The 68,265-nt window shown below is 63.0% G+C and overlaps 1 protein-coding gene across 1 annotated transcript; it reads left to right on the top strand.

Moving 5' to 3' along the window:
* The first annotated feature begins 17,299 nt into the window (after positions 1-17,299).
* NOTCH3 (notch receptor 3) lies at positions 17,300-66,368 on the top strand. Its single transcript, XM_050925735.1, has 34 exons — positions 17,300-17,384; positions 24,928-25,009; positions 32,923-33,065; positions 33,402-33,737; positions 38,396-38,518; positions 38,837-39,070; positions 40,013-40,168; positions 40,523-40,708; positions 44,124-44,237; positions 46,209-46,322; positions 46,932-47,165; positions 47,770-47,880; positions 48,518-48,710; positions 50,171-50,316; positions 50,394-50,507; positions 51,164-51,283; positions 51,364-51,516; positions 52,657-52,885; positions 53,484-53,685; positions 54,063-54,216; positions 54,712-54,896; positions 55,589-55,721; positions 55,954-56,205; positions 56,530-56,642; positions 57,644-58,173; positions 58,873-59,193; positions 60,091-60,239; positions 60,434-60,656; positions 60,959-61,043; positions 61,332-61,494; positions 61,747-62,051; positions 62,476-62,623; positions 63,035-63,132; positions 63,437-66,368. Exons 1-34 carry the CDS (start codon positions 17,300-17,302, stop codon positions 64,757-64,759), a joined length of 7,257 nt encoding a protein of 2,418 aa, XP_050781692.1. The 3' UTR covers positions 64,760-66,368.
* Positions 66,369-68,265: the final 1,897 nt, after the last annotated feature.

The raw sequence follows: 68,265 nt of genomic DNA, 5'->3' as shown, positions 1-68,265 counted from the left end.
GAGCTCCGTGTCTGGGCTGTGAGCTTCCCCATGGGCACAGTGCCTGTGAGCATCCGTGTGGCGGTGCCCTGGCTCCCCAGGACCGGCGTTAGGTTCGGGGCCCAGGCGGTGGCTATGCTCTGCAGGGTTGGGAGGGGTTGGCTGGGGTGGGGGGATGTAGTGCCCAGCCTGGGGGCAGAGTAGTGCCCAGCCGTGGGGAGCAGGGGCAGCCAGGCCCCAGGCTTTGCTGTGAATGGCGCTGGTTGCAGGGCCTGGCACCGAGCCAGCCTGACACTTATCTCCCCACGGTGGGCACCAGGCCAGCCCCTCCCCCAGCCTATGCTGTGGGAACATTCTTACTCAGGCGAAAGAAATGCCTTTGCCGTGCCTAATGGCTCGCACATGGGGGGCGGGGCCCTGGGAAAGGTGCTGCCTGCGTCAGGGGGCAAGGGGCACCTCAGGACACACCCCTCACAGCACGGCCCGGGGGCTGGGGGAGAGTTGTGGCCTGGGAGGGGCAGTTCTGGATCTAAACTCTGCCCTGTTCCTGGGGTGATTGTCTCTGCAGTCTCCCTGTGTTGCGCCACTTCCTTTGCAAGGAAGTCCCCATGTAACAAGCTGCACTCAGGGATCCCTCACCCAGGGCTGAGATGCAGCCGCCTCTGGGGTGGAGCACGGGGGCTGTTTGTACAGGGATCCCTCACTCAGCAGTGAGATGCAGCCAGATCTGGGCTGGGGCATGGGGGCTGTTTGTACAGGGATCCCTCACTCAGCAGTGAGATGCAGCCACATCTGGGCTGGGGCACAGGGGCTCTTTGTACAGGGATCCCTCACTCAGCAGTGAGATGCAGCCGCCTCTGGGGTGGGGCATGGGGGCTGTTTGTACAGGGATCCCTCACTCAGCAGTGAGATGCAGCCACATCTGGGCTGGGGCATGGGGGCTGTTTGTACAGGGATCCCTCACTCAGCAGTGAGATGCAGCCACATCTGGGCTGGGGCACAGGGGCTCTTTGTACAGGGATCCCTCACTCAGCAGTGAGATGCAGCCGCCTCTGGGGTGGGGCACGGGGGCTGTTTGTACAGGGATCCATCGATCTCGGGGCGGGGCGGGGCGGGGCGGCAGATGTTTAACAGACCCTCCTGACATCACCTGGCCCAAGGATGTCATTCTCCCCCGCATGTCGGTCTAGGAATGGGGACACAGAACCAGGACTGGCCCTGTCAAAGCCCTCAACTCCAGCACACACTTGAATGTGGGGCCAGCAGGGGGCTGTGGGTCAGGAGTGAGGGGCACCAGCAGAGCGTGAGTGTTGGAGCAGTGTAGAAATGGAGGGATCAGCGCTCAGGCGTGGGGGAGGGGGGGGGGTTGAAGTGCATTCTTGGGGTTAGTCAGCTCCCTCGCCCCTCCCACCCAGTCCTGGCCAGCTTGGCAGTAAAGGGTGGATTGTTTCCATGTGTTGGCAGCTGCGCCTGTGTGTGTGCGAGGGATTGTGTATTTGAGAGGAATTGTGTGTGTGTGTGTGTGTGTGTCTGGGAAGGATTGTTTGCATGTGTGTGCGTGCATGTGTTTGTGTGTGTGGGGAGGGATTGTTTGTGTGTGTGTGCATGCGTCTATGTGTGTGTGTGGGGAGGGATGGTGTGTGTGTGTGTTTGGGAGGGATTGTTTGCATAAGTGTGTGTGTGCATGCATCTGTGTGTGTGTGGGAGGGATTGTTTGCGTGCGTGTGTGTGTGTGTGCATGCGTCTGTGTGTGTGGGGGGAGGGATTGTGTATGTGTGTGTCTGGGAGGGATTGTTTGTGGGGGTGTGTGTGTGCATGCATCTATATGTGGGGGGGGGGATTGTGTGCATGTGTGTGTGCCTGGGAGGGATTGTTTGCGTCTGTGTGTGTGTGCATGCGTCTATGGGGGGGAGGGATTGTGTGTGTGTGTCTGGGAGGGATTGTTTTCATGAGTGTGTGTGTACATGCATCTATGTGTGTGAGTGGGGGAGGGATTGTGTGTGTGTCTGAGAGGGATTGTGTGCGTGTGTGTGTGTGTCTGGGAGGGATTGTGTGTGTGTGCGCGCACGTGTGTGCACAATCTGGGCTTGATTTGGAGCCGGCTTTTTTCCCCAGCTCCATTTCTGTTTTAAGCGAAAGTGTTTGTGTCTCCCCTCCCCCAAACCCCACTCCCCCTTTTCACCCCAGCCCCCCAAACATCCAGCACCTCCTCAGACCCCCCCAGTCCTGTGTTCCATCTCTAGGGGGCATCCCACACATCCCCCCTGAGGTATTCTGCCACAATCCCACGATTCCTACGTGCTCCTGCCCCCCAAAGAGTCCCCCTCATTCCACCCCCCCCAACAACCTTCCTGGCCCTGAACAACTGTGCCCACCTCCTGTGGCAACATGAGGCTCCCAGCTCCAGGCTCTGGAGGTTGCCCCTGGGCTCACGGTTCACTCAGAGCAACAGCCAGCAGGGTGTGGAGTGCAGTGGGGTGGGGGAGGAGTGGGGGCAGCACAGTGAGGGATGCAGTGGGGGCAGCAGAGTGGGGGGTGCAATGGGGCAGGGCCAGCAGGGTGGAGGGCAGCCCCACAGGCTCTCTTCAGCTCTGGGGAGATTCCCTCTCTGCCTAGACATCCCTCTGTGTCTGAGAGGCTCCTCCCCAGCTCCAGCCCCAGCTGCAGCCCATGATCTCCCGCATGCCAGTCCCTGACCCAGGCTGGGTCTGCCTGGGAAAATGCTGCTCTGGATCCACCCTCGTTCCTTTCTTGGCAGGCGCCTGACCCAGGGGTGGCTATTCCGGGTTGACCCATGCTGGGCCACCCTTTCCCAGAGGGAGAGCTCAGGACTGGGACCTGCTGCCTCCCCAGAACAGACCCCAGCGGGGGCTCGCCCTGGAACCTGTGCTGCATTCCAGCTCCATCCCTGCCACTGCCTCAAAGGCTGTGAGCTTCCCTGCAGCAGTGCCCTGCTTTGCCATGATCCTGAGAGTCCAGCAGAGGGAGCCTTCACACAGAGTGTGTGTGGTCAGTCAAGCTGGGGTGAGGCTGGGAGTCAGGATCCCAGAGTGCAAAGTAATGCAGCTGGGATTGTTGGGTGCATGGTCCCTCTGGGAGGAGACATGGAGCTGGTGGAACAGCTGATCGTGTTGAGGGGTGTAGCTGAAGGGATCCCCCCCACACACACCCAGGCAGAGGGGCTCCTAGCCTGCCATCTGCAAGGCCCTGTGCCACCTTAACCCTGAGGCCCTGTCTGTCCGTGGGGTGGGCCCAGCAGACTAGGAATAGCATTGCATGAGCACGATGCAATAAATGAAGTCATTTGCCCCCTGCTAGCTGGCATGAGACCCATGGGCCTGTGCTTCCTGTGCCCCGCTCTGCATGGCCCAATGGCGAGTCCCACACTAGCTCAGTGGCCAGGGAGGCTGTGGGATGGCGGGTGGGGAGAGGAGTTGTAGCAATTCTGCTTGTGTGTTGGGGAGGGGTCCATCAGCGAGGAGGTGCTGTCCACTCATGCGTCATCAGTGCAGGGTTAGGGGTCTTGCCTGGAGGGGAGGTTGGGAGCTCCTGGTGTGCTGGGAACGTTCCGATGGGGGGCTATTTATACTGCACCCTGCGGAGCCGGGGCCTGCCCCCTTGCAGCTATTTGTATCCCACTTCCTTCTGCCCTGCTGCCCTTTTCTTCCATCCTCCTTTATTTATAACAGCTTGGCCTCCACTGACCCACCCATCTCCCCAGCACAGGCGCCAGGACTCCTGGGTTCTCTATCCAGCTCTGGAAGGGGAGGGTCTAGTGGGTTAGAGCTGGGGGGTTGGGAGCCAGGACTCCTGGGTTCTCTGCCTAGCTCTGGGAGTGGAGGTCTAATAGTTAGAGCAGGGTTTTGTGAGGGAGCCCAAAGGAAGCACCTTCCTCCCCGCCCCTGCCAACAGAGAGGTGAGCAGCCTCATCCCTTTGGAAAATTGGGCAGATCTGGGGGTCATGTCTCTGGCACTTGAGTGGAGGTGACATGTATTGAGCTCCAGGGATTTGACTGAGCAGGGAAAGCAGTGGGTGGAGGCTGTGTAATGGGATGCTCTCCCCTTGAAGTCAATGTTGACTCCAGCATGGCATTAGGGGGTGCTGATGCCCCAGTGTGGGGCTAGGGATGCTGTGCTGCAGGGACAGGGTGGCGATGCCCTATTGTGGAGCTAGGGGGTGCTGTGCCACGGGGACAAGGTGGCGATGCCCCAGTGTGGGACTAGGAGGCCTCTCCCCTGTCCGGCTCTGGGCACTGCTCCAGCTTACGCATACAATGGGCTGCTGTTCGGACCTGCTGCCACAGCTGGCTGCTCTGCTGGAACAGCTGGCCGCCTGGGGGTCTCACCCCATTCTGCTGGGCTGGGGGCCCTGGGCAAGGACGGGAGCAGCTGGGAGCTGATTCCCCATGCCCACTCCCAGCCAGCCTCAGGGCCCCTTCACAGGGGGCACCAAGGAGCCACTGAGCTGACATAGCTCCCTGCCAGGCCCCTGGATTCTACAGACCCCCCACCCTAACCCCCTGGGTCACACAGACCCCTCTTCTTCCTCTGGGTTCACACAGATCCCCACCCTTTGTTTCCCCGGTCACACAGACCCCCCCTTCATCTGCCCGGTTCACACAGATCCCCACCCTGACTCTCCTTGGTGACACAGATCCCCACCTGACTCTTCCCGGTCACACAGATCCCACTTCATCTCCCTGGTTCACACAGATCCCTTCCCTGACTCTCCTCGGTCACACAGACCACCCCTTCCTCCCCTGGTTCACACAGATCCCCACCTGACTATCCCGGGTCAAAAAGATCCCTCCTTCCCCCTCAGGTTCACACAGACCCCACCTGACTCTCCCCAGTCACACAGACCCCGCCCTTGCCCCCCCTAGGTTCATACAGATCCCCACCTGACTCTCCCCAGCTCACACAGACCCCTCAGCTTGTCTCGTATTCTCCTTCCTGGGGTGACTCCTCACCCCTGGGCAAAGCTGGAAAGGGAGCTCAGAGTGGGGTCAGATGAGGGGCAGCCTCTCTGGGTCTGACTAGACCATTTCAGGCTCTTGGCCTGGGCAACTCTGGGGCATCATGTGCACACCCAGATCAACCAGTTCATGAGGCTACAGGGCCATCTGGCAGAGCCAGGCAAGCTGCTGCCAGCCTCCCCCCAGCTCTGCCAGTGCCCCTCAGTCCTGACCTGCAGCCCCCAGCTATCTCAACCCTGCGCTTCCCAGGTCTGCTGAGGCACCTCAGTTCCCCTCTGCTGTCCCCCATCCCAGGTCCTCCTCCCAATGCAATGGGGAGGGATCCCAGCACCCAGTGGGGGATCCAGCTGCTCTGGAATGTGCCCGGGCTGCTTTTCCTGAACCACCTCCCAGCACCCTGGGATGGGCAGGACCCGCTGGCTCCCTGCTGCCAAGGGCCGGCCAGGGGTGGGGGGAGCAGCCTCCCTCCCCCCCCCACCCCACGCAGGTGCCTGGAGCTGGAGAACCAGAAATTCCTGCTCCCTGCAGGAGTGCCTCAGGGGAAGGGGGTGGAGAGGGAGGCCCAGGGGGTGTGGGATGGGGACAGAGGGGAGGTGTAGGGGATGGAGGGACAGAAGAAGACCAAGGAAGAATGAGGGGCAGAGGGGAGGCTTGGGAGGATGTGAGGCAGGGGAAACCTGGGGGGTAGAGGGGAGCTGTAGGCAATGGGGAAAGAGGAGACCCAGGGGGGACGGGGGCAGAGGGAAGCCTGGGGGCATAGGGGAGGCCCAGGGGAGCTGGGGACAGAGAGGAGGCTTGGGAGGATGGGGGGTAGGGGAAAGCCTGGGGAGCAGAGAGAAGGCCCAGGGGAGACTGGGGCAGGGGGAAGCCTGGGGACAGAGGGGAGACTTGAGGGGATGTGGGGCAGAGGGGAGGCCCAGGCGGAATGGGGGGTAGGATATTAGTTCAGTGATTGACCACTTGAGGAAGCAGAGAAAAAGCCAGGCCTGGCCCAGGGGGCTCCCTCTTCCTCTCTTGGGCTCAAGATTAGCCAAGGGGCCTCAAAACAAACTCTACAGTTAAGGAGAGAGAGCAGGGTCCAGTGGTTACAGCAGGAGGACTAGGAACCAAGACTCCTCAGTTCTCTCCCTGGCTCTGGGAGGGGAGTGGCGGCTAGTGGGTAGAGCAGGGGGACTGGGAAGCAAGATTCCTGGGTTCTATCCATGGGTTGGGGAGAGAAAGGGGGACTGGGAGCCAGGCACTTGGAGGGGAGTGGGGTCTGGTGGTTAGAGCAGGGAGGAGGCTCCCAGATGGGTCATGCTCTCCAGGGGAGATTCTCTCCTCACCTGTGGGGTGAGCTCATCCCCTGGAGCCTGAGCATGCACAGCAGCTGGCCCCGCTGACCAGGAGCTGGGGAATGGGTGGGGGCGGTTTGAAGGTCTGGGGATGGTGGAGAGACAAATGCCTCAGGGTCTGCTGGTGGAGAGGGAGGAGGATGTTGCAGGGGCCCATGGGGGGGCTGGGTTGAGCCCAAGGGATTAAGGGGGATTGTCTGCCCCAGGGATGTGGGGGTGGAGGACTCTGCATGGGGTGTGGCTCTGCGGAGAAGTCTGTTGGGGCAACACCCCTCCAGCTCCATTGCTGGGTCGAGGGCAGACAGAGCACGATCCTGCCCCCGAGCTCTGGGAGCTGGAGGCCAGAGTCGCACCTGGTTTGGATTCCCTGGGGGCCCAGGGCAGGGGCAGGCTGGGAGCAGCTCTTTGCCCTGCAGGCTCTATCCCTCCCCACACTGCCCCTGCCCCTGCCCCCATCAGGGGGTTAACTGAGCAAATCAGGGGCTGAGGCTGGCCTGTACTCCTGCACCAACCACTCCTTGCATCCCCACAAGCTCTGGGGCCACTGGCCTGAGCTGCAGCCCTTGACCCCACCAGCAGGGGGAAGTGAAGCTTATGGGACCTCCCCCACCTTCCTGCGCAGCTCTCCCAGCAATTCCTCCTAGCCCGACCATGGCTTTCTGGCCAGATCCCAAGTGGGGAAACTCCCAGTAACAAATCATGGACAGATGGACCAGCCCAGTGCCTGGGAAAGGGGAAGCAGCTCAGCTGTAAAGACCTCCCCCTGTACCCTCCCAGCCGCACCCCAACCACCCAGCTGTTCGCCTGACCCCTAACCACTCTACCTGACTTCCCCAGCCATGCTGAAAGTGCAGCGCTCTCCAGCTTGTCTCCCATTTACAAGCCTGTAAATTATTGCTCCTTTGCAGAGACTTTATCAACATCACCCTGGAGGGGAGGGGACCGGGGGGTGCAACAGTCCAGGGACTTGACTCCTTCCTTAGGCGCTGCTGCCACCTCCCCAACACAGGACTTACTGTCCCTCTGGTCCTTTTTCCATGGTGGGGGGAGCACGAGGCTGGGATAGCAGGAGGCTGTGGGTCAGGACTGGGTTCTGAGGGGTATCACAGTGGGGGGGTTATTGGATGGGACTAAGGGACATCGCAGAGCTGGGTGGGTTGTGGGGTGGGACTGAGGGGCATCACATTGGGTGAGCTGTGGGTTGGGACTGAGGGGTATCGCAGAGCTGGGTGGGCTGTGGGTTGGGACTGAGGAGCATCGCAGAGCTGTGAGGGCTGTGGGTGGGGACTGAGGGGCATTGCAGAGCTGGGGGGGGCTGTGGGTTGGGACTGGGGGCATCAGAGAGCTGTGGGTGCTGTGGGTTGGGACTGAGGGGCATCAGAGAGCTGGTTGGGCTGTGGGTTGGGACTGTGGGGCATTGCATTGGGGGGGCTGTGGGTTGGGACTGAGGGGCATCGCAGAGCTGGGGGGGCTGTGGGTCGGGACTGAGGGGTGTCGCAGAGCTGGGGGGGCTGTGGGTTGGGACTAAGGGGCATAGCAGAGCTGGGGGGGCTGTGTAGGGGAGAAGTAAGAACTGCGAAAAGCCAAGCAGAGCTGGACCTTGCAATGGGAATTAAAACCAACAGTTAAAGATTCCATAGCCAAATAAATAAGAAGAAAACAAGGAAAAAAGTGGAGCTGCTAAGCACTGTGGATGGGGTGGAGATTAAAGTAACACAGGGCATGGCCCAACACCTAAATGAATCCTTTGCTTCAGGTTTTAATGAGGATAACGAGGCGCTTAGAGGTAGTCACATGGTGGCTGATGGGAATGGGGATATGGAGGTAGAAATTACCACATCCGAGGTGGAAGTCAAACTCAAACACCTCACTGGACTAAATCGGGGGGCCCAGATAATGTCCCTCCAAGAATATTAAAGGAACTGCCACATGAAATTGCAAGCCCAATAGTAAACTCGAGGGTCGTATCCTATGGCTGGAGTTCCTATTTTAAGAAAGGGGGGAAAAATGATCCGGGAAACTATTTTTTATCTCAGCTGCATGCAAGGTCTTGGGACAAATTTTGAAAGAGAATGTAGTTAAGGACATAAAGATGAACAGTAATTGAGATAAAATAGAACCTGGTTTTACAAATGGTAGGTCCTGCCAAACCAACCTGATCTGTTTCTCTGCACAGATAACTGAGGTTTTAGACAAAGGAAATGCAGTAGATCTAATCTACCTGGATGTCAGTAAGTCATCTGATACAATTCCACATGGGAAATTATTAATTCAATTGGAGAAGATGGGGGTTAATATGAGAATTGAAAGGTGGATCAGGAACTGGTTAAAGGGGAGACTACAACCAGTCACACTGAAGGGTGAACTGTCAGGCTGGAGGGAGGTTACTAGGGAGTTGCTCAGGGATCAGTCTTGGGACCAGTGTTATTTAACATTTTTATTACTGACCTTGGCACAAATAGTGGGAGTGTGCTAATAAAATCTGCAGATGACACAAAGCTGGGAGGTATTGCCAATACAATGGAGGACCAGAATATCACACAAGATATTGGTTGACCTTGAAAACTAGAGTAATAGAAATGCAATGATATTTAATAGTGTGAAGTGCAAGGTCCTGCATTTAGGGACTAATAAGATTTTTTGCTATAAGCTGGAGGTGTATCAGTTGGAAGTGACAGAAGAGGAGAAAGACCTGAGTGTATTGGCTGATCACAGGATGACTATGAGCCGCCAAAGTGGTACAGCTGTGAAAAAGTCTAATGCAGTCCTAGGATGCATCAGGCGAGGTATTTCCAGTAGCGACAGGGATGTCTTAGTACCATTATACAAGGCATTGGTGAGACCTCACCTGGAGTATTGTGAGCAGTTCTGGTCTCCCATGTTTAAGAAAGATGAATTCAAACTATACAGGTGCAGAGAAGGGTGACTAGGGTGATCAGAAAAATGAAAAACCGACCTTGTGAGAGGAGACTCAAAGAACTTGTCTTGCTCAGCCTAACCACACAAAGGCTGAGGGGAGATCTGATTGCTCTCTATGAGTACATCAGTGGGACAAATAGATATAAACTGCCCATCAATAAGTTTAGGCCTGAAATTAGATGAAGGTTTCTAACCATCAGAGGAGAGAAGTTCTAGAACAGCCTCCCAAGGGGAGCAGTGGGGGCAAAAAACCAAACTGGCTTCAAGACTGAGCTTGAGAATGTTCTGGAGGGGATGGGATGAGGAGATGGCCTTCAATGGCATGTAACTGATCTGCAACTACTAGCATCAAATATCCCCAATGGCTGGAGATGGGGAGGACTCTGAGTTATTACAGAGAATTCTCTCCCCGGTTTCTGGCTGCTGGGACTTGCTCACGTGCTCAGGGTCTAACTGATCAACAGATTTGAGACTGGGAAGGAAGTTTCCCCTGGGTCAGATTGGCAGAGACGCTGGGAGGTTTTTGCTTCCTCTGCAGCGTGAGGCCTTGGTCACTTTCAGGTTTAAACTAGTGTAAATGGTGGATTCTCTGTAACTTGAAGTCTTTAAACTGGGATTTGAGGATGTCAGTAACTCAGCCAGAGGTTCCGGGTCTATTCCAGGAGTGTTGGGGGGGTGAAGTTCTGTGCAGGGCCAGCTCCAGGCACCAGCATTCCAAGCAGGTGCTTGGGGCGGTAATCTGCAAGGGGCGGCAGTCTGTGTGTTTTTGCCCCCAAGCAGCGCACCGAATTGCCACCGCGGACAACGGGGGCAGTCCATGTGCCATTAGGGTGGCATGCGTGTTTCTGCGGTGGCAGCAATTCAGCGGCAGCTTCTATGTTCAGCTGTCCACGGCGGCACAGTTTCTGTCTTCCGGCTGAAGACAGAAGCTGCCTCCGAACTGCCACTGCCGTGGAAACGCGTGTGCTGCCCTAACAGCACATAGACTGCCCCCACCGTCCGCGGCGGCAATTCGGCACGCTGCTTGGGGCAGCAAAAACAGTAGAGCCAGCCCTGGTTCTGTGGCCTGCAATGTGCAGGAGGTCAGACTAGATGATCACGATTGTCCCTTCTGACCTGAAAGTCTCTGAGCGCTCACTCCCTGTGTCCTGCCTGGCAGGGCCCCTGGCTCTGGGCTCAGTGCAGCCTGGAGGTTGGTTATGAAAGGCTTTTGGTGGGTTTGCTCCTCTTCACACAGCAGCGAAGAGCTGAAGGGAGCACTGGGCACTAGATACTAAATCCCCATGGCCTGCCAGGCCCAGGCATGCACCCACGACTGCTCTGGGGGCTCCATAGCACAGATGTGGTGAGCGCCGCTTGGTGGGTCACAAACCATGCTGCCCTAGCCTATACCACACCTGTCCATGGCACACAGCCATGTGGGGCCCTCATTCTTCACAAGCCGGAGCAGATTACACCCCCCCAACCCCCAGCTGGGCATGGCAGTGAGGTGAGCCCGCTAAAGGTGGGAAACTGAGGCAGCGCAAGGGGAGTACCCCAAGCTAGAGATGTGACTCAGAAGTCCTGGCTCCCTCTCTGCTGCCATGACCCTGTAGAACTGTGTGTGTGTGTATGTATATAAGTATTAAGGTTTTAGCTAGTGGTTATAGATCAAATTGTTTTATCATCGTAAATGTGGCATCTTTGTCTTGCCCCCTAAAACGATCCTGTGTAGTTTTGTCTGCATAACAACCCTCTCCATAAAAGCAGCAAAGAATCCTGTGGCACCTTATAGACTAACAGATGTTTTGGAGCATGAGCTTTCGTGGGTGAATACCCACTTCGTCGGATGCAACATGCATCTGAAGAAGTGGGTATTCATCCACGAAAGCTCATGCTCCAAAACATCTGTTAGTCTATAAGGTGCCATAGGATTCTTTGCTGCTTTTACACATCCAGACTAACACAGCTACCCCTCTGATACTTAACCCTCTCCATGTGTTCCCCTTTGGGGAGCAGCTGGGAACTTCCAGGCCCAAAGGGATTTAATGTCCAATCATTGCAGAGAAAAAACAACCCAAGAAAGAACCAAGTCAGGCCTGCATCCCTGCACTGCTCCAGAGCCAAGGCTGCAGCTGGGGAGGTGAAGCAGTGACCTCAAACAATGGCCACATGGTGCCACTCAGCTGAGCCAGAGAAGCCTGTGCCCAGGGTCCCCATTCCCAGGCAGGGCAGACACATGGGAACTCAGCTGGGAAAGTGGCAATGTCCAAGTCCCCCTGCCCTGCCCCTGCAAGCCCCAAATGTTACTGGCTCTACCTGGGGATCCATGTGCGGCTCTACCCCGGGATCCATGTGCAGCTCTGTGGGGGGATGTGGGGCTGGAGGGGAGATGTGGGGGGAGGTGGAGATGGAGGGGACATGTGGGGGAATTATGTGTGGCTGGAGGGGAGGTGTGGGGAGATGTGAGCAGGGCCGGTGCAACCATTTAGGCGACCTAGGCGGTCACCTAAGGCACTGGCATTTGGGGGGTGCCATTTTCTTCAGCAGCGACCGCGGCGGCCGGATCTTCAGCCACCCTGGTCGCCGCCGGCATTTAGGCAGAGGGAGCTGGGGCAGAAGAGCACGGGGAGGGCCGCCTGCAGCAAGTAAGGAGCGGGGCAGCACGCAGGGGAACTCCCCGCCCCAGCTCACCCCTGCCCCGCTTCCTCCCCAAGCACGCCGTGGCTGCTTCACTTCTCTCACCTCCCAGGCTTGCGGCGCCAATCAGCTTAGGTGCCGCAAGCCTGGGAGGCGGGAGAAGTGAAGCAGGCACAGCATGCTCGGGGTGCTTGTGCACGGAGCAGGGGTGAGCTGGGGTGGGGGGAGGGGTTCCTCAGAGCGGAGGGTGGGGAGTAGCCACAAGGGGGGCGCCTTAGGGTGGGGGCGTGGGGGGAGGGAGGGCGCAAGGTGGAAGTTTCGTCTAGGGCGCAAAACATCCTTGCACCGGCCCTGGATGTGGGGCTGGAGGGGAGGTGTGGGGGGATGATGTGGGGATGGAGAGAAGCAGGGGGTGGCTGGGAAGGATCGTTCTGAAGCTGAAAGATGCATCTTTGTCATCCATGACTAACCAGGGAACAGCTGCAGCGATTCCAGCAAAGCCCGTCTGGGCTGGGACCCAGCAGAGGCTGTGGCCCAGGGAGGGGGCGCCTGGGATATGGTTATGGACAGAAATAATCTGCACAGGCCCCACTGCCCCCCCACAGCCTGCCTCCCCCATCCCTACTGCCAAATACATGGTATGGAGGGACCAGCCAGCTCTGAGCTGCAGCCACTTCTGGGGTCGACCGGGGCCAGTTTAACAGCTACATGCACTACATGGCTGTGCAAACATGGCTGTTTAGGACAGGAAGTGAAGGATGAGGTCATAGCAGGGGAGATGGAGTCTGGCTGCCTGTTGGGGTGCCTGGCCTGGCTCTGGGGTGAACCCCCATAGTAGGAACCATCCCAAGGGCAGCACCTCGCTCCAGCTAGGATGACCAGATAGCAAATGTGAAAAATCGGGACAGGGGCAGAGAGTAATAGGAGCCTATATAAGAAAAAGACCCAAAAATCGGGACTCTCCCTATAAAATCAGGACATCTGGTCACCCTAGCTCCAGCCCTCCTAGGCCCCTGGAGTAGTTCTGACCCCACAAGGGGTGGAGCCTAGGCACTTCAGGGTAAAACCTGCCCTCTAGCTGTGCCACCCAGAACTCACTATTCTAAGGCTGGGCAGCCTCCCCAGATCCAGCAATGTGCTCCCTGTCGTGGAAAGAGATGGGGTCTGAGCCAGTCACAGGGTGCCCCTAGGCACCCCCAAATCCTCACTGTGTGAGCCCCCTGGGAACCTCTGAACCCTCACTAAGTGAGCCCCACAGGCACCCCCAAACCCATTGCTGTGTGTGTTCCTTGCCCTCTGAACCCATCACTTTGCCACCCCAAACCCTTCACAGGGAGTACTCCTAGGCACCCAAAACTCTCACTGTGCTCCCCAAGCCCCACACACTGTCCCTTAACCTGCCTGTGTCCCCCAGAGCCCTGGAGGTGCCTTGCTCCCCCAGTCCATTGCTCTGGCTGCACCTTGGCATCCCAAGCCCATTGCTGAGGCTGCTCCCTGGTCCCCCAAACCTCTGCAGATGTGCTCTGAGCAGGCTGGGGGCTTGGCAGCTCTTTCCCAGCGCCCCGGCAGCCGGCCCTGCTCCACAGCTGGCTTCAGCATTCACACAAGAATGACAAAGAAAAATAAATAGGAGGATCTGGGCTGTGAGAATTGCACAGAAAGGAGGGAGCAGGAAGGGCTCACAGAGGAAGAGACTGTTGGACCTGGCACTTTGCAAAGCCTGGGGCAGCAACAGGGGGAGCTAATGCCATGGGGGGAATAGAAGAGCTGTGACTAGTGCCCCTCACATACATCGTAGCCCTGGGGCAGGCAGCTGCCTTGGGACCTGAGGCCATTCCCATAATTCAGTCGGGATCCCAGGCACCCAGCCATGCTGCTGATCTCCAGCCCAGGGGACATCCCAGCCTGTCCATAACAAGAGTCCTCATGATGGCCGTGTCTCAGTCCCCATGAGATGAGTTGTCTGGGCCTCAGCCTGGAGGTCACTATTTGCCCCCTGCAATAGGATAGGCCCCATGTTGGCAGCCTCAGCTAAACTCTCCGCTGCCCCCAGAGGGGCCTGTCCCAGGTAGGGGGCGGTGCCTTGCTGAGGGTCCGGGTGCAGATGCTTGCCCTGCAGTAGATGAATCTTCAGGGCCTGATTTACAGAGGAGCTGAGCACCCCCAAGTTCTGCGAGTGCTCAGCCCCCCTGAAATGAGCCCATAGCTCCAGCTGTGTCCCATATCCCATACCCCTTGGTGTCATGCGGAGACCAGTCCAAGGACGGGAGCATGGCCTACCATGTGCCAGCCTCAGGGCACTCTGCCACTTAGACACAATTGGGGTAGCTGGGCGTCCCCACCCCATGTGCTGTGGGGTGAGGGGCCCAGAGAACGTCACCTGCCCCGCCCCCGCTCACACAGCAGCTATGCCCACTCCAGTCAGTAGGGTCTGAGATGGCGGCAGCAGTGTTGCACCTAGTGGAGTAAAATGGGTGTGACGATATCTCATCCTCACCAAGGGCTCCATCATCCAGACAGCCCCCTAGCACCACCCGGCCTGTGACACCAGCCAGCAATTCCCTGAGCCCCACTGCTCCCTGGGGAGATTGGTCTCAACCCATGATATTGGGGGCTGAGGTGCCCCGAGGGCATCTGCCCAAGGCCACCCAGTGAGTTTGGGGGAGATTTGGGACCAGAATCTGGAGCACAACCCCCCCACAGTTGAGCCTGAATCCCCAGGCCCCACCAGGGACCTTCTCTCTGGGGAAAACAGTTCTGCCAGATACACCCCCACTGCCAGCTGCCGTGGGGGCAGCAGGGCTAGGAAGCCTGCGGGGGAGGTTCTGCTGTGCAGGGTTTCTCCTCTGAGCTGCTGAGAGCTCTAAGGCCAGGGAGCAGGTGCTCCTGGGGGAGGAGAGTGGCCCTGTAGTGAGGGCACTGGGCTGGCCCCCAGCAGACCTAGGTTCTGTTCCCAGCTGTGCTGCAGCCCTGCTGGGTCACCTTGAGCAGGTCACCTCCCCTCTCTGGCCTGTTTGCTCTCCCAGCCTGTGTCTGCTCAGCCTGTGAGCTCTGTGGGGCAGGGACTGTCTCTCCCTCGGCAGCTTGTGCAGTGCAACGGGGCCGATCCCAGCTAGCAGGGCCGGCTTTAGGAACTGCGGGGCCCAATTTGAACAGTTTCGACGGGGCCCCGGCAGGGATGACATAAGAAAAAGAAAAGAAACCCCACACATGTAAAAGAACACGTGGGGCTTGTACTCACCAGGTGGTGCTCTGAGTCTTCGGCGGCACTTCAGCAGTGGGTCCTTCACTCGCTCCAGGTCTTCAGTGGCACTGAAGGACCCACTGCTGAAGACCCAAAGTGCCACCAGGTCAGTAAAAATTAAAAAGGCGCCTCTAGCCAGGGAAGGGATTCTCACTGGGCACGGGGCCCAATTTGGTGGAATAGGCCTAAAGCCGGCCCTGCCAGCTAGGGCATGTATATGGGCCACGCTAGCAATAACTCCCACCAGTACCAGCACCTCTGAGAATCAACAGCCCTAGTCTCCTGTGATGGAGCAATCTCTTGGGGAGAGGGGCAGGGCAGCCCCTGTTCCCTCCTCAGGAGGCCACTCACATGTGCCAGGGGCTGAGAATTGGGAGCAGGCAGCTAGCTGTCTGTCCCACATGCCGACCAGTAGGAATAGCAGTGAGCTGGGGAGCAGGCTCTGGTTGGGTGGTGGGTGGGATGCTGGGCCAGGGAGCAGGAGGCCTGGTGCTATTCATGCTCTGCCACTGAGTTACTGAAGGGCCTTGGGCAAGTCATTTCCCTTCCCTCTCACTGGATGGTATTTCTTGCTTCAGAGCTTGAGGGGAGTGAGGCCTGTGGCTCGCAGCTGGCTGTGAAGCCCTATCAAAGTGCAGTGTTAGTAGCGGGATTAGAGCCCCCCTCCCAGCCCTGTGCCCATTCCTCCAGAGAGGCTTCTACTGCCTGGGTTGCCCTAGTCAGACAGGACGGAGCTTCCCAGTATGTGATTGCCCAGGGAGGTTGCACATGAGCCTTGGCGTGGCTGTGGCAGCCAGACCCAGGGGGTCAGGGTGCAGACGCTCACCCAGATGTAGATGAATCTTCAGGGCCTGATTTTCAGAGAGCTCAGCGCCCCTGAAAAGAGCCCCACAGCTCCTTAGCTCTGCCTCATATCCCATACTCCTTGGTCCCTTCATGTCCTCTTCCTCAAGTAGAAGTCAAACTGCCTTCACCCTCACAATTTGCCTCCGCAATGACACCTGGCCTTCTGGAGCCTGGCAGAGCAGTGTCTGGGCTGAGCTGCCTTGGACTCTCCAGGAGCCCAGCTGTCTTGTCTGAATTGCCTTGAACTTTCCAGGAAAGCTCCATCCTGACAGGGCAGCATGAGGCCGAAGGCTCTGAGCTGACAATGTTACCAGTGTGGGCTCAGCAGGGCCCAACTCCAGCTGGAGATGGAGCAAGGGGGGGCTCTGCACTGAGGAGGGGCAAGTGGCTCTCTCCAGCCCCTGAGCAGATGGGGCCAAGTAGCAGAACCCCCGAGATGCTAACCAGCCCCCCATCAACTCTCTCCAGTCCCCCTGGCTGGTTCTGTTCCAGCTGGGACTCAGTCAGTTCATCCAGAGTCTGTTCTGTTCCATCCCCCAGTCTGCCTAGCTCCCCCCAAATGCTAACAAAGCAGCAGGGATCCTGCCAGGGCTACAGCTGCCCCAGTGTGCGGACCCCACCAGTCGCCTTGGGTTGGAGTCGCCGGAAGCGGGGGTGGATGAGGGGCCGCCCCTCGCCACAGCCAGCCAGCGATGGAAACTTTCGCCTCCTTGGGGACTTGGATGCTCATAAAAAACAACCGCTTTTTTGGTCATGTTGGAGGGAGGATTCATGACTCTGTGGGAAAGGCCGAGGGTATGGGGTCTGAGCCAGCACATCCCTGACCCCAGAACACACCGCTGCTTGTGCCCTTTCCCCCACCCTGCTGGGTGGGGGGCAGGTTTGGACCCCCCTCCCCTGGGGAACCTTTATCCAGTCGCTCAGAGATCTCCCAGCAGAGCCCCCCATTGCACCCCGCTCCCTCCATAGTCATCTGTCCCCGGGAGCCCGAGCCCCACTGAGCGCCGCGGTACCCCCTTCTCCCCCCGCCTGCAGAGAGGGTGCCTGGTCAGGCCCCGCCACCTGCCGGCGCCAGCTCGGGCAGGGGAAGCTGGCTGCAGCGCGGAGCTGGGCCTGGCCGGGAGCGGGTTGGGCATGAGGGAGGGGAGGAAAGGAGCGTGGGAGCCCGGGGAGGAGGAGGCCGGGCCCCGCCCCGCGCAGAGGAGGGGCGGCCGGGCCAGGACTCGAGTCGCTGCTGGCGGGGGAAGTTTCCCAGGGTCCGGGAGGGAGGCAGCCTGGCTGCGCTGGTGTCTGGATCTGGGGCGCGGGGCTTTCGGCCCCGCCATGGATCTCTAGGGCGGAGGAGCGGGGTCCAGGTCCGGGATCGCGAGCGGAGCGGCGGGATGGGCCCGGGGGTCGGGTCCCGGGCGCTGCTGGGCGGCAGCCTCCTGGGCATCGCGCTGCTGGCGCAGCTGGGAGCCGGAGCAGGTAAGGGGGTAGGGCCGGGGGATCCCGTGCGGAGGGCGCGCCGGCTGTGGCAGTTGTGGTCTGGAGAGCTGGAGCGGGGATCGCGGCAGCTGTGAGTGCCAGGGGACCCTCGCCCCCGGCGATCTCTTGTTGCTCAGTCTGGTGTTTGGGCAGTTTCGGGGACCCTGTTGTTGAGGGGTCCTCTCTTGGTATTTGGGGGTTCTGGCAATATTGGGGACCCCAGGTTGGTGTTCGGGTGGGGTGTCTGGTGGCGTCGGGAAGGGGGGCGACGTGATCTGGTCCCCTCACTTTCTCTTTACAAACTTTGCAAAAGTTTTTATTTTTTTTTATTTTTGCGCGGCAGGGGGCGGGGGTTCAAAGCCAGGAATCCGCCGCGCGCCCCAATGATGCGGGCTCCCCCGGCAGGGATCAGCGGTTGAATGAGGGGCTCAGGACGGGGACGGCTCCGTCCAACTTGGGAACCACTTATAACGCGTCTCTTGTGCGCTCCCCCCTGCCCGAGCCCCCTCCCCCGTCTGCGCTGGGGGGAGGGGGCCGGCCCTGTATCCCAGAGCACAAAGAAAATACTTAATCATTGTATAATCCCCGCTTGGGGGAGGGGGCTGCGCGGCCCCTGCCCCGGGGCTGGGCTCGGGCTCGGGCTCGGGCTGGGAGTTCGCAGGCACTGATTTGAGGCTGCGGGGAACAATCCTGCGCTCCTCTTCTTTCACTATTGACTAGAAGTAAACTTTCCTCGCAGCCTGCGCCAGCCAGCCTGGGAGCGTGGGGGAACCTGGAGCTGGAGCGCGGATCCGGCTTCCCCAGCCGGCGCCTTCCCCCTTGCCGCCCTTCCCCCTCTGTGGTCGCGGCCTTCTGCCCATGAAGTCCGCACGAGCCAGGCGCAGAGCGTGGGGGGATCCCATTGCATTGTGGGGGGGGGGGGCTCGTGGGTGAGCTGGGGTGGGGGGAGCAGGGACCCGGGGGTTTAGCTGGGATTGCCATGAACCGGCTTCCGGGGGGCGCTGGCTTACATTTGATGGCATTTTTGTTGCGGTTCAGTGTGTGGAATTGTGGGGGGGCTGATGTCCTGCACAGATGCTCCAGCAGCTGTTTTGACTCCGTCTCTTCCCAGCCCCGGATGCTCAAACTTTTTGTGTTGGAAAGTAAATCTGAGGCGCCATCCTGGGGCACTCCCAGACCTTCCCCGGGCTGGGCTCCCCTGCTTCTTCACAGAGCTGGGGCATTGGGGCAGGGCATCCGCTGGCTAAGAAGCACTGAGGAGGCGGGGAGAGAACTTCAAAACGATTACCTAGCTCCGCATTGGGCCTGCTGGGATCTGGCCTCCCCTGGCTCTGCTGGGCAAGTGGCAAACTCAGCAAGAGTCTGGGAGCCCAGCTGGTCAGCCAGCGGCCCCCCCACCCTCCAGTGAGTGTGAGCTGGGACTTGAGGTGATGCATCTGGGAGATAAGATGATTTAATTGCGTGTCCTGCACCGACTTGCCAGTGCACAGCAATGCGCCAGCGATGAGAGAACTGCTGTGAAAGGTAAATACAGCGCAGGGTTATTATTCAGCGTGGGTTTCACTCGCCCATGAAGCTGCTGGACTGGTTTGTGCGGCTTGGGGAGGCCGGCCTGCTGCCTGCGCTCCCAGCCAGCGCATGGGAACACATGTGGATGGGCCCAGGGTCTGTGGGATGGCTGCTGCTGCTGCAGGTTGTGGATGCCCTGAAGTATAACCCCCTCCACCCCCCTTGCTGCCTGGCTGGACATAGACCAGCATTGTTCTTGTTGAGCAACTCGCTGCATTGCGGGAGTCCCGCCGTGCTGTTCGTTCCTGAGCAGCGCGTGGCCCCATGGCTAGACAGGGGTCTGGCCACTCTGCTCCCACACATACTGCTGGTGCCAACCCCCCGTTGCAGGAACTTGGAGGTCTCTGTCCTGGAGCCAGGAACCGGCCTCCAGATGCACCCAGACAGCGTCCTCACTAGGGATAGCCGCTGTCACAGCGAGTGAGGCAGAGGCCTTCGCAGCTCCAACTGCTTGGGGGCTGGGCAAGGGCTGGGAGGCCTTGGGCTCAGCTCAGATCTCTTCTGGGTAAATTCTTGTTTTGGGCTGTAGTAGCGGAAGTTAGGTTATGGGGGTGTGGATTATCCCCCCTCCTGGTGTGTGTGGGGGAGTGGCCCGGTCCCCCCCCCCCCCCCCGCCAGTCCCTGGGAGGCGGCAGCCTGGTCCTCCTATCTGGGAGGATGTGCTCCCAGGGGTGGTGGGAAGTGGCCCGATCCTCCGCCATCCCGGGGATGCAGTCCCTGGGAGGCGGCAGCCTGTTCCTCCTGTCTGGGGGGGATGAGCTCCCAGGTGGGGGGTGGGGGACCGTCCCAGTCCCCTGTTCTGGGGTTGAGGTCTTGTGGAGGGCAACAGCGTAGCTCCTCTCCCCCATCCTGAGTATGAGGTCCTCCTACCTTTGCAAAGTCTCCTGCTTTCTAGGACTTTCCCTGGTTGATTTTAGTCACCTCCCCCTTCCTCCAGAGCAGCCTGGCTCCCAGAAAGCTGGCTTCTCTGTGCCCTGCTGCAGCAGCATGGGCTCCCTGGAGCGCGATGGTTAATGTGGGACCCGGCTGGTTCGTAGCCAGGCTCCCCATGTTGCCCCCTAAGCGAAGGGGTTGGTGGGGGTGGCTGCCCCTGTGGGCCCTGTGGAATGAGGTGAGGACAGGAATTGGGTGGCAGGCAATGGCTCCATGGTGCTGGCCCCTTTCTGGGCACTGGCCTCTGTCATTCACCCACAGACAGTGTGGGACCCTGCCCCTCCCCAGCGCTGGCTATTCCCAGGAGCGCTCAGAGCCGCAGCAGCTGCCTCCCCTCCAGATGCATGAGAGGGCCGGCTGGCTGGGCCATTCACTCGTCTGCCCCTTTCTTCCCCCCACTGTGTTGCTAGCCTGTGAACAAAGCGGCCAGGCAGCTGGAGAGCTGTGGAATCTGGAGAGGGCCCTGGAGCCGCCTGAACAATCACACTGGCTAATCCGGTTGTAAACACTCCTCCCATAGAGCTGCTGGCTGCAGCAACAGGGAGACCCAGGGACCCAACTGGCCAGGCAGGAGTGGGGCTGGGGGGCCCACCTGCCCCAGCACAGCCAGCGCAGGCCATGGTCTCCTGCCCAGCAGGACAGTGTGGACCTGTTCTCAGGGGCTCTCTGCCTGGCTAGTGAGCCCCCTCCCCTGCTGCCTTGCAGACTGCATAGCTTTCCCCAGGACAGCATCCAAATGTGCCCCAGAATCAGGGCCTGAACCTGCTCGTCCACCCAGGATGGTGACCAGGAATCCTGGGGCTGGTGATGTCTCCCGAGCCCCCCTCCACTCATGGGTTTTTAGCAACACTGACCCCTTCCCCTGCCATGGGGAGAGTGAGGGGCAAGTGAGCCTCCCTGGGCCCTGCTGGGGGTGCCAGTTGCACCGAAGGGTGCCTAAAAGGGCCAGTGGTGGGGGTCCGGATACTGGGCTTGGACTGCACCTTGGAAGTGACAGGTCCTGTCTCCCACTCCCACCATCCCCGCATCAGTCAGTCCCCCTGCTCTGGGCTGAGTCACAGAGGCCCCGACTTTCCCAAGCCAACCACTTGGCTCTGAATTGGCTGCACTGTTGGGGCAGGGGCAGTTGGCTGTGTCTGTCAGTCCAGGGGAGCCAGCTCCGCTATCCTGTGATGATCAGTTCTGGTCCATTCGTGGGTCCTTGGCTGGCAGGAGCAGTCCTTCCCCTGCCCTGGGGAGTGGGGGAGTTGCAGCAATGGGATCCCTGACTGAACAGCCTGGGGTGCTGGCTGAACCCTCCTTGGGGCCCTGAGCTTCTCAAGAGGCTTCACAAATGCCAGAGAGGAGGCAGGTTGGGGCTACTTCTGCACCAGCAGAGATGACTCCGAGAGGGCAAGTGACTGGCCCAGTAATTGGCAAAGCTGAGGATAGAACCCCTGGCTGCCTCACCTTCCCCTTGTTCATTCCTCTCTGGGTGGCTCTGGATCCTGTGTTCTGCTTGACAATGTACATTGGGCTGGCTTGGCCCCTGAGGTGCTGTTTCAGGCAGTTGGGAGTTCCAGCAGTCCCTGGGCTGACTCTGTCTGTCGGGTCCCTGCCTCACTGCGCTAGCTTAAGTGGTCCTGTGTGGCTGCCTGTGGTCAGGATCCCAGGGCGCTGGGGCTGCTGGGCAGCACGGGTCGGGGTGGGAGACACTGTAGGTATGTGCCCTGCCTTGCCTGGCATACCTGTCAGGAAAGCTTGCCAGCCCCTAATGCCGAGGGGTGAGGGGCTGTGTCCCAGCATGCGCTGCCCCTGTCTCAGCTGTGGGGAGCGGGGGAATATGGGTGCTGGGGCTGGGCCAGGTGTGTGTCGGCACAGTGCCTCCCTCACTGCCTGTGAGATCCCAGGGCTCAGTGCTGAGCCCCTCACTGCTCGCAGCACCTTGCCTGCAGGGGCTGATGGGAAACTGTGCCTCAGGCTGCTGGAGTGAGAAGCTGGCAGGGAGCGGGCTGGGTGGCTTGTGTTGGCAGCAGCTGTGTGTCCTGAGCACAGGTCGGGGTTCCTGCGTGTGAAGATATTCCACTTTGGACACAGGACTTGGGGGAGGTGTGGGGGGTTGTTCTGTGACTCACCCCCCTAGGAATCCCAGAGCCCTCCGGGGCAGCAGAGCTTCCAGGGTCATCCTGTCTTACCCTACCTTTGGCAGTGTGAACTCCCCCAGCGTTCCCACAGCCTCTTATCTCCACTGTCTTTTAATTTCTGCAGTGATGGGGCTTTGACTGCTGCTGGGTTTATATTTTTTTGGGGGGGGGGAAGTGGGCACTAGTGGGTTAGAATTGGGGGGGAGGGGCTGGCAGTCAGGACTCCTGGGTTCTGTCCCTGGCTTTGGGAAGGAAGTGGGGGCTAGTGGATTAGAGTGACTGGCAGTCAGGAATCCTGGCTTCTCTCCCAGCTGTGCCACTGACTCACTGGGTGACTTTAGGCAGCCCCCTTCCTATCTCTATGCCTTAGTTTCCTGTCCGTGCTCTCTTTGGAGGGCTGTGCATGCTGAGGGTTCCCCATTGCACTTCCCATCAGGCCTCCCTGCAGATGGGGAGTTGGAGCTGGCACTCAAGGGGTTAATGTTCTGGGACCCCCCCCTTCTCACTCTAGGCTGGAAGAAGTTAGGGCTCTTCTTAAAACTCTGCCCCCTCCGCTGCTGGGCCTGCCCTGGGTATCACACTGGGGAGCGTGGGGCCCTCTCATCGCACGTATCCCAGAGTGGAACAGGCCCCCGCTCCACTGTGGGGGCACAACTGGGTTTGCTGCTCCCCAGATACATCTATGCCTGACAGGCGGGGGGTTCCGTGGGGGACCAAGCCGCCTCCTGGCACCTGGGACAGCCCCGCCAGCTACCCAGGAGAATGAGCCTCTCAGCATCTCGTCCCCCTCCCCCAAAGCTGCTGCGCCTGGGGCCCCTCATGGGGCTGGGGTTTGGCATCAAGGGCAAAGGAGCCCAGGGATCAGGGTATGTGTGGTGGAGCTGTCTAAACCTGATGCCATCCCTTCAGTTGCAGCTGTGTGTGGGGAGGGGGCCGGCTGAGCAAATTCCACTGCAGTACTGGCTCTGGGGGCTGGAGTGGGGGAGAGGGGCGGGGCCCGCATTGTCTCTGGGAGCTGATCTGTGTGCTGGGCACGCAGTGCGCTCCAAGTGGGTCTGGAGGAAATGGCTGGTGGGGGAAGGAGTGAAGCCCCTGAGCCCTACGCGACCTGTGGGGCCCAGGCTCGGCCTCCTCTCTCTCTCTGTATGGGGGAGGGGAGAGGGCTGTTGGGTTTGTGCCTCGTCCTGCTCCCCAGCCATGGAAAACTGCTGCTGGGGTTTTCTTTTGGGATTGGCTCCTTCATAGGGCCTGGAACTGCAGCCCCAGGGGCATAGAGATGTTTAAACCCCATTTATTCAGGGGGCCAATCCATCTGGGGGGGCTGGGACCAGCCCACCCTACCCTTCCAGTGAGTACCATTAGAAGCCCAAGCATTGGCCTATGGGGCAGTTGTGGGGTGTCTCTAGTTTGCACCCCCCCATGCTAGCCCAGCTGCAGGCAAAGCTGCCCAGGGGTCTGGAAGGGAAGAGGGCTCACAGGGCTGAGTGTACTGGTCCCTCGACCCTAGATTGGGTCCAGCCAGGGCTGGCAGCTGGTCACTGTCATCCTGGCACAGGGTCTCACTGTTCCTGGGGAGGCTTCTTCAGGAGCCTGTGGGGCTTGGCAGAGCTGGGGTTGCCCTGGGCAACAGGTCCCCGTGCTGGGGATTGAGGGGGGCTGTCTGAGTCAGTCTCCCTCAGAGTGACCCTCCATCCCCAGGCTGTGGGAGCCTTGCACTCAGGGTGGAGGCGGAGGGCTGGACTGGCTGTAGGATGAGCGGTGAGTGGAGGTTCCTGGCTCGTTTTGTCAGGGAGTTGTGGGGCCTCAAGATGCTGTAACACCCAGGAGGGTGCAGTCTCAATCCCCTCCCAGCTGTGCTGCTCTGTCCCCTACATGTGGGGCCGAGGCCCCCGGCTCTGTTTTGCCTGTAGCCCTGTACTGCCTGGCATGGCCCAGCCTCCTTGGCAGGGTCTGAGCCGAGGTCTGAGCTTGCAGGCTACTGCTGTATGAGGGGCCCGGGAAGGGGCAGAGATTAGCAGGGCAGGTCCCTGGACACTTGATGAAGACACTGGCTGTGCTCTGAGGCCCTGACAGACCCTGCTCTCTCTGTGGGGTCCTGGTGGCCTGGGACCATGTGCCACAGGGCAGAAGGTTCTGGGAGCAGGAGCTCTGGGAGCTGGCTGCTGTTCCCTTGGTCCCAGGGGGTGCGAGGCCCTAGCATCTGACTGGAACCTGCAGGTTGTGCCCAGAGCCCTGGAAACTCCTTCCTCCCCTCGTGCTGGATGGCACTGGGGGCTGGTGGTGGTGGAGTCACACAGATCTTTCCTAGGCTCATTGGTAGGGGGCACCCCCAAGTTAAACTTCCTAGTCATACATGGAACTTGTCTGTCAGCTGCCCTCCTCCTGGTCTGTGGTGTGTGTGTCTTCCCTTTGCCTGCTGCTGCTGGGATGAAACTTTCCCCATGCAACTTCAGTCCCAGTGTCAGTGTGGCATTGACTCTGAAGCCTAATGATGGCTGTTTAAATCCCAGCCCCGATAGCAGCATTGCTGTTGATCATTTAAGGGTGGGGCTTGGGTTATGGGCAGGGTCCTGCCACATCCGTCCAGTTTATGGGGTGCTCTGATGTTCCCTGGGGCTTGCCCTGAACAGTGTGCTCTAAGCCAGATGGGTGATGGACCAGGGACCATCTGGGTGGGGCAGGGGGACAGGGAGACAGGGAAGCAAAGAGCAGCTGCTGTCAGGGGTTGCTGCTAGGAAGCCCCTGGATCCCAGTGCCCTGGTGCCCCTTTCTTGGTGCAGCTGGCATGGCCAGTGACTGAGCTGGTCTCCCCATTGAGGGGCTGGGTGTGAGGGAGTTCTGCATGGGGATGGGGACAGGGAGGTGAGGGGTCCACTCCTTTGTGCTCTAATGGGCTCTCTCCCGCTCTCTCCCTGCAGCCGTGCAGTGTCTGGAAGGCTCCATGCCCTGTGAGAATGGCGGCCAGTGCATCCTCTACTCCAACGGGAAGGCAGCCTGTGTGTAAGTGACCCCCTACCCTGCAGGTTGGGATCCATACCCGCTGCCATCCAGCATGGGGCTGTGGGCAAGACGGGCTCCATGGTGGTGGGGTGTTGCTCCCAGGCTGCGGGGGGAGGGGGTGGGCTTTCCCACCCTCTCTCCCTGGGGTGAGGGGATGGGCAGGTCTGAACCAGCAGGAACTAGAGGCCTGGGACTGGGTTAGCAGGAGGGAGGGTGGTTCCCAGCAGTGCAGCCATAAGGAGTAAGGGCAGCCTGGCCCAGTGGTTCAGCCATCCCAGGCCAGGTTCTGGAGCGCTGTGTTTTGTTCCTGTCTCTGCCCCTGCCCCCATCTTGCTGCGCCTCCCTTGATGTATGTCCTTGGCTGGGGGCCTGCATAGCCCCGTTACCGTGCCTGGGATGGCCCTGCCCCAAGGAGCCGGTGGTGATTGGGGAGTGCCAGCCAGCGGGGCGGGGGGAAGGGTGTCATGGCACCAAGCCCCAGTCGCTACTCTGCTCAGTGGAGCTGGCAGAGCTGCCTGGGGGTAGGAAACACCGGCAGGGCAGAGGGTCGGGGCTGGGGGATGTGGGGAGCAGCCAATTACTGTGAGGTAGCCTCTTGCCTGCGCCTCGTGGCGCCTGGGAAGGGATGCAGCAGAAGGGACCCTTGCCAGGCCAAGGGAGGGGAGTCACACCCTGCCGGGACTGTGAGCATGTGGGAGGGGCTAGGGGTTGCCCTGAGCTGATGGGAGTGGGGTGTGCTTGGGGCAGAGTGAGGGGGTTATAAGAGTGCGGGGGATGCGGTGGATCTGTTTCCATGTGGAATGAGGAATGTCAGCAGCCAGGCAGTGGGCAACTCACTCTGACTCTGAAGGCCTGGCTGTTGGGTGCGACCCCTCCTGTTCCCCAGGCCCCGCGCTGGTGAGGGGAACGTGGGGTGATGCTTGTTGACACAGGGGGCAGGAGAAAGGGCTTCCAGCTGGGGTCAGATGAGCTGGGAGGGCGGCTGCAGAAGAGGTGAATCTTGTGCCTGGGGGGGGGCTAGTGGAGGACAGAGTGACAAAGTGCCTGGATGTTTTCTTTGGGGCTCCCTGGGCAGAGAACTGACGCCCTGGGGCTCACATCCTCTGGCCCTCTCCCCTGCCCACCCCTACTGGCAAAGGGGCTGAGATCTGCCCACCCTTGTTTCCTCCCTGGGGTGGCTGTTGCAATCCCAGATTGCAGAGCAGTGTTAGCAGTGTGCTGGGCGCCCTGCGACTCCCCCACTTTCTGGCAGGGTGTGGGGCGGAGTGCCTCCTGCCCGGCCTCCTTCCTAGAGTCTCCCAGACAGGGGGCCTCTTCAGGAGGGGGCCGTGGAGTCATTTGATCCCAGCGACTGTAGACAGCGCTTGGAAAGGAAGCAGCTGCTGATCTGCAGAGCTGGGTGGCGGGGGATGTGAGACCCAGGCTGTGTCCGGAGCTGAGCTGACCCCATCAGGCTAGGGTGACTGGGCTGACCCCCTTCCCCAGCCCCCATTGGAGCAGCTGGCCCGCATGGGAGAGGCCAGGAAGGAGTGTGCTGAGTTTCCTGGTTCTCAGCCCTGTGTGCGGGAGCACCCGAAGAGAGGCCGTTTGTCTCCCTGGCCCTGGCTGGACCACCGGAAGGGGCTGATGGGGGTCCCAGCCTGGCCAGGTGCTTTCCCTGGTGGGGATGCTATAAAGGCCGTATGGGGGGACCCAGGAACTCCAGCTGCTGGTGGGGAAGGGGCTGGGAACAAAGGGGAGGCAGCATTGGGCCATGGCAGCTCCTGCCGTGCCTGGGCCCGCTCGGTCAGTGTGGATGGGAGATGGGTTTGGAATGGCAATTGCCACTTCTGTCGTGCTGTGTTACCTGACAGGTTTGCAGAGCCCTGGCGAGCTAGCTGCAAGGGGCTGGAGCTGACTAGCCTGGGCTGCTTCAGTGAATGTCATCACCCTGCTTCATGGGAGCAGAGCTGGGGATAGAACCCAGGAATCCTGACTCCTAGTGCCCCTGCTCTAACCACTAGACCCTGCCATCTCTGAGCCCAGTAATGACTTTCTCTGTGAATCACTTCCATTTTCTTCCAGCATCTGACTCTGCAGTGCGAGCTCTGGTGGTGGGGGCTGCCAGTGGAGCAAGGCAGGATGATTATTTGGGAATTCTCTCTCCAGGGCAGGGCTCCAGGCCCTGATGCTGGGGAGTTGGAACCAGATGGGGCTGAGCCCTGGAGACTGGGTGAAGGGGGCCTCGGCAGCTCTTGGCAGTCTCTCTGCAGAGCCATCTCTGACCTGTAACCCAGGTTGTAGGTTCCAGGCGGAAGTGGTTGGAGCCTGGTGGGGGCAGCGGCTGGCTCTGTACGGGTAGCCTGGGTGGCCCTGTGCCCACCACTTCCTGCCGAGTGAGCCAGGAATAGCTGAATAGTTTCTGTGCTGTGCCCTCACCCGGTCCCCGCTGCCCCTAGTGCCAGGCCATGGCACAGCGGCCTTGCAGGCAGGTGCCGGAGCTCGCAGTAGCAGGTTCCCGTCTCCTTGCTGCCTGCATTGGAATGCCAGACAGGTGGATGGGCCTCCTGCTGCCCCGCCCCGAACAGGTGAATCACCGGCTGTGGCGCTGCCTGGCCTGGAGCAGGAGTAGGATCTGGATGGGGCCTTGCTGCCTGGCCACTGGAAATCGTGGGCTGGAGTGTGGGACTGGAGCACTAGCTGAATGCTGACCTGGCCCAGTGCAAGAACAAACACAGTGCCCCCAGCTCCCTGCCCCATCTTACTGGAACAGGCTCCTGTCTGCATGCTGGGTTCTTGATGCTCTGGAGACAGTCCCCCAGTGCTGTGGGAGAATCGGGGAGGGGGCAGAGAGGATTGGGTGTGGGGGGCAGGAGGTGTATGGCAGGGCCACCGAGGATCAGGGAGTGGGAGGGGCTGGAGGGGAGCAGTGGAGGGCAGAGACGGTCAGCGGAGGGGTGGAAGGGGCACAGCAGAAGCAGAGATGATTGGAGATGGGGGCAGAAATGAGCAGCTGGGGTGGGTAGGAGAGGCATGGTGAGGTGCAGAGGGGATAGAGGAGCAGCCAACGGGGGGGGGACTGGAGAGGGGCAGAGAGGAGTGGCCAAGAGGGTGGGGGCAGGGAGAAAGGAACGGTGCGGGGGCATGAGGGGGCAGCTGGGAGGGCAGAGAGGAGCATGGGGGGGCGTGGCACAGGGGACATCCAGGAGGACAGCTAGGAGTGGCCAGGGGGTGGGGAGCAGAGAGAAAAGGCCAGGGGGGATAAGAGGGGGACGGGGCAGAGAGGAGCAGCTCTGGGGCAGAAGGGAGGCAGGGGGTAGAGAGGGGTGGCCAGGGCGACAGGACGGGTGCGACAGGGAGCAGAGAGGCACAGCCGGGCAGGCAGGAAGGGGGCAGGGGACAGAGGGGAGCTCGGGAGGCAGGATGGGTGTGGCAGAGAGGAGTGACCAGGGGGCTCTCCCTGCCGTTTGGCTCAGCATGGTGCTGGTGCTGCTGGAACCTGTCGAACGGGTTGGAACCGGCTCAGGGAGTGCTGGAAGGAGGAGAAATGTATCTCCATCCTAGTGCCAGAAATCCTTCCCCCTCCCCTCCCAGTATGCTGGGCCCCATGGGCCCTACTGTGCCAGCCTGGAGATGGGTTTGCCGCCTGGGTCCCTTTGCGAGGCGCCCTCGGGGTGAGAATGGGGGACTAGTTTAGTCTGGATTGTGCCCGCCCAGGCGCCGCAGGAGGGGGCACCAAATGAGCGTGGGAGTTGGAGAAGTGGGGAGGTGGGGGACAGGATTGGAGCAGGGGCTGATGGGAGATGGGGTGGGGGGAGTGAGGATGGATGCGGGAGGGGGCTGCTGGGGAATGCATGTGGGAGGATGGAATTGGAACAGGGAGGTGAGGTCAGGGAGTGCAACAGAGTCCATTGGGGGATGGGAGGGGGCACATGCCAGGATAGCCTCCATCTGCCAGGTGAAGGGGCATTCTGGGTGCAGAAGGGCAGTGTGGCCTGGTGGTCAGAGCAATGGGAGGCGGGCTGGGAGTCAGGACTCCTGGGTTCTATCCTCTAAAGCTGGCTCTGCCTCCTGCGGCTGGGAGGTATGGGGGGAAGTTGTGCCGCCGTGCGCTCTCGTGCCCAGGGGCGTCCCATCCCTCCAGGAGTGGGTGCCTGAGGCAGCTGCCGGGGTGACTCATGGGGTGATGTGGCAGTGGAGCCGCTGAGTCACCGCCCCACGGAGCAGGCTGGATGCCGGCTCCACTCCCCAGACATGAGCAGGCAGGAGCACTGCCAAGGGGCTGGGAAGGGGGCTGCTTCCCAGCGTGGGAGCCTGGCTCTGCCTGCAGGGGAGGGAGCTGCCTGGTGCTGGGATACAGGGCCCTGCTCCCCTTCTGCTTCCTGCCACAGGGACGCCTGTCCCCACATCTCCTTTCCCTTTCCAGGAGTTGAGTGGGTGGATAGATGGGATGGGAAGCTCTGCCAACCCCAGCTCTGCACTCAGGGTGCCCTCCCCCACACACATGCAGGGAGAGGGGAGTTGGCATCTCACCAAGTGCTGCTGGAGGGAGCCCAAAATGGAGTGAGCAGGATGGGGATGGGGGGTCCACAGGGCATTCTTGGTCTGTACTGGGGCCAGTGGAGCTGCCCATGTCACTGCTTGGGGGGCTGTGGCCTGGTCTGGTCGGTGACATTTGCCATGGCTGTAGCTGAGGCAGGCGTAACCATTTGCAGGCTCCAGGGCACAAGGGTCAGGCAGGGACCAGCACACCAGGGGATGGGGAGGGGGTGGAGTTCCTACAGGCAGTATTGGTCAGTGGGTCTGAGCCTGGTGTAGGGGGTTATGGTCTAGATGGTCCCATGGCTCCCATCTGGTCCAGTGGAGCAGGAGAGAAGGGCTACAAGGCGGGATGGGCCTGTGGGTCTGGCAGGCAGGGGGAATCTGGTCTGCGCTGTCTATCTCCTCACTATCCCTCTCCTCCACCCTGTCTGTGCCCCCAGCACCATGTGTGCTCTAGCACCGCACTGCCCTCTCTTCTTCCCTTGTTGGACCAAGCCCCCAGCTCTGTGGGGTAGGGCTTGGGTCCCCCAGAAGGGCCCAGCACTCTGGGGAGCTGATGTAATTCCAGGCCTGGACAGAGTCCCTGCTGTCCTGTGGTACCTGCCTGTAGGGGGCGCTGGAGCTCCTCCAGTCCCAGCCTCTCCCAGCAGGGGGTGCTGTATAGAGCAGGCTGGGAGCCCTCGTTCTGCTGTGGGGTGAACTGAGCGCCCCCCTGTCTCTGCTGCAGGGTCGTCATCCCCGCCCCTGGAATTGAGGGCCTGGTTTGCAGGTCCTGGACAACAGAGTAAACAGGCATTCTGCGTTGCCCTGGTGATGGCAGGCGGGGGTGGGGATTGGCCGGGGCTGCCGCTGAGCCAGAGACGGGAGCAGATTTGGGGTACAGTCTGTGCACCAGTACCCAGGCTGTGGTGCATCTCCCCCCAGCCGGTGCCCTCTGGAGTCGGCCCAGCCTGATGGGGGGCACCCAGGTGCTGCCCAGCACGGGCTCCATCCTGAACCCTGAGCTGTTGTCAGGAGCAAGCCCAGAACTGGGGCTGGGGAGGCAGGATGGTCCTATCCAGCCTGGCAGGCTTGGCTGCCCTCCCCTCCTCCGCCCCTGCACACCACTGGTCTTGGACCCAGCCCTGTGGTGCATGCAGAGCCCAGATCAGCCTCCCCTGTCGCCTCCCTATTGCAGAGCTCCCAGCATGCACTGCTCCAGCTTGGCTAGCTAGAGACCTGTAAGCTGGGCCCCACTCGCTGGGGGGCTGGGTCTGCCCTGGCTCAGTCCCATAGGACGTGGCCCTCGGGGGCAGAGTTCAGGGCCCCTGCATGACAGGGGGTTTGTGGGGGGCGGAAGGGACTCTGTACCCTACTCCTTCTGCATGCGCCCCAAGGAGGTGAAGCTGTGGGGGGCAGGGCAGAGAACCCCTCACCAGGCTCTCCCCTGAGAGAGGTGCAGACCCGCTGGCTGGGCCAGGTTCCACTGGGAGTGGGAGCCCCTGCGATGAGCTCTAGGTAGCGGGGTCCCTGGGTCAGAGCGGGGTCCTGGGGCTGCTCCTGTGGACAAGCTTTAGCCAGTGGGGTCCCTGGGTCAGAGTGGGGTCCTGGGGCTGCCCCTGTGATGAGCTCTAGGCAGTGGGGTCCCTGGGTCAGAGCGGGGTCCTGGGGCCGCCCCTGCGACGAGCTCTAGGCAGTGGGGTCCCTGGGTCAGAGCGGGGTCCTGGGGCTGCTCCTGTGGACAAGCTTTAGCCAGTGGGGTCCCTGGGTCAGAGTGGGGTCCTGGGGCTGCCCCTGTGATGAGCTCTAGGCAGTGGGATCCCTGGGTCAGAGTGGGGTCCTGGGGCTGCCCCTGTGATGAGCTCTAGGCAGTGGGGTCCCTGGGTCAGAGTGGGGTCCTGGGGCTGCACCTGTGATGAGCTCTAGGCAGTGAGGTCCCTGGGTCAGAATGGGATCCTGGGGCTGCTCCTGTGGATGAGCTTTAGGCAGTGGGGTCCCGGGTCAGAGTGGGATCCTGGGGCTGCTCCTGTGGACAAGCTTTAGCCAGTGGGGTCCTGGGGTCAGAGCGGGGTCCTGGGGCTGCCCCTGTGATGAGCTCTAGGCAGTGGGGTCCCTGGGTCAGAATGAGATCCTGGGGCTGCTCCTGTGGATGAGCTTTAGGCAGTGGGGTCCCTGGGTCAGAGTGGGATCCTGGGGCTGCTCCTGTGGATGAGCTTTAGGCAGTGGGGTCCCGGGGTCAGAGCGGGGTCCTGGGGCTGCCCCTGCGACGAGCTCTAGGCAGTGGGGTCCTGGGGTTAGAGCAGGGTCTATGGTCGGCCAGGTGCTAAGAGGTGAAGAGGTGCAGCAGCAGGTGGGCTCTGAGGAATGACAGGGTGCAGGGGGCCCAGGGAGTCGGTCCTGAATTGCAGAGCAGGCGTAAGCCACAGTTTGTAGGGAGTGGGGGTGGTGCCAGTCTGGGGTTACCAATACAGCTTCATGTGAGGGGGTCGCTCTGCTGCTATAAAGGTGCCCTGTACTGGTGTAGCACGGTTCCTTCCCTGTGCAGGGATAGCTACACAGTGGGGAGACGCTTTGCATTGGCACAGCTTCCCCCATGCTTGGAGCTGTACCCTGAGGCCGAGCCCAATCTGCTTTGCCAACAGACCGGTCCTCAGGGGCAGGAAGAAAAGTCAGACTCAGCAGCCCCTTCTCCCCTGGCCAGGGCTATACGCCAAGGCTGGGAGGCTCCCCCTTTGGGGAGCAGAGAGGGGGGTTAAAGGCTTCAGTGGAGATCTGGCAAGGGATGAGGGAACAAGGAGGGGGCAAAGTGAGCAGCTGGCACAATGATGAGTCTAAGCTGGTGCCAGTTGAGGCCCTGCAGAGGGAGCTGAGCCCACAGGGCAAATGGGCAGCACAGGGTAGGGGGTGTTTGGAGCAGAGCAATGCCAAGCAATGTCTGTTGGAGGGAATAACCTGAGATCTGGGGCAGCCCCCAGGACCAGCACCAACTGCATGAGAGCCGGGCTACCCTGGGGGCAGCTTGATGGAGCTGAGGGATGGAGGTGGCTGATGTATTGTAGCATAGGGGCCCATGTTTGGGTGCTGAGTGCAAGTCTGGGTGCCCGCCCACAGAGCACAGTGGGGGGATGGTCTGGGCCAGAGACATCTCCCCCTCCCGCCCCCCAGGAACCCTTGGCAACCAATAAAAGCAGAGGAAATTGATGGACTCTAACCTCCCACGCTGCCCTGGAAAGGCAGACCAGCCGGAGACTCCATGATGCTGCCCCTAGGAACGTCATTGCCAGTGAAGTGATGTATAAGGCGCCCAGATGCAGTGGTGGTGGGCATGTGTCCTTCCTGCACTTGTTCTGCGCCCGTAGTCCCATTCCTCCCCCTGAGGGAGGGACTCACACCAGCATGCCCCCTCTCTGCAGGTGCCAGCCCGGGCTGATTGGCGAGCGTTGCCAGTTCCAGGACCCCTGCCACCAGTCGCCCTGTGCCAATGGGGGCGTGTGTGAGAGCTCCCTCAAAGATGGCACTGTGCAGTACCAGTGCACCTGTCCCAAAGGCTTCCGAGGTGAGGGTCATGTGGGCGGGGGGCATGCTGCTCTAGGGGAGGCTGGGGAGGGGGTGGGACCCAGCTTGGTCCGGTTGGAGGCGGGGCCAGGATCTGACCAGGCCCAGGGAGAACCGATGCCACGCAGGCCTAGGGGAGATGGGGGCTGTGGGATATGGGGAGGGACCCTCAGCCCAGCCGGGGGAGGGGAATGGAACCTGACTGAATAAGGCTGGCGTGGGAGGAGGGCTGGGCACACCTTGGCCCTGGGGCGGGGACCTGCTGGGCCTAGGGGGAAGGGCTCTTTGGGCTGTCCTCATGCCCAACCAGGTCCTGCTCACAGTCATCCCCCCCCAGGTCAGGACTGCTCCCTGGGTGATGCCTGCGCCAACAACCCCTGCGCCAATGGGGCCCGCTGCACCAACTGGAACAGTCGCTACAACTGCACCTGCCCGCCAGGCTACCAGGGCCGCAACTGCCGCACGGACGTGGACGAGTGCCGGGCACCGGGTGTCTGCCGCCATGGGGGCACCTGCTTCAACACGCCAGGCTCCTTCCGCTGCCAATGCCCAGCTGGCTTCACGGGGCAGCTGTGCGAGAGCGTCTACACACCCTGTGCGCCCTCGCAATGCCTCAATGGGGGCACGTGTCGCCAGACCGGGGAGCTGAGCTACGAGTGTGCCTGTCTGCCGGGTGAGGGGCCCGGGGTGGGGGGCAGCATTTGGGAGAAGCAGGGGTTGGCGTGTGGGGTCCTGGCCGGGACAGTGCTGGAGGAACCTGTTTGGGGGGATGCTGTCCCCTCCCTCAGCCCTGGGGGCAGGGGTTGCTGGGGGTGTGCCTCTCCCCCTGCCCTGGTGTGTGCGCCCGCAGGGCTGGTGGCTCTGGGCCGCGCTGCAGGAAGCTCATCGGAAGCTGTAAATGGCGCCGGGGGATCCTGGACTGTGGCCAGGAAGGAAACAATCCCAAGGAGCGTCCGGGAGAGCAGCATGGCCGGAGCTTGCAGGGAAGGGAGGGCACTGTCCCTCCCAACCTTGGGCTATCCCCTCCCCTGCTCCCAAGAGCCTCTTTGGCTCCCTCCCCACCTCAAGCTGACCATTTCTTTCTCCCCCTTAGTCCCTTCAGCCCCCTCCCCCCAAGTAATGGCTCATTCTCATCTAAGCTGCAGCTCTGCTCCTGCCAAATCCTGCACCCTCTGCCAGCTGGCCTGGCCCTGGGAACACAGAGAAGGAGGGGTATGGTCTGGGGGACCCTGTGTGTGAGGGGGGACCAGGCCCTGTGGTCCGTGTGGTGGGTGAAGTGGCTCTGTTGCAGCTCTGTGTGTGTGTGTGGGGAGGGAGCAGGCTCCGAGGCCGCTGTGTGTTTGAGGGAGAGCAGGCTCAGAGGGTGCTGTGTGTGTGTGCTGGGGGAGTGGGTTTGGGGGTGCTGTGTGTGCACATGGGGAGGTACAGCGGGCTCATGGGTGCTGTGCGTGCATCAGGGGGAGCAGGCTTGGCATCACTGTGTGTGTGTGTGTGTGTGTGTGTGTGTGTGTGTGGGAGCAGGCTCCGAGGGCACTGTGTGTGCATGGGAACGGCAGCGGGCCCGGTGGCGCTCTGTGCGCATTTGGGGGGAGCGGGCTCTGAGGGCACTGTGTGTGCATGGGGTGTGTGTGAGGGGGTGCTATGTGTGCATGTGTGAGGGGAAGCAGGCTTGGGGATGCTGTGTGTGCATGGGAGGCAGCGAGCTTTGGGGGTGCTGTTGAGGGAGTGGAGTTTGGGGAGCTCTGTGTTCATTGGGGGGGGCAAGTGGGCTTGGTGGCGCTGTGTGTGCGTGGCGGGAGCTGGCTCTGTGTGCCAGGGAGCAGAGAGCTCAGGGGCGATGTGTGCGTGTGGCGGGGATTGGGCTCGAGGGCACTGTGTGTGCTTGGGGGGGGGGCAGTGGGCTTGGGAGTGCTCTGTGTGCGTGGAGGGGGCAGCGGGCTCCAGGGACTCTGTGGGTGCGGAGCAGGGGCGCTGTGTGTTTGTGTGTGGGGGGGAGTGGGAGCTGAGGCGCTGTGTGTGCATAGATGGGTATCGAGCTTGGGGGCGCTGTTTGTGTGTGTGGGGGAACAGTGGGCTCGTGGGCGCTGTGTGTGCATGGGGAGGGGAGCAGCGGGCTTGGGGGTCCTCTATGTGTGTGTGTGGAAAGGAACGGGCTTGGGGGAGCTGTATATGTGGGGGGAGCAGTGGGCCCAGGGTGCTGTGTGTTGTGGAGGGGAGTGGGCTTGGGGGAGCTGTATATGTAGGGGGAGCAGGCTCAGGGGCCTGTGGCGGGGGACAGTGAGTTTTGGAAGTGCTGTGTGTATTTGTGAGCAGGGTTTGGGAAGCTGTGTGTGCTTTGTGGTAGAGAGCAGGCTCGGGGGCACTGTGTGGGGGTGGGGGGACAGCGGGGTTGGGGGCACTGTGTGTGCGTGGTGGGGGGAGCTGGCTCTGGGGGTGTTGTATGTGGGGAGGGTGGGGGAGCTGGCTTGGGGGCGCTGTGTGTGCATGGGGCAGGGGAGCGGGGTTGGGGGCACTGTGTGTGCGTGGGGCAGGGGAGCGGGCTCGGGGGCACTGTGTGTTCGTGGGGCGGGGGTGCTGGCTTGGGGGCCCTGTGTATGTGCGGGGCGGGGGAGTGGACTTGGAGGCCCCATATGTGCATGGAGCTGGGGAGTGGGCTCAGGGACCCTGTGTGTGCGTGGGGAGGGGGAGCAGTGTCGGGGGCCCTGTGTATGTATGGGGTGGGGGCGCTGGCTCGGGGGTGCTATGTGTGTGCGTGGGGTGGGGGAATGGGCTTGGGGACCCTGTGTGTGCGTGGGGCAGGGGAATGGGCTTGGGGACCCTGTGTGTGCGTGGGGCGGGGGAGCTGGCTCGGGGGCGCTGTGTGTGCGTGGGGTGGGGGAGCGGGCATGGGGGCCCTGTGTATGTGTGGGGTGGGGGCGCTGTGTGTGTGCGTGGGGTGGGGGAGCGGGCATGGGGGCCCTGTGTATGTGTGGGGTGGGGGCGCTGTGTGTGTGCGTGGGGTGGGGGAATGGGCTTGGGGACCCTGTGTGTGCGTGGGGCAGGGGAGCTGGCTCGGGGGCGCTGTGTGTGTGCGTGAGGCGGGAGAGCGGGCATGGGGGCCCTGTGTGTGTATGGGGTGGGGGCGCTGGCTCGGGGGCGCTGTGTGTGTGCGTGGGGTGGGGGAGCGGGCTTGGGGGCTGTGTGTGTGCGTGGGGTGGGGGAGCGGGCTTGGGGGCTGTGTGTGTGCGTGGGGTGGGGGAGCGGGCTTGGGGACACTGTGTGTGCACGTGGGGCAGGGGAGCGGGCATGGGGGTCCTGTGTGTGTGTGGTGGGGACGCTGGTTCAGGGGCCCTGTGTGTGCGTGGGGTGGGGACGCTGGCTCGCTCGGGGGCACTGTGTGTGTGCGTAGGGCTTGGGAATGGGCATGGGGGCCCTGTGTGTGTGTGTGTGGGGGGGGGACGCTGGCTCGGGGGCGCTGTGTGTGTGCGTGGGGCGGTGGAGCAGGCATGGGGGCCCTGTGTGTGTGCGTGGGGTGGGGGAGCGGGCTTGGGGGTCCTGTATGTGCGTGGGGTGGGGACGCTGGCTCGCTCGGGGGCACTGTGTGTGTGCGTAGGGTTTGGGAACGGGCATGGGGGCCCTGTGTGTGTGTGTGTGTGTGTGGGGGACGCAGGCTCGGGGGCACTGTGTGCGTGCGTGGGGCGGAGGAGTGGGCATGGGGGCCCTGTGTGTGCTTGGGGTGAGGACGCAGGCTCGGGGGCGCTGTGTGTGTGCGTGGGGCGGTGGAGCAGGCATGGGGGCCCTATGTGTGTGCATGGGGTGGGGGAGCGGGCTTGGAGGTCCTGTATGTGTGTGGGGTGGGGACGCTGGCTCGCTCGGGGGCACTGTGTGTGTGCGTAGGGTTTGGGAACGGGCATGGGGGCCCTGTGTGTGTGTGTGTGGGGGACGCAGGCTCGGGGGCACTGTGTACGTGCGTGGGGCGGAGGAGTGGGCATGGGGGCCCTGTGTGTGCTTGGGGTGGGGACACTGGCTCGGGGGCACTGTGTGTGTGCATGAGGCGGTGGAGCAGGCATGGGGGCCCTGTGTGTGTGGGGGCTGGGGACGCTGGCTCGGGGGCGCTGTGTGTGTGCGTGGGGTGGGGGAGCGGGCTTGGGGGCCATGTGTGTGTGGTGGGGACGCTGGCTCAGGGGCACTGTGTGTGGGGGGGGGGGGGCCAGGGGAGCGGGCTTAGGGGCCCTGTGTGTGTGTGGATGGGATGCTGGCTCGGTGGCACTGTGTGTGTGTGGGGCGGGAGAGCGGGCTTAGGGGCCCTGTGTGTGTGTGGAGGGGATGCTGGCTCGGTGGCACTGTGTGTGTGTGGGGGAGGGGGAGCGGGCTTAGGGGCCCTGTGTATGTGTGTGGTGGGGATGCTGGCTCGGGGGCACTGTGTGTGTGTGTGGGGGGGCGGGCTTAGGGGCCCTGTGTGTGTGTGGTGGGGATGCTGGCTCGAGGGCACGGTGTGTGTGCATAGGGCAGGGGAGCGGGCTTGGGGGTGCAGTGTGCGCGTGGGGGTTTTCCTGCAGCAGCGTGGCCTAGGCCGAGCAGAGCTGCGTGGAGCCAGAGGGGCGGGCAGCACACCAGTTGCCCGCTGCAGCACATCCTGCTGGGGTCTGTGGAGAGGGCCCCCATGGAATCTGGCCTCGTCATGCTTGTGGCGGCTCTGCTGTGACCCTGGGGTTTTTCTGACCCCTCCAGGCCAAGCTGCTGAATCTCCCTTTGCCCTGGGGGTGTGAGCCAGGGGCAGGTGGGCATGGGCATTGCAGGGTCTGGCCTAGGGCCCTGTCCCCTCAGGGCTTTGTCTGATAAATGCCCCATGACAGGCTCCTGACTGGACCCCCTCCCTTGTCTGCAGTGATCTCTCGCCCTACTCCCTGACCCTTCGCAGAAGCCCCTGCTCCTCTTGCTGTAAGCCCCTGTGTGGGCAAAGCCGGGGAAAACTGGCCTGCCTCGCTCAGCCCTGCTGGGACCTGCATTTGTTCCAGGAGTCTGCTGGCTTGCAGCAAGGGGCTGGGGACTGGAGCCAGGACTCCTGGGTTCTATTCCCAACACTGAGCAGTGTGAGGGGACTAGTGGGTGGGTGCATGGGGTGGCAGTCAGTTGCCTGGGCTCTGTTTCAGGTTTAACCACAGACTCTCTGATTGGCCAACTGCTTCTGATTGGGCTGTAGGTGGATTTGAGCTCTGTGCCTCTTGGAGGCTGGGTCAGAGGAGCTTGGGGCCGGGGAGCGGGTGGGAGTGACACTGTGGCCGGGTGTGTGTACACATTCTGACTGGGTCGTTCTCTCTCTCTCCCTCTCCCCCTGTCCCCTCTCTCCAGGCTTCGAAGGGCAAAACTGTGAGATCAACATTGATGACTGCCCAGGCCACAAGTGTCTGAATGGAGGCACCTGTGTGGATGGGGTCAACACCTACAACTGCCAGTGCCCGCCCGAATGGACAGGTACCACCCAGCACCCTGCCCAGTGGCAGGAGTTAACTCCTCATTGCCCACCACCAGCTGTGCAGTCAGCACTATGGGCCCTGAACCTTAGAGCCAACATCCAACCCTGTGGGCAGGGACTGTGCGCCCAGCAGCCCAAGGCTGCCATAGGACCCCAGGAGGAATGTGACATGAGGTCTTCCCTTCTAGGGGGCACCGGCTCTGATCCACCCCAGGGCAGGGGACTGGCTGGCTCGGGGGTGGGGAATGGGACATGGGGCCTTTCCCCTCTGGGGCGCCAGCTCTAACCTGCCCAAGCTCATCTCCCTTCTCCCCCAGGCCAGTTCTGCACAGAGGATGTAGATGAGTGCCAGCTGCAGCCCAACGCCTGCCACAATGGGGGCACTTGCTTCAACACCAATGGCGGGCACACCTGCGTGTGCGTCAACGGCTGGACGGGCGAGAGCTGCAGTGAAAACATTGATGACTGTGCCACAGCCGTCTGCTTCAATGGGGCCACCTGCCATGACCGCGTGGCCTCCTTCTACTGCGCCTGCCCCATGGGCAAGACAGGTGAGGTGGGAAGGGGGTCTGGCCTGGCTCAGCCCAATCTCAGATCTCCAAGCACCCCTCACTGCGGGATTTGGGATTCTTCCCCCCCATGCCTAACTCCCCCACAACGATCTGTGGGGGGCTGAGGGGTTGGCCAGGGGGATGGGAAGGGCTAGGAAGGACCTGAAGGGGCAGGGGGTGGCTGAGTGGAAGGGGGAAGAAGATGGGGGCAGGAGGAGTGGAAGGGGGTGGGAGAGAGACCTGAGGTGAGGGTGAGAGGCTGGCTGAGTGGAAGGAGTTGAGAGGAGGGCTGTGAGGGGTAGGGAGCTGGGGCAGGGGCAATAATATGGGAGTGCAGATGGGGGAGGACTGGAGCTGGCTGGGAGGCATTGGTGGGTGGCTGTGTGGGTGGGGGGAACTGGAGCTGGCTGGGAGTGTTGGTGGGTGTTTGTGCGGGGGGACTGGGGCTGGCTGTGGCGGGGGTTGGTGGGTGTTTGTGCGAGTGGGGGGGACTGGGTCTGGCTGGAGGGGTTGGTGGGTCTGTGGGTGGGAACTGGGGCTGACTGGGGGGGTGAGGGTTGATGGGTCTGTGGGGGGGGGGGACTGGGGCTGGCTAGGGGCCGGGGGTTGGTGTATGTGTGTGTGGGGGACTGGGGCTGGCTGGGGGGGTGAGGGTTGGTGGGTCTGTGTGGGGGGGGGACTGGGGCTGGCTAGGGGCCGGGGGTTGGTGTATGTGTGTGGGGGGACTGGGGCTGGCTGGGGGGGTGAGGGTTGGTGGGTCTGTGTGGGGGAGACAGGCTGGTTGGGGGCCGGGGGTTGGTGTGTGCGGGTGGGGAGGAGGGATGTGGGGCATTGCCTTAGCCTTCCAGGATCGGGCTGGCTCTCTGAGGGCCAGGCTAGCTGAGCTTCCAGAGGGTGGTTGCCCCACTGCTGCCCATGCCCCTCACTCCCTCCCTCTGCCAGGTCTCCTGTGCCACCTGGATGATGCCTGCGTCAGCAACCCCTGCCATGAGGACGCCATCTGTGACACCAACCCTGTGAACGGCCGGGCTATCTGCACCTGCCCCCCAGGCTTCACTGGGGGAGCCTGTGACCAGGATGTGGATGAGTGCTCTATTGGTGAGGAGGGGCCCACTGCCTTGGCACAGGATTGGATGGGCCTGGCCCTTTGCTCAGTGATGGGGTGTGGGTGTGGGAGGCTGGGCCAGAGTCGGGGAGGGGCTGGCCTTTTTCTCAGTGATAGGGTTGGCTGGGCCAAGATGGGGGGAGGGGAGCTGGGGGCCCTGGCCCTTTGCTCAGTGGTGGGGTTGGGGTGGGAGAGGCTGGGCCAGGATGCCGGGAGGGGGCTGGTGGCTGGAGGCCTGGCCCTTTGCTCAGCGATGGGATTGGGGAGGGCTGGCTGGGATTGGGGTGAGGCAGGGGTTCAGGGGGTCTGGCCCCAGCCCCATCTCTGACTTGGCCACATCCCTGCAGGTGCCAACCCGTGTGAGCACTTTGGCCGCTGTGTGAACACGCAGGGCTCCTTCCAGTGCCAGTGCGGGCGCGGCTATACTGGTCCCCGCTGTGAGACTGACATCAACGAGTGCCTGTCCATGCCCTGCCAGAATGACGCCACCTGCCTCGACCGCATTGGGGAGTTCACCTGCATCTGCATGGCGGGTGAGCACTCACCCCGCCCCCTGCATTGCCTGTGGGATGCCCAGCTCGGACTGCCCCAGAACAGCTGAACTGCAGCCCTGGAGCCCATGGGGATGTGTGTGCTCGGGGGCTGGGTCCCTGCCTTGAGGGGAGACTGGATCTACATCCCACCCCCCTCTTGAGAACAGCCTGTGTCCAGGAGCGCCAGATCGCCTGAGGAACGGTGGCCAGTTTATCCCTCAAGATGCCAAATGCTGGTTAAGTGATTGTGAACTTGACTAGGAGCCAGGACTCCTGAGCTCTATCCTCAGCTCTGGGAAGGGAGGGGAGTCTGGTGATTAGAACAGGGCAGACTGGGAGCCAGGACTCCTGGGGTCTCTCCCCAGCTAGGGGAGATGAGCATTGTGCTTTCGCTCCGGGGGCTGGCTGGCCTGAGTATCTGGGAATGAGAGATGTGATTCTGATCTCCTGCCCCTAAGGGCAGGTGCAAGGCTTCACCTTCTAACACCACCTCACAGTGAGTTTGTTGAGAGTCAGCCCGGTGCCCAGTGGGATGGGAACCTGGGTCCCCTGCCCTGTATCCCAGCTGGCTCTAGCCAGCCCCAGCTGAGAGGCCAGGGCTGGATGAGCATCGGGTGCCCCTCTGTGACAGGGTTCCCCATGGGCAGAGCCCAGCCTGGCCTGCATTCCTCTCCTGTCCAGAGCAGGGAATCCTGGCTTGGCTCAGCTCCCAGGGGTTGGGAGCCGTTGGGAAGCCCAGGAGTTGGGGCGAGGGCCCCTCCCCTGGCGGCAGATGGCAGATCCCAGGGGCCGGGCCTGGCAGGGAAGGATGCAGTGCTTAATTTGGAATGAAAGAGGTGCCAGGGCTCAAGCATAACAGATGTGGCAAGCCCAGAGGTGCCGGGGGCCCTGGCACAAGTTAAGCACTGGAAGGCTGGCTGTGGAGCCGGCTCCTCACCCGGAGGTGCTGGAGGGGCAGGGGGTGCGTAGCCGGCAGCCAGACGGTGGGAGTGCAGGGCTGTGCCTGGAATACTAATGGGGCAGGGAGGAGGCCTGCGCGGGGCTGGACTGCTCCTTTTTGTCTCCCCGCGACCCCCTGTGGGGAGGAATCTTCCCTTCATTAATTTCAGCCCTTTGTGAGGCTGGTGGGGGGGAGGGGCAGTGCCGGCACAGCACTCGCCAGGGCACTGGGCCCTCTCCCCCAGTCCAGCACCCTGGTGCTCTGCTGTTCCATGCTGGTGCCTGGGCATCCTGACGGGATGGGGGCCGCACAGGCCCCTTGTGGTGCAGGAGGGTGAAGGAGGCATAGTGCCTCTGCCCCGATGCCTGTGCCGGTGATGTGGGGACCAGGGAATGGGCACAAAACCAACCCACGGACTCCACATGCCGGCTGCCTGGCTGCTGCGGGAGCCACTCGCATCGCTCAGCTCAGAGCATGGAGCAGGGTTCAGTACTCTCCTAGTTCTAGGCAGGGACTGGGAGTCGAGACTCCTGGGTTCTGTCCCCAGCTCTGGGAGGGGTGTGGGGCCTAGTGGGTAGAGCAGAGGGGCCTGAGAGCCAGGACTCCGGAATGCTGTCTCGCCAGCCCTGCCACTGACCGGCCTGAGCCCTTGGTCGAGCGTTTCACCTCTGCATGAAATACTCTCCCTGTGTTTGAAGTCCCTGAACCAGGCAGCAACAGTGCCCCCGCCCTTCCCCGCTAAACCATGCAGTTTTGTAGGGGACCCACTGCCCCACAACCAGCAGTACTGGCAGCCCTGAGCTGGGTGTGTCCATGGGGCAGAGCTGGGGTCGGGATGGGGCCTGGATAGTGAGCTGGAGAGATAATAGTTTAGGAGCCCCCAGGTCTCCTCCATTCACAGCCAGGGCAGCACAGCCATCGGGAGCTCTGCCACGCTGAGGCTGGAGGGTGCTCTGGGCCTGCCCCAGATCTGTGGGCCCAAAGGCACTGGAATTTATGGGGAAAGGGGGCTCCCAGATTTTAATGGGGGCTGGGAGGGCAGGAATTCCCAAATGCGTTGTGGTCTCCCCACCCCGTGTGGCCAGCTGCAGGAGGAGCTGTGGTCCCAGGGGGCAGGGCCCTCCGACCATATAGGAGCAGCCTGTCCATGGGGTGAGGTCACAGCTCTGGTGGAAACCAGGGCTGTTGAGCCCCAAGAGGGAGATGGCAGGGCTGGCTCTGCTCTCCATAGCCTGGGCACCCCCTGCTCCCTCAGACTGCTGTCTGCTGCTGCCCCAGCTCTTCTCCCCCTCCCCCCCGGAGACACATTGCCCCCCAACACTGCCCTCTCCTGTTCCAACCCACATGGGGCAAGAACTCCCACTGCTGCAGCCTGTGTCCGTCGTCATCCCCCCACCCCGTAGGGGGATCCCACTGCCCTAGTGATGGAACCGCCTCTGGTAATGGGCTTACTCCAGACCCCCCTCACAGCCCATGGTGAAGCCCTAACACCACACCGTCTGTTGCTTCCCCTGCCCCCACGGCAGTGCCCTACCCCCACAGAGCCTGCCACCCCCTCATGGCACTGCCCTGCCCCCACAGAGCCTGCCACCTCCTCGCCTCCCCTGCCCCATGGCACTGCCCTACCCCCACATAGCCTGCTCCCTCCTCATGGCACTGCCCTGCCCCCACAGAGCCTGCCACCTCCTCGCCTCCCCTTCCCCATGACGCTGCCCTGCCCCCACATAGCCTGCTACCTCCTCATGGCTCTGCCCTGCCCCCACAGAGCCTGCTACCTTCTCGCCTCCCCTGCCCCATGGTGCTGCCCTGCCCCCACGTACCTTGCCGCCTCCTCGCCTCCGCTGCCCCATGACGCTGCCCTCCCTCCACAGAGCCTGCCACCTCCTCACCTCCCCTGCCCCATGGCACTGCCCTGCCCCCACATAGCCTGCTACTTTCTCGCCTCCCCTGCCCCATGGTGCTGCCCTGCCCCCACGTACCTTGCCGCCTCCTCGCCTCCGCTGCCCCATGACGCTGCCCTCCCTCCACAGAGCCTGCCACCTCCTCACCTCCCCTGCCCCATGGCACTGCCCTGCCCCCACATAGCCTGCTACTTTCTCGCCTCCCCTGCCCCATGGTGCTGCCCTGCCCCCACGTACCTTGCCACCTCCTCGCCTCCCCTGCCCCATGGCACTGCCCTGCCCCCACGTACCTTGCCACCTCCTCGCCTCCCCTGCCCCATGGCGCTGCCCTCCCTCCACAGAGCCTGCCACCTCACCTCCCCTGCCCCATGGCGCTGCCCTGCCCCCACGTACCTTGCCACCTCCTCGCCGCCTCTGCCCCATGGCGCTGCCCTTCCCCCACGTACCCTGCCACCTCCCCTGCCGCATGCCGCTGCCTGCCGCACGTGGCCTCTGCAAGCAGCCTCGCTCCTGCCCCAGGGAGCTCTTCTGCCCCTGCCCCGTCTCTAATGCTCCCTCTGGGTTCTGGCTGCAGGGTTCAGCGGCACGTTCTGCGAGATCAATGTTGACGAGTGTGACAGCAACCCCTGTGTCAATGGTGGGGTCTGCCGGGACGGCGTCAATGGTTTCACCTGCACCTGCCCCTCTGGTGAGTCTGGCTCCTCCTGGGGCCATGGGCAGGCACAGAGCTCCCAGCGCTGCCTGGCTGGGCTCCTCCCGGGGCCATGGGCTGGGGACAGGCACAGAGCTCCCAGCGTGGCCTGGCTGTGCTCCTCCCGGGCCCATGGGGTGGGGGCAGGCACAGAGCTCCCAGCGTGTCCTGGCTGGGTTCTTCCTGGGCCCATGGGGTGGGGGCAGGCACAGAGCTCCCAGCGCGGCCTGGCTGGGCTCCTCCCGGGGCCATGGGCTGCGGGCAGGCACAGAGCTCCCAGCGCGGCCTGGCTGGGCTCCTCCCGGGGCCATGGGCTGCGGGCAGGCACAGAGCTCCCAGCGTGGCCTGGCCGGGTTCTTCCCGGGGCCATGGGCTGGGGGCAGGCACAGAGCTTCCAGCGTGTCCTGGCTGGGTTCTTCCCGGGGCCATGGGCTGGGGGCAGGCACAGAGCTCCCAGCGCGGCCTGGCTGGGTTCTTCCCGGGGCCATGGGCTGGGGGCAGGCACAGAGCTCCCAGCGCGGCCTGGCCGGGTTCTTCCCGGGGCCATGGGCTGGGGGCAGGCACAGAGCTCCCAGCGTGGCCTGGCCGGGTTCTTCCCGGGGCCATGGGCTGGGGGCAGGCACAGAGCTTCCAGCGTGGCCTGGCCGGGTTCTTCCCGGGGCCATGGGCTGGGGGCAGGCACAGAGCTCCCAGCGTGGCCTGGCCGGGTTCTTCCCGGGGCCATGGGCTGGGGGCAGGCACAGAGCTCCCAGCGTGGCCTGGCCTGGCCGGGTTCTTCCTGGGGCCATGGGCTGGGGGCAGGCACAGAGCTCCCAGCGCGGCCTGGCCGGGCTCCTCCTGGGGCTGAGGGCTGGGCTCATGGAAGTGCCCCGGGCTGGACAGGCTGGGCCCAGCAGCAGGGGGCCCTGTGGGGCAGAGGGGAGGGAGCACTCGCTGGGGAAGCATAACAGCGCCCCCCTCCCCTCGCCCCCTGTACGGCTTCTTTCACCGTGGAGGGGCTGATGGACAGCCAGGCCATGGCTCTCCCTGCTGACTGGGGACAATGGCACCTTTGTTCTCTTGGGGCTGCCTCCCCTGCTGTCACACAGCCCCCTGAACCCAATTTACATGTGGGGCAGACGCCAGTGATGGGGTTGGGAGAGGAGCTGGCCTGCCCCATTGCTGGCACCAGTGGGGAGCCTGTGCCATGGTCCTGCACAGCACTCGCCTCTAGGACAGGATGCCCCCACCCAACTCACTCGCAGATCCACAAAGCTCACACCCAGCCCCTCCCCAAAGCCCTTCTCCCACTCCCACACAGACCCTGCACCCCATCCTGGAGCCCCTCCTCACCCCCAGAGCCTACACCCTGCCCCTGAGTCCCTCTCTTCTCCCACCCCTGGACCCTGTGTCCCATCCCAGAGCTCCTCTTCTGCCCCACCCCGGACCCTGCACCCCCCAGCCCACCGCAGCTCCTCTCCTGTCCCAGCCCCACTCCTGGACCCTGCACCCCGCTGCATCGCTGGGGCCTGCACCCCCAACTCGGAGCTTACCTCCCCCCACTACTGTGGCCTACTCCCTGACCACAGCATATCCCTGTCCCCCTTACTTCTTTTTCATCCCCTCCCCCCAGCCCCTTTGTCCACTTGGCCCCTTGCTGTCACCCAATCCTGACTTGGATCCTTTGCCTGAAGTTGCTCCAAGCTGCACCCCACTCCCAAACTGCAGATGACAGGGCACCCTTGTAGCTCCTCGATACGGGGCTGCCCCTCACCACCACAATGCCCCCCAGGTACAGAATGGGCTGCCCCTACTCACCCTCAGATTTGCCTGGCTAATTCTCCCTCGCTTGGCCCCCAGCATCTCTGCCCGAGTAGGGCTGCGTCTGAGAGCACAGCCCAGGGAACATCCGGTGGGGAGTGGGGGCTCCATGGGGAGGCAGTGCAGGGCCCCGGCATACGTTTGAGCCCCCTGCCTTTCTGTGCCCAGGCTTCTCCGGTTCCATGTGCCAAATCGACATTGACGAGTGCGCCAGCACGCCCTGCCAGAACGGTGCCAAGTGCATGGATCGGCCCAACGCCTATGAATGCCGCTGCACTGAGGGTGAGTGAGGGCTGGTGCCGAGACCTGGCTGCTCCGTGGCCTCTGCGCAGGCTGGGCAGCTTGTCCCCCAAGGGCCACAATAGTTCTTCCCATCAGCAGAGGGCAGCGGTGCCCCATAGCACCCCCATTCCCAGGTGTGACTAGGGTCCCCACCCAGCAGTCTGGGGAAGACACTGCAGCTGCACCCCCAAACATAAGACAGTCAGGGGTACATCTGTATTAAACAAGTATTCGTGGTGCCCGGGGAGGGGGAGCCAGTGCCAAGGCTGGGACTCACCTATCAGCCACTCTCTATGGGGGCTCCCCTTGCCCCATCGGCACCCCCTCTCCTCACAGCGTGGAGGATGGAGAGCCAGGTCTGGCAATGTGTGGGACCAGCTGCCTGCATTGGGGACCCCCACAAGCCTGTGGCTGGGGTCACATTCCATGGATCTGGGCTGTCCAGGGCCCTCCGGCATCTGGAGACAGGACAAGGATGGAGCTGCTGGAGTCTGTCCCATGCAGGCGGGGGTGGCGCTACCCACATGCCATGTGGCTGCGGGTCACTCGGGCCACACCAGCATCACAGAAACCTGGCACTGCCCCCCTTCCCTCCGCTCCCACCCCCAGGCTTCGAGGGCGCGCTGTGCCAGAAGAACATTGACGACTGCTCACCTGACCCCTGCCACCATGGAACGTGCCTGGACGGCATCGCCAGCTTCACCTGCTCCTGTGCCGCTGGCTACACCGGCTACCGCTGCGAGAACCAGCTCAATGAGTGCCACAGCAGCCCCTGCCAGCACGGGGGCAAGTGCATCGACCGCATCAACAAGTACCAGTGCAACTGCCTGCCGGGCACTTCAGGTGGGGGCAGGGCTGGGGTCCTGCGTCACGCTGGCCAGGTCTGTGGCCCCACCTCACCCCCTGCTCCCACTCTTAGGATCCACAGCCCCTTTCCTTCCCAGAGGCGCACTGTGTCCCATCTCACCCCCAGGGGTGCACAGTGCCCCTCCTCTGCATCCCCAGGGTCCACAGCCCCTTCCCTCCCCACCCTAGGGTGCACTGTGCTCCTTCCCACCATGTGCCTATGCTGCCCCCCTCACCCCCCCTCTAGGTCCATGGCCCCTCCCTCCCCATAGTCCTCTGGCTTCCATTACCCCCAACCCTAGGACATGCACTACCCCCACCTCAGAACACACCATGCCTCCCACCCCCTGTCCCAGGGTGCATCTGCTGCCCCCTCTCTCCCCTGGTTCCCCTCGCTCCCACCTGCCTAGCCCTGGGGCATGTGCTGTCCCCAGGAATATGTTATTCCCCCAGCTTCCTTTCCGCTGCTCCTGCCTTCCCAGCCCACACGCCCTGCTCTGGCCAGGCCATGGGGCTGAGGGTTCCCCGTGTGCTGTGGGGTGCTGCTGGTGGCTGGCTGGCTGGCTGGCTGGCGCGGATGTAAGGCGGCCCCTATCCCCAGGTGTGAACTGCGAGGTGAATTTTGACGACTGTGCCAGCAACCCCTGCGACTACGGCGTCTGCCGCGACGGCATCAACCGCTACGACTGCATCTGCAAGCCCGGCTTCACAGGTGGGGCAGGGACGGGGCCCAGCTCCAGGGAGCCCTGGCTCTGGGGGGTGGAGTTGAGGTCCTGTGACCCTGATTCTGAGAGGATGGGGAGGCGGGGGGCTGGCTCTAGGGGGTTGATCGGGGTGGGGCCTAACTCTGGGGTGGTGGGGCCCTAGCTCTGTGGGGATGGATGGGGGGTGGGAACAGGGCCCCATGACTTGCCTCTGAGGGGTGGGGCCATGGTGTTGGAGGGCTGGGCAGGCAGGGGCGGCTCCAGGCACCAGCACAGCAAGCGCATGCCTGGGGCGGCAAGCTGGTGGGGGGTGTGGCGTGTCGGTCGTCGTGAGGGCGGCAGTCAGGGAGCCTTCGGCAGCGTTTCTGCGGGAGGTCTGCTGGGCCCGCGGCCTTGGCGGCAGTTCGGTGGTGAGTACGCTGAAGGCACGGGACCGGTAGATCACGCGCAGAACCATCGCCGAATCCGCTTGATAGGGGTGGACCTCCGGCAAAACACCACCGAAGGCTCCCTGAATGCCGTGCTTGGGACGGCAAAACCCCCTAGTGGTGGGGTCTTGGCTCTGAGGGATTGTGGTGGCTAGGCCATGGGGTACCCTGGGCCGAGCCATACACGGTCTCCATGCCAAGCGGGCGTGTCTCATAGGTCCCCTGTGCAATGTGGAAATCGACGAGTGTGCGTCCAGCCCCTGCCAGAACGGCGGCACCTGCCTGGACGGCAAGAATGGCTTCACCTGCCTCTGCCCTGAGGGCTTCCACGACCCCCACTGCTACTCCGAGGTGGACGAGTGCAGCAGCAGCCCCTGCGTGCACGGAGCCTGCCGCGACGACATCAACGGGTGAGGGAGCATTGCGTCCGCCTGTTCTGCCCCTGCCCCTGCCCGCATGTCCCTGCCCTCCCCCGACCTGCCTTGCCTGCATCCGCCCGCCCTGCCCACGTCCGCCTGCCTTGCCCGCACCCTGCCCTGCCGGCATCTGTCCTGCCCATGTCTGCTCACCCTTCCCCCAACATGCCCTACCTGCGTCCACCCTCCCTGCTCTGCCCGGCCCTGCGTCTGCCCCACCCTGCCTGCATCCACTCACCCTGCCTGGCCCCCCGCCCCACCCTGTCCTGACTTGCCCCACCCTGGCTGTGTCCACCCAGCCCTGCCCTACCGCGCCCCACCCTGCCCTGCATCATCCCCATAGTGCCTCGACCTGCCCTGCCCCGTCCCCACCTGCTCCTGCCCCACCCTGCCCTGCATCGTCCCCATAGTGCCTCAACCTGCCCTGCCCCTGCCCCACCCTGCCTGCGTCCGCCCTACCCTGCCCTGCATCCTCCCCACAGTGCCTCGACCTGCCCTACCCCGCCCCACCCTGCCCTGCCTCATCCCCATAGTGCCTCGACCTGCCCTGCCCTGCCCCGTCCCCACCTGCTCCTGCCCCACCCTGCCCTGCATCGTCCCCATAGTGCCTCAACCTGCCCTGCCCCTGCCCCACCCTGCCTGCGTCCGCCCAGCCCTGCCCTACCCCGCCCTACCCTGCCCTGCATCCTCCCCACAGTGCCTGGACCTGCCCTGCCCCCGCACCACCCTGCGTGTATCCGACCTGCCCTGCCCCCTCCCCACCCTGCGTGTATCTGCCCGCCTTGCCCCGCCCCACCTGTGACCGCCTTGCGCTGCCCCCACCCAGCCAGCCCCCGGCCCTGCCCTGCCTCCGGTGACACTTGCCCTGCTTCGACCTGCCTGCTTCTGCCCGACCTGCCCTGCTTGCGTCCGCTGCCCCCACCCCGCCCTGCCTGTGTCTGCCCGCCCTGCCCTGCCCTCCACCTGCCCTGTCCTCACCCTGTCCTGCTTGCCCCTGCCCCACCCTGCTGCCCGCCTGCCCGCCCCTGCCCTGCCCTGCCCACTCTGTGACCAGCGCTCCGCCCGCCTGCCCTGCCCAACCTGGGGAGCAGTGCTGGGCCCACCCTCCTGCCCTGCCCAACCTGGGGAGCAGTGCTGCATCCGCCCACACTGGGGGCATTGCTGCACCTGCCAGTTCTGCCCCTGCCCGCCCTGCCCTTCCCATCTGGGGGCAGTGCTGCCCCTGCCTGTCCTGTTCTGTTCTCGCGTGCCCTGTGGGCAGCACTGCGCCCACCCACCCTTCCCTGCCCATCCTGGGGGCAGTGATGCACTTGTCCGCCCTGCCAGGGGGAGCCCCTGGACCCAGCGGCCCCATCCCAGTGATTGCTGTGTGGTGCCAGTTCCCCAGAGAGCCCTGGAGGCAGAGGGTGGGGTCCCCATGGGCAGGACCCGCACTGATGCCCTCTCCCCCACAGGTACAAATGCGAGTGCGAGCCGGGCTGGGCCGGCACCAACTGTGACCTGAACAAGAACGAGTGTGAGTCCAACCCCTGCCAGTTCGGGGGCACCTGCACTGACTACGTCAACGGCTACCGCTGCAAGTGCAAGGAGGGCTTCCAGGGTACGTGCCTCCGCATCCCCCCTCCCCATCCAGTCCCCTTCTCCCTCCTCCCAACTGACCCTCTGTCTCCCTTCCAGGGACCTACTGCCAGACAAACATCAATGACTGCCTCTCCAGCCCCTGCCTCAACAAGGGCACCTGCATCGACGCCATCGCCAGTTACACCTGCCTCTGTGACCTGCCCTACACAGGTGGGGCCGTGCCCATTGTGGGGAGAACAGGGTGCCCGGGCCAAGTGGGGAGGACCTGTTTCTGGGAGCCAGGAGGGGTGGGGGGTCCCTGTGGTTTGGGGGTAGGGGATTCCTGTGGTTTGGGCGGGTGCCAGGCCAGGTGGAATGAGCATGTGTTTGTGTGTGTGAGAGGTTCCTGTGGTTCTAGGAGGTGTGGTGGGGTACGGTGGGGGGGTCCCCATGTTCTGAGTGGGGTGGGGATTCCAGTGGTTCTGGAGGGAACAGGGGTCACCATGGTTCTGGGAGGTGTGCTATGGTGGGTGGGTGTCCCTGTGGTTCTGTGGTGGGATGGGGGGGGGTGTCTCCATGGTTCTGGCAGGTGAGCAGGGGTCCCTATGATTCTGGGATGTGTGGTGGGGCCAGGTGTGTGGGTCGCTGTGGTTCTGGGGTGGGTGGTGGTGGGGGTCAACGTGGTTCTGGCAGGTGTGCTGTGGTGGGTGGGGCTTCCTGTGGTTCTGGGGTGTGTGGTTGGGGGCTGGGGAGGTCGCTGTGGTTCTGGGACCCATGGCAGGGCAGTTCTTGTGTTGAGCAAGGCCTGTGGCCAGGGCAGAGGCCTCATGTTGACTCTTGGTGGGAGAGTCAGAACTGCTCTCACCATCGCCCCCTTCTGCCTGCAGGCCGCAACTGCGAGAACGTGCTGACACCCTGCTCCCCTAACCCCTGTGAGAATGGAGGGGTCTGCGACCACACCCCCGACTACGAGGGCTTCACCTGCAGCTGCTCCCCAGGCTGGCAAGGTACCATCCCTCTGCTCTGCCCCTCCCCTGTGGCCTCCCTGCCCCACCTGCTCTGACCTGTGCCCTTTCCCTCCCGCCAGGTCAGAGGTGCCACGTGGATGTGAACGAGTGTGACCGGACCCCCTGCCGGAACCGGGGCACCTGCACCAACCTGCACGGCGGATACAGCTGCACCTGCCGGCCGGGGTACACAGGCACCAACTGTGAGACAGACATTGACGACTGCTCCCCCAGTGAGTGCGGGGGAAGGGTTCACATGCACTCGTCAGGGTACCGCACACCAGCTTGATTGGCTTTGCCACCCCACAGCCCAGCCAGGGCACCGTACGGAAACCCAGCCCTGCAGGCTGCGGGTGGGGGGCTCGGCAGGGGGTGCTCTCCCCTCGCAGTCCCTGCTGACCTGGTGCCCCAGGGTGCTGCTAGGGGGCACTGTGCTGTGGAGCAGGGGGCTCAGTAGGAGGCACTCTCCCCTCGCAGTCCCTGCTGACCCGGTGCCCCAGGGTGGTACTAGGGGGCGCTGTGCTATGGAGAAGGGGGCTCAGTAGGGGGTGCTCTCCCCTCGCAGTCTCTGCTGACCTGGTGCCCCAGGGTGGTGCTAGGGGGCGCTGTGCTGCGGGTGGGGGGCTCGGCAGGGGGTGCTCTCCCCTCGCTGTCCCTGCTGACCTGGTGCCCCAGGGTGGTGCTAGGGGACGCTGTGCTATGGAGGAGGGGGCTCAGTAGGGGGTGCTCTCCCCTCGCAGTCTCTGCTGAGCCGGTGCCCCAGGGTGGTGCTAGGGAACGCTGTGCTATGGAGGAGGGGGCTCAGTAGGGGGTGCTCTCCCCTCGCAGTCTCTGCTGACCCGGTACCCCAGAGTGGTGCTAGGGGGCGCTGTGCTATGGAGGAGGGGGCTCAGTAGGGGGTGCTCTCCCCTCGCAATCCCTGCTGACCCGGTGCCCCAGCATACTGCTAGGGGTGCTGTCTGGCGGTAGGCGCTGTTAATTGGAGATTTCCCACCGAGTCCTTGCTGTCCCATCATCCCGCCGTTCCCCATGGGATGCGCTGAAGCTGTCCTGGAAAAACCCTTCCTGAGGGCTGATTCTGGGCCTGCCCAGCCTGCTTATGCTGGGTTCTCCTTCCCCTCCTACCCAAGTGACTGGGCAGCAGGGCTGTGGGGCTGGGGGACAGCTGCTGCTCCTTCCCCAGAGGGGGCTGGGTGAGTGAGTGGGGGAAGGGCTCTGGGAATGACAGGAATCTGGGGGTGAATCTCTCCCTGGGGGTGCCTGCCCTGAATGCCCACGGGAGAGGGGAGGCCTGGCTGGAGGCCATGAAGTGGCTGAGCTCCTCTGGCCCCTTCTGACACCGCCTCGTGACCCTGCCACTTACCTGCCCGCAGACCCCTGCCTGAATGGTGGCTCGTGTCAGGACGGCATCAGCTCCTTCTTGTGCACCTGCCTGCCGGGCTTCACAGGCCCGCGCTGTGCCAGCGAGACCAATGAGTGCCTGAGCAGCCCCTGCCGCAACGGTGCCTCCTGCACTGACTACGTCAACAGCTTCACCTGCACCTGCGCCCCAGGCTGGGCCGGCCTGCACTGCGAGCACAACGTGCAGGAGTGCACCGACAGGTGAGTCAGTCCTCCCCCTTCCCCCCGGCCCCCCGACCAGGGACCCCCTCCCATCCCCTGGGCTTGGCTGGCCCACACTGCGAGCACAACGTGCAGGAGTGCACCGAGAGGTGAGGCCCCCCCCCCCACCCGACCGGTGACCCCCCTCCCGTTCCCTGGGCTGGGCCGGCCTGCACTGTGAGCACAGCGTGTAAGAGTGCACCAACAGGTAAGCGCATCCTCTCCCCCCCGAAAGCCTCCCCTGGGCTGCCCTGTGAGCTCAAAGTGCAGGGGTGCACTGACAGGTGAGCCCCAGCCCCCATCAGGGAGCATCCTCATCTCCCTGTCCCCAGAGGACCCCTATCTGCAAGGAGCTTCATCCCTTCAGAGGGAACCTTGCCCCTGGGATTCTTGGCACCAGCTTCCCTCAGCGCGGCCAGGCCCTGCCCCAGCCAGTCAGTGCCGGGAACCCTTGAGAGAGTGGTGCCATGGCGGTGGGGTGGGGGTGGTTGTAGGGGGGCAGGGGACAAACGGGAGGAGTGGGGGTGTTGCTGGGGGTCAGGGGTTGTACTGATGGGTAGCGAATGGGGCATCGAGCTAACTGCCTGTGACCCTGCAGCTCCTGCTTCAATGGTGGCACCTGCCTGGATGGAGTGAACTCCTACACATGCCGCTGCCGTGCCGGCTTCACGGGCACCCACTGCCAGCATGAGATCGATGAGTGCCAGTCCCAGCCTTGCCTCAATGGGGGCATCTGCCTGGATGGCGTGGAGTCCTACCGCTGCACCTGTCCCCAGGGCTACACAGGTGCCCAGTGCCAGGTGAGCCCTGCGCTGGGGGTGGGCGGTGGCTCGGCGGGGAGGGGCAAGGACACAAGGTCCCAGCGTCTGGGGAGGGTGAGCATGAGGCCTGGCATTGTCAGGGGAGCCTGGCCTCAGGCAGGGGAGGAATCCAACAGCCCAGTGCAGTGGGGAGTGGGAGGCAGGGGCCAGGGCCTTGGCGTCAGGGGAGGGGGAGAATCCAACACCCCAGTCCAGTGGGGGCCAGGGGCCTGGCCTATGGGGAGTGGGGGGATCCAACACCCAAGTGTGGTTGGGGGCGCGGACCTGGCATTGCTGGAGCCCAGCCAAGGCTATATTGGTTCCCCAGGTCGCGTCCCACCAGAGTACATTGTCCCCTAACTCCCCCTCTCTTGCAGACCCTGGTGGACTGGTGCAGGCGCTCGCCCTGCCAGAATGGGGGCCGCTGCGTGCAGACGGGCACGGCCCTGACCTGTGAGTGCCCTGGGGGCTGGACCGGCCGCTATTGTGACATTCCCAACGTCTCCTGCGAGGTGGTGGCAGCTCATCGAGGTGAGGGCACCCCTGGGCAGGACTGACCCCCACTGGTCTCTGCCAGGCTGGGCAGGGAGGGGTCTGTCCTTGGCAGGCATCGCCCTCGCTCAGGGATCTGGGTCTCCAGTGCCCTCGAAAGATGTGGGGAGAGTTGGGGGCAGCTATTGCGTGGAGCTGTCAGCTCAAGTATAGCATGTCCCCTGCCCTGCCCCCACTGGGCCCTGCTGTCCCAGTCACACCTGCTCCAGCAATGCTCTTGGTACCCCCACAGCTATCCCCAGCTCTGGGAGGGAAGGGGGGGAGGGTCTAGTGGTTAGAGCCGGGGGAGCTGTGAGTCAGGACTCCTGGGTTCTATCCTCAGCTCTGGGAGGGGCTGGGGGAATCTAGTGGTTAGAGCAGCGGGGGCTGACAGCCAGAGTCCCTCTCCTCTCCGTGCCATGGTTTCCCCTGTTGGAGCTGCACTGGGCCCATGGGCTGGGCACAAGGCATCAAGTCTCTGTCTATCTGGGGCAGGGGTCTCCAAGGAACAGGTGTGTCACTACCGGGGCCAGTGCGTCGATGCTGGCAACACCCACTACTGCCTGTGCAAGGAAGGCTACACGGGCAGCTACTGTGAGAGCGAGGTCAACCCCTGCCAGCCCAACCCCTGCCAGCATGGCGCCTCCTGCCACAGCTTCATAGGCAGCTACGACTGTGAGGTGAGCCCCAGGGACGGGAGCTGCATGAAGGGGCTCCAAGCGCTGCCACCAGCTCTAGCCAGGCTGCTAGCGCGGGAAAGCTGCAGGAGTTGTGCCCCCCCTCGCCCACCATGAGGGCAGCTGGGCCAAGGGGGTACTGAGCAAGGCACATTCAGATGGGCTTACCTCGGAGCAGGGCAGCCAAGAGTGGTCTGAGCATGGGCCTGGGAGCCAGGACTCCTGGGTTCTGTCTCCGGCTTTGGGAAGGGAGCAGGGTCTAGTGGTTGGAACAGAAGTGCTGGGAGCCAAGATGTCTGGGTTCTATTCCTGGCTCTGGAAGGGCAGTGGGGTCTAGTAGTTGGAAAGGGGGGAGATCTGGGACCGGGACTCCTGGGTTCTGTCCCTGGCTCTGGAAGGGCAGTGGGATCTAGTGGTTGCAATGGGGGCCTGGGAGTCAGGACTCCTGGGCTCTCTCCCTGGCTCTGTTGCTGACAGTTTGTGCTGTGAGGTGAGTCCTCCTTCTCCCCCCGATGTTGCTCCATTGCTCCCCACAGCAATGGAGAGGGGTTGGTGGTGGTAGCATGCGGCCTTATTTAACCCCTCTGTGGCTGGAGGGGGTGGAGCTGAGGGGCTCGGCAGCCCTAAGGTGGGGCCCTCAGGAGTGGAGCTGGGGCCCAGGACCCTGACTGGGCTGTATCTGTCTCTCCCTGCAGTGCCCACCAGGGTTCGAGGGCAAGAACTGCGAGTACGACATCGACGAGTGCCAGTCCCACCCCTGCCAGAACGGGGGCTCCTGCATCGACCTCATCGGGCGCTACATCTGCTCCTGCCCGCCGGGAACCCTAGGTAAGACCAAGCCGGACTAGTGGCCAGGCACCGTGGGGGGCGATGGGAGGCAGGTTACTGGGGAAGGGGATGGCTCTGGTTACTCCCAGGAGGGAGGGTACCTGTAAGACAGGGGGCTCAGGTTGGGGGACGGGGCCTGGTTTCCTTGGGGGGCCAGATCCCCACAGGATGGGGTGGTTGGGGTGCTCTGGTTATGCCAGGGGCTGCAAGGGCTCTGCCTCCTGTCCCCCAGGTGTCCTGTGCGAGATTAACGAGGACGATTGCGCTGCGAGCCCTGGCAGCCGGGCACCCAAGTGCCTGAACAACGGGACGTGTGTGGACCGGGTAGGTGGCTACCGCTGCAACTGCCCCCCGGGCTACACGGGCGAGCGCTGTGAGGGCGACATCAATGAGTGCCTGGCCAAGCCCTGCCTGCCCCAACGCACGCTGGACTGTGTGCAGGGCGCCAACGACTTCCACTGCGTGTGCAAGCCGGGCTACACGGGTGAGTGTGCTGAGGGGTGGTGCTACACCCAGGCAAGGGGCAGGGCTTCACGGGGTGTTTACACCAGGGGCATGGGTGCATGTCAATGGGGTGCACTCAGTGCAGGGTGGGAGAAGGGGAAACCCCTGGGGGGGTGGGACTCTCTAGGCTTGGGGTCTGGCTGGCACAGGGAGGCTGGGGGTCTGTGCAACCATGAGGGGCTGAGCTGTGGGAAGGTGGCGGTTCTGGGAGCAGTGCTGGAGGTGGGGTAGGAGGGCAGATCCCCTCTCCCTGGACTCTCCATGACCCCTCCCTGGGCCCCTGCCCCCCTGCTCCCCCCCGCAGGCCGGCGCTGCCAGAACATCGTGAACACATGTGAGTCTCAGCCCTGCCAGAACGGTGGTCAGTGCAAGATGATGGTGAACACGCCGCTGGGCTACACCTGCCGCTGCCCCCCGGTGAGTGCCCCGCGTGGGAAGGTGCAGGGCGCTGGGCGCCTGCCCTTGGCTGTGCACAGCCTGGAGTCTTCCAGGCCAAGGGATTGGGGCTGGGGGCCTGCTTTGCCATTCCAGTCCTGGAGCTACAGGATGGGCTCTGATCTGAAGAGGGGCATCTTGGTTCTGGTGCTGCAGGGGAGGGTTTAGGTGTTGGTCCTGGTGCCCCGCGGGAGCAGGCTGGTCCTGCTGTGGGAGTGGGTTCTCATGTCATGGGGGGGGGGCGGGGGCAGGGGCATTTTCCATGGCACTTGAGGATGGGGTGGGGTGGGGTTCCCATGGCACCTGGGGGGGTGGATAATCAGCTGAACATGAGCACCCAGTGCAACTCTGTGGCCAAAGGAGCTAACACAATCCTGGGATGCCCAGACGGGCATAGAGAGGTTCTCTTACCTTGTACCTGGCACTAGTGCAGCAGCTGCCGGACTCCTGTGCGCAGTGCTGGTCCCACAGTGCAGGGATGCTTCTACATTGGTGAGGGTCAGAGGGGAGCCCCGAGAATGGCGGAAGGATCCGAAGAGAAAGGAGTTTGAGCAGTTCAGCTTCCCAGAGGGAAAGGGGCAGGGAGTGGAGCCCAGGCTGGGCTCCTGGGCCTAGCGACTGACGTGTGATGTGATGTAGCGGCTGGGAGCTGGACACGTTCAGACTGGAAACAGCCCCTGGAACGGGCCAGCAAGGAAAGGGCTGGGCTGGGTTCTCCACCCCGTGCTGTTTGCAGTGGAGCTGGGCTGTTTGTCTAGCTGCTCTGCACTCGGTCACACAGGAATTAGTTCAGGCCTTGTGATATACAAGCCAGGTGGAGGGGCCCGTTCTGGTCTGGGTCCTGGTGCTGCTGGATGAGGAGATCCTGGTTCTGGGTCAGTTTTGGTCCAGGTCCCAGCCCTGCTGGGCAAGCAGGAGGTGGTTCTGGCCTGTGGCCTGGTCCCGGTGCCATCTCTCTCACCCTCTTCCCTGCCTCTCCCCAGAACTATTCCGGGCCCAACTGTGAGCGAAGCGTGCTGTCATGTCGGGAGCTTGCCTGCTTCAACGGGGGCAGCTGCCAGCACACAGTGCTGGGTGCCCGCTGCTCCTGCCTGCCGGGCTTCACTGGCTCTGACTGCCGCCTGCGAGCCAACAGCAGCTGCACCAGCGCACCCTGCCTCAGCGGGGGCACCTGCATGGAGATGTCCTGGCCTCCCCATTTCCAGTGCCTCTGCCCCAGTGGCTTCTCCGGCCTGCACTGCGAGCAGAAGCTGCAGCAGCTCCTGGAGCTGCAGTGCCTGCAGGAGGAGTGTGCTGCCAAGGCTGGAGATTCCTACTGCGACAGGGAGTGCAACAGCCCTGCCTGCAAGTGGGACGGGGGCGACTGCTCCCTGCTGGTGGGCGACCCCTGGCAGCAGTGTGAGGAGAGCCAGTGCTGGCAGTTGTTCAACAACAGCCAGTGCGACGAGGACTGCAACACGGCCGCGTGCCTCTACGACAACTTCGACTGCAAGAGCCACGACCGCAGCTGCAAGTAAGGGGGGCGCTGGGCTGGGGGGGCAGGGAAATGGGCCAGGGAGGTGCTGGGGGGGACTCTACACAAGGCATTCTCCCTTCAGAGTCCACACTTGTCCCAGTATGGTGCTGGGGGGGCACTGTGCTGTAGGGGGTGCTCCCCCACCACAGTGTCTCGGCGTGGTCAGTGTGTGCTGTGCACCTGGGGGTGGTGTCTTGTGGAGGACACATGAAAATGAGGGCCTGGGCAGTCGTCCCCAGTGCAGATCCCATGGCTTTTGTCAGGGTTGAGGCTTTAATCCTGGTGCTGTGCCCAGGTGGGGCATGGAGGCTGTTTATACAGGGACCCCTCGCCTGACGCTGAGATGTGCTTCCCTGTGGGGTGGCGTGTGGGGGGAGTATTTATACAGGGACCTCTCGCCCAGCTGAGGTGCAGCCCCCTCTGGTATGGGGCCTGGGGGCTGTTTATACAGGAACCCCTCCCGTGGCTCTGGGGTGGAGCACGGGACTGTGGTAGCTAAAACTCCCTGCTGGCTGAAGACGGCTGTGGGTACTGGAGCCGTGTCCAAGATGTTTCTCATTGTGTGATGCAGTCTCTCCTGCAGGAGCCAAGTGACCCGGGTGCCCAGTGGGACTGAGGGGGGCTTGCCAGAATAGGGTGGGGCTGGGGGCTGGGTGGGGCTGTGCGCTGACCATGCCTTCCCTTCTCCCCCCCCAGCCCTGTGTATGAGAAGTACTGCTCGGACCACTTCGCTGACGGGCAGTGCGACCAGGGCTGCAACACTGAGGAGTGTGGCTGGGATGGGCTGGATTGCGCCCGCGAGATGCCGGAGCACCTGGCCAGCGGTGTGCTGGTCATCACCGTGCTGCTGCCCCCCGACGAGCTGCGCAGGACCAGCACCACCTTCCTGCAGAAGCTGAGCGCCATCCTGCACACCTCGTTGCGCTTCCGCCTCGATAGGGACGGCAACTACATGATCGAGCCCTTCTACCGGCCCAGCCGCCTCCGTCGCCGTGAGCTGGGCCGTGAGGTCATTGGGTGAGCTGTGGGCCGCAGCTGGGGCGGGGGAGGCACAGCTCCGCGGGCTGCAGCCATTGGGAGTGTGGGGGCCATGTGGCCGCAGGGAGTGGCGGGGAGATTTGGGCCACAGCCAGGAGGTGGGGGGAAGAGACAGCCCTGTGGGCCACATCCATAGGGATTTGGGCAGAGATGCAGTGCTGTGGGCCACAGCCAGGGGATGGGGGAGAGAGAAAGCCCTGAGCCACGGGGGGGAGGGGGGAAGATGTAGCCCCATGGGCTGCAGCGGGGGAGGGAGCCGAGGGCCTGGGATCCTGGCCTTTGGGGGCTGGTACGGGGGGTGGTGCCAAGGTGGGGCTGGTTAGCGCTTTGTGGGGCTGGCACTGGGAGTGGGAGCCAGTGCCAGCGGAGGGAGCCAGCCCTGGGGCAGGCACTAGGAAGGTGTCTGTTGACTTGCACCACGACAGCCCTTTGCTCCCAGAGGTGTCCCGCAGCTGCCTTCAATCAGCAGTCGAGTTCGCCGCCCGTTCTGGTGCGGGTCTCGAGGTGGCTCAGCTGGTGCCTGTCACCCGCTCCCTGTGCTCTCAGATGGCAGCAAGGGCTCTGGGGGCAGCATCCAGGAGTCTTGCCTCCTGCCCGGCCCTGGGACCCAGATGGGAGTGGGTAGGGACAGGGAGAGCACAACGGTGCTAAGCAGCTGCTGGCAGCCTGGCAGAGACCACATGGTCCATAGGACCAAGCCCTCACTCCCTGGGCCATGCCTGCTCTGGGACGTGCACAGCCCTTGCTGCAGGGAGTGCTGAACCAGCCCTGCCCCAGGGCTCCATGTGGGGCAAGGGGTGCCCAGGCCCCCTACAGTCTGGGCCTTGGCACCACTATGGGCGAGGCCACTGGTAACTGTCCCCCTCCCTGCCCCAGCTCCGTGGTCACCCTGGAGATTGACAACCGTCTCTGCGTCCAGGCCTCAGACAAATGCTTCCCTGATGCGCGCAGTGCGGCCGACTACCTGGCTGCACTGGCCGCTGTCGAGCGACTGGAGTTCCCCTACCCCATCAAGGCTGTGCACAGTGAGTGCAGGTGGGGCTGGGGCCAGGGGTTGGAGTTTGAGTGCAGGGCTCTCAAGAGGGGGTGGGGTGAGTGGGGGAGGTGGGGTGAGTGAAAGGGGGCGGGGTATTGGGAGGCGGCGGAGTGAGTGGGAGGGGTGGGGTGAGTAGGGGTGGGGTATCAAGAGGCAGGGTCTGACTCCCGTCCACTCTTGCAGGTGACAAGCTGCAGCCGAAGCCCCCGGACTCCGTGCCCCTGGTGCCCCTGGTGGTGGTGGCAGCGGCCGTGATCCTGCTGGTGATCCTGGTGCTGGGGGTGCTGGTGGCACGGCGGAAGCGGGAGCACAGCACGCTCTGGTTCCCGGAGGGCTTCAGCCTGAAGAAGGAGAACAGCAACAAAAACCGTCGGGAGCCCGTGGGCCAGGACGCCTTGGGCATGAAGTATGGGACTTGCCCTCACGGGGCCAAGCCCACAGCCTGCTCCCCACACCCAGGCCTGGAGCCTGGGGGATCCCCACTCTCTGCAGCAGCATGGGGGATTTTACCTGCTGCAGGCCCTCACCACTACTACCATTACCAGAGGGCAGCATGCAGACCATCTCTGCCTGCACGCCCCATGGCTGCCCAGTGCCTTGTGCAGGGAGGATGTCCTAAGAGTGGCCCCCTGAAACCCTGGGTGGGTGGGGCGGAAGGCAGGGGCTGCGTGGCAGGGGCTGGGGTCTAAGCTCTGGGCTTCCCTCTAGGAACATCAGCAAAGGGGAAAGCCTGATGGGGGAACACTCAGATGACTGGATGGATGCAGAGTGCCCGGAGGCCAAGAGACTCAAGGTACCAACACCTGTGGACCAGCTGCGAGCTCTGGCTTGCCGTGGGCCAGATGAGTGATGGGCACTGGACTTGGTGACGTGGAGGAGGAGGGGTGCGGGGCTCAGTGACGCGCCGGGGTGGGGGAGTCCTGATGAATCCCAGGGGTTGCACTGAACCCCTTGCTCAGAGCCGCATAGGGTCATAACACAAATCCCATCTTGGGAAGGTGGAGGGGGTGGGGGAATGGGAGCCCCCGGCAGGTCTGGGGCAGGATCTACCAGCTCTATGATTGGTTGTGCTCTCCCCCAGGTGGAGGAGCCGAGCGGGGACTCAGAGGACCCTGTGGACTGCCGCCAGTGGACACAGCATCACTTGGTGGCAGCTGACATCCGCATGCCTCCATCCATGGCCCTGACACCACCCCAGGGCGAGTTCGACACCGACTGCATGGACGTCAATGTCAGGGGGCCAGGTAAGGGGGCATGCTCCATCTCAGGGACTGCAGCTCCCAGCATGCAGTGCAGGCATGCTGCACCCTGGGAGAAGTAGCATCACTGAGGAACTTTGGATGGAGTAGTAGCTCACGCATATGCAGCTGACCACAAGCCCCAGCATGCACCACTGCCCCAGTTCAGCCACTCAGCATGCTGGGAGTTGTGATCTCTCATGCTGGAGCCCCTGGGGCAGCCCCCAGTTAACCCCTTGGTGGCGGCTCTCCTTGCAGATGGCTTCACTCCGCTCATGCTGGCCTCGTTCTGCGGGGGTGGTGTGGAGACCGACCTGGCCGAGGAGGATGAGGCTGACGACTCCTCAGCCAACATCATCTCGGATCTCATCTGCCAGGGCGCCAACCTGAGCGCCCAGACGGACCGCACGGGTGAGACTGCGCTGCACTTGGCTGCCCGCTACGCCCGGGCTGACGCCGCCAAGCGCCTGCTGGATGCTGGTGCTGACACCAATGCCCAGGACAACACGGGCCGCACACCACTGCACGCCGCGGTGACTGCCGACGCCCAGGGCGTCTTCCAGGTGAGACCCTATACCCCCACCGTGATGCAGATGCCCAGGGCATCTTCCAAGTGAGACCCCATCCATGATGCCGACACCTAGGGCCTTCTAGGTGAGACCCCTTCCCCCACTCACCCTGTGGGACCGCCATTGCCCAGGGCATCTTCCAGGTGAGCTCCTGCCTTCCCTCACCCACCTGGGATGGGCCCCAGTTGCTCACTCTCCACCAGAGCTCCCCCACGCTGTTGTCTTCCACTGGAGCCCCCGCTCCCCACATCCTTGGCCAAGCCCCTGGGTAACCCTGCCCTTGCTAGAACAACCCCCTGGAGAGCTCCCACTCTGCCCACACTGGGAGGGCTCCGAGGGCCCCTGGCTGTGCCCATGCTGGGAGAACTGGGCTGGGCAGGGTTTCCCAGGTTTGGCTCACAACAGCTCTGCCCGGCAGATCCTGATCCGGAACCGCTCCACGGACCTGGATGCCCGCATGGTGGATGGCTCTACGGCACTGATCCTGGCTGCCCGGCTGGCCGTGGAGGGGATGGTGGAGGAGCTCATTGCCTGCCACGCAGACGTCAACGCTGTGGATGAGCTGGGTATGGGGCGGCTTCCCACCATCAGGGGTCTCTGCTGAGGCCCACCCCCAGCTTCCCCTGGGGAAGGGCCTGGCTGTGGGTATAGGGGCTCAGCTCTCCACCCCCAGCATGAGCCCACTGTGGGGGCTTGGTGACATGGGAGGGCACTGCCAACCTGTGAGGATTTGGGAGGGGCTGTGCAGGGGGAGGAGCCCAGGGTTGGGCTAGCCAGGAGCTGCGGATAGTGACTGAGGGGCACCAGTAGAGCTGGGCGGGAGCAGGGGGCTGCGGGTTGGGACTGAGGGGCACTGGCAGAGCTGTGAGGGGAGGGGGGCAGCCCAGGGCTGGGCTAGCAGGGCTGCAGGTCAGGACTGAGGGGCAGCGGGGGGATGGACCAGCAGAGGGCCTCCTCTCATGGCTTGGTTCCCCCAGGTAAATCTGCGCTGCACTGGGCCGCGGCCGTGAACAACGTGGAGGCCACGATCGCGCTGCTGAAGAATGGGGCCAACAAGGACATGCAGGACAGCAAGGTGAGCGGCGGGCAGGATGGGCAGGCGAGCAAGGCCTGGCTGTTGTTCACCCCGCAGGCCCCGCCCACAATGGGGGCCCCCACTGTGCCTTCTTCAGAGAGCCTCTGGGCTGAGCACCAGGACATGCTGCTCCTGTGCTGGGGAGGGGGAGCCCCGTGTGCCCAGGGCCCGACCCTGGCTCCAAAGCCCCAGCACAGAGGGCTGTGGGCGTCTCCCAGCCCTGCCCTGGCATTCCCAGTGCTCCAGGGATGAGGGCAGCCCCCTCAGCACAGTCTGAGCCCCGCTGTGCCCCCTGTCCCCCCAGGAGGAGACCCCGCTGTTCCTGGCCGCTCGGGAGGGCAGCTACGAGGCAGCCAAGATCCTGCTGGATCACTTTGCCAACCGGGAGATCACAGACCACATGGACCGGCTGCCGCGGGACATCGCGCAGGAGCGGATGCACCACGACATTGTGCGCCTGCTGGATGAGTACAACACGGTGCGCAGCCCACAGGGAGCACTGCCCCCCGGCCACACCATGTCCCCGCTTATGTGCCCTCCCAACAGCTTCCTGCCCAGCCTCAAGCCCACGCCACAGGGCAAGAAGAGCCGGCGGCCCAGCGCCAAGAACACGGCAGGGGCAGGCAGCAGCGCCAGCCTGGCCAAGGAGGCCAAGGGGCGCAGCAAGAAGCTGAGCTTGGAGTGCCAGGGCTCTCTGCTGGAGAGCTCAGTCACCCTGTCACCCGTCGACTCGCTGGACTCTCCCTATGTGGCCAACCCCACCTCGCCTGTCCTGGCCTCGCCTGGCGTCTTCCACCCAGGCAGCTCCTCCATGTCAGTGGGCTCCACGCCCATGGTACATGGCCTGATGGACGGGCCCTTTGCCGTCAGCCTGGCGCGGCTCAGCGACCTGGGCGAGGTAGCATCGGCCCAAAGCACCATCCTCTCCATGAACCGGGTCTCCATGCCTTCGCTGCCACGCCAGCCCGGCTGCGTGGGGCTCAGCCTGGGCATGGTGAGCCCGGTGGCGGTGCCCTTCGACTGGCACACCCGTGTCCCCACCTCCCAGTGCAACCCAGTCATTGGGGTGGTGCATCCGGCTGCCTCCCACCCCAACCTGCACCAGCCGGCCCAGCCCTTCCCACAGGGGCTGCTGCTGCCCAACCACCTGGCCATGGTGCACAGCTCCCAGGTGCTGGCTGCCCCCAGCCCTGCCAAGGAGCAGACCCCGCCGGCACCCACCCCTGGGCAGCCCATGCCCCCACCGCCCCCTGCGGCACCCACCCTGGGCCATGCCAGCCAGCCTATCTCGCCCAAGGAGGGGCAGGGGGGTGCACGCCCTGGCCCCCCACCGCCTCCCCAGTATTACAAGGCACCCAGTGGGCAGGGGGCAGAAGATTACCCCACACCCCCCTCGCAGCACAGCTACACCCCCGGCCAGGACGGTACCCCCAAGCACTACCTGCACCTGCGCAGCGAGCACCCCTACCTGACGCCCTCGCCTGAGTCCCCCGAGCAGTGGGCCAGCCCCTCACCTCACTCACTGTCCGACTGGTCCGAGTCCACCCCCAGCCCGGCTGTGCTGGGGCCCCCCCAGACCCTCTCCCACCTGCCTGACCAGCCCACCAAGATGCAGGTGTTTGCGTGAGGGCAGGGGGGAGGGGGCCAAGGCCCCAAGCCCCTCTCTCTGCCCCCCTGACCTCCTTCCTGGGGGAGCCCCTCACTCGCCCCCAGGCCCTGCCTCCTGGAGACACCTCCCCTTGTGTTTTTTTATAAGAAAAATGTCAAATGTAAAAAGGAAAAGATCCCTCTCTCTGTAGGTGGGGGCTGTGGGCTCCCCCACAACTGCCATGGCGGGGAGGGGGCTCTAGCTATGCCCTGACTCCCCATCTCCCCGGTGAGGGGTGTTGGTCTTTTTTTAAAAAAAGTCTTTTGTATAGAAAAAAAAAGTCATTTAAACAAGCGCTTTATTTTTACAAAATATTATATGTAAAGTGTCCAGTAGGTGTTGCTAAAGCACCATAGGCAGGGGTGGGGCTGCAGTGGGGGAGGGTGATCCCTGGCCTCCCCCGTCCCTCCACTGTTGCTCGGTGGGCAGCGTGCCCCCCACGTTGGGGAGGAGCCCGCTCACTGTAATTGTGTACTGCATATGCGGCGCTAGCCTGTGGTTGCTGTCCAGGGCACAGCCCTCCCCCCGCACTCCCCGCAATGCGGGGTGCTGAGCCCCCACCTCCAGCCCCCCTGCTCAGGGCCCTCCGCAATGCGGGGGGACTGAGCCCCCCACTGCCCCGAGCTCCCTGCCTGAGGCTGAGCCCCCCTAGGTCCCCTGCCCTCCCCATCCTGTTTCTTGGCACTTCATCACATTCCAGGTTAATTTATTCCTTGGAGATGCCGCTGCTCAAGTGGGGCCTGTCTGGTGGGGGGCTCCGGCCAGCGGTGGGGGGCTGCCAGCTGCTCTTGGTGTCTGCCTCCCCCGTGGCACCACTGCCACCCCCACCCTGGGCACAGCTGATTGGGATCGGCAGCACCTGTCCTCCATGGCTGATCCCACCCCCTCTGCCCTACAATGGCAGCTTGGCCTCCCACTGTGGGCCCCACCCGTGGTACGATGCCAGGCAGCGAACTGACAGCCAGCTGGGCTCCGTCCCCTCTCTACATTCCCCACCTGGCTCGCCTGTCCATGGCTCTGGGAGCAGGGGCTGGGGAGGAGCCCGGTGGCCAGGCACAGCTCCTGCCACTCGCTGTAGCATAGACAATGTGTAGCTCATTTTTAAACTATTTTTTAAATCTGTTTAAATCAAGTAGCTTTGAACCAACTGGGTGCCGCTGTACAGAGCTTGGCCCTGCGCCTAACCTTCCTGGGACGTGCGGTACTGGGGCCCTGCCCGTCCCTGCACCTACGCCCCCTGGGACCCACTGTGCAGAGCCGGCCCTGCCCCCGACTCCTCTGGGACCCGCTGTGCAGAGCCGGCCCTGCCCCCGACTCCTCTGGGACCCGCTGTGCAGAGCCCACCCCGCACCTAAGCCCCTGGACCTCCTGTACAGGGACCCTCACCCCTGCCCTCCCACATAACCCTGTTGGGACCCACTGCAGAGCCTGCCCCTGCACCTAACCCCCCTGGGACCTGCTGTACAGGGGCCCCCATCCCTGCCCCCTGGGATCCGCTGTACAGAGCCCACGCTGCCCCTATCCCCCTGGGACCCGCTGTACAGAGACCGGCCCCACTGCACCTAATAAAGCTGTAGTTAACAAGGAACCTGTCTCTGCCCCATTCTGTGTGTCTGTTTTCCCCCCTCCCCCCACACCGTTTGCAATACCCAGGCCTTGCCGTGGCTCTGGTTTGGGGTGGAGCGGCTGCTGTGGGTCAGCTCCAGTCCTGGGCTGATCTTGGTTGGTTATAGCAGCCTGTTTCCCTGGGGTCATCTGGGCTGGTCCCCGCTGAGCAGTTCATAGCCGCAGTGGCAGTGCCACCTGGGCCTCTGCCGGGGGCTCCTAGCAGTTGTCTGTGGCCTGAAGTGCTGTGGTTGAGCGGTGGGGCCCTGGGGGAGAGTCATGGTTGCACACTCCAGGAGGACAAAGAGCAGCTGGCAGAAATGCCCATGTCCACCTCTCCCCCCTCAACTCCCTGTGTGAGCTCTGTGCTCAAATGTTCTCTCTGCGCTTCCCCAGGTGCTGGAGCTCTGCCTCCCCGCTGCACCCCATCTCCTAGCCCCTTGTCCTGGCTCAGCACTGACTTGCCATGGGTGCACCCCCCCGCTTGCAGCTCTCACACAGTTGTGCTTTCACCCCAAGGTGCCTGGTCCCTGTGGGGCTGGAAGGAGGCTTTCACTCCGGGAACTCGCCCACCTTGTGGTGGGGACACACTAACCCCCTTGCCTGCTGATCGTTCTCCAGGGTCTTCCCACGGTTCCACGTGCATGCCCAGCCGGGCACAGCTGTTCCCCCACAGGCCCTGGGGTACAAGCGGAGAGGGCTCAGAACCCTGGGCTGTGTCCCAGCCTTCCTGAGTGCGAGCGCAGCACCAGCGAGCCCCAGAATACGAGAGCTGCTTGCAGCCAGGCACCCGCTGGGCAGCCTGGAGGGGGGACATGGCAGCTGTTGGCTTTCAGGAGACTGATTGTCCTGGGTTCAAAGCCACTAGCACTTTCGGCGTGATACATCCTGTCTCCACTCTGCCCAGCATCTCTGGGGGTCTGACACACTGTCCCCCAGGGGGATGCAGCCCCAACAGAGAAGAGACAAATGAGTGTGGCCAGCTGAACGATTTGCATCTCACCAGGATGTGTCAGGACAAGTCACAACCCAGCCCAAATCCTCAGCGCTTCCCCTCCCTGATTCCTGAGCAGCTGCCGGGAGGGGCCACCTTTGACGGGCACGGGCTGCACCTCTGTTGTTTCGGTGGAGTCTGCAAACTCGATCTGTCCTAATGGGGAATTCATGCCTGTCACAACTCTTCTGGCCTCAGTTTCCACAGCCCTGTTCTCAGTGCTTGGGGCAGCCCTGGGTGGCCATGTTCATACTCCCGGCTGTAAGTGCTGGCGTTCAGGTCCAGCAGGAGAGGGGGGCGAAGTGGGCAGGCCATTCCCACTCAGACTCCCACTCCAAGTCTCTACCAAGACATTGCAGCCCCTGGCTTTGATCGCCGGCATCTCGCCATCGCGGGTCTGCCCGTTGAGGCCATTTGCGGAGCAGATTACCATCAGTACCAGTCCTCCCATGTGGAGATGGCAGTCCCATGGCGATTGTAGATGCCGGCAACACCGCTCCTCCCGGTCCAGAGATAGCAGTGGAGCTTACGCCATCCTTCAATGGACCAGGCCAGCCAACCCAGACAGCCGGCCGGCCGAATGGTAACAGTAGGCACCGTGGCCTCAGTGCAGCCCCCAGTGGGAGCTCGCTCAGTGGCCAGAGCTTCAGAAGCACCATTGGCCTCCCTCTCCAGACCCCCGAGAAAGGAGTCGGTGGGAGGTACATCTTCAGCATCGTGCCCGGAATCCAACCAGGTGGTGGACCCTCCGGTGCTGGCCGACACCCAGAGCACTGCACTAGCCTCTTCGTCCCGCCCGTTGTCGGTGATTGTGATTGCGGCCCTGCCCCCCTCTGTCCTGCAGGAGGACTTCAGGGCCTATGAAGAACTCTTAAAGAGAGTGGCA

This window comes from Gopherus flavomarginatus, chromosome 16 (genome assembly GCF_025201925.1).
Source record: "Gopherus flavomarginatus isolate rGopFla2 chromosome 16, rGopFla2.mat.asm, whole genome shotgun sequence".
Taxonomy (NCBI): Eukaryota; Metazoa; Chordata; order Testudines; family Testudinidae; genus Gopherus; species Gopherus flavomarginatus.
The sequence above is the reverse complement of the archived record's forward strand: the minus strand, read 5'-3'. Positions and strand labels throughout refer to the sequence as shown.

Coding starts and splice junctions, on each gene's coding strand:
- NOTCH3 (XM_050925735.1), top strand. CDS start 17,300: ATGGGCCCGGGGGTCGGGTCCCGGGCGCTGCTGGGCGGCAGCCTCCTG. Junction 33,738..38,395: donor CGAGTGTGCCTGTCTGCCGG/GTGAGGGGCCCG, acceptor CCCTCTCTCCAG/GCTTCGAAGGGCAAAACTGT. Junction 60,240..60,433: donor CCCCATCAAGGCTGTGCACA/GTGAGTGCAGGT, acceptor CCACTCTTGCAG/GTGACAAGCTGCAGCCGAAG.